Genomic DNA, 72,089 nt, shown 5'->3' with positions numbered 1-72,089 from the left:
GTAAACTTAATCTTTCTCATACATCAAATAGATTTTCTTCTTATACCAAATATTAGATTCATTACCTGACTAAGATAAATGATAATAATCTCAATATGCAAAAGAAAATAACATTCAAAATTACCATGCACATATGAACACCATAATTTTTAATGCAAAAAAATTGATTAGGGTAAAAAATATTTAGGACTAGTAACCCAAAATAATTTCACTCTTCTAAATGAACTCAATTAAGAGACAACCCTGTTAAAGTTCACAAACACACTTGTTAGGAGTGACCTCGTTGGGGGATTTTCAGAAAAGATTTTCTAGACCTTTTTACCCTTAAATGAGTGGCCTCTTTATAAGACTTACAAACATTCAATGGAATGTTACCTTATGATAAGGATTTACAAGTAAGAATAGTGTTAAGTTCACTTCATTAAGATATTTTTCTACTACAATGGTTATAGAGTAACAATCAATTAATCTGATAAAATGAAACTTACTTTACTTATTTAGAATTCAAATTTTTCCAATATCGCTACTCATTAAAAGTCTGTCACATCAACACTTTCCTTCTTCTCAAATTTTTACTTATATATTCTTAGAAGGATCTCTTTTAGTAACTTTGCATCCACTTTATTATGAGTCTGACTAGAAACATTTACCTTCTTGTCTATTCCTCATATAGGTAGATTTTTGCCACTTCATCTCATGGATTAGGGTTTCAATGAAATCTTCTCGACCACACAATGTCAAGTTCACTGGATTTGGCTTTAGATAAAATTATTTTTGAATCTTGATAGATGTAGCTCCATGTTGGAATTTTTACCTTTTCTTGGATGTCAAAGCACATATCATATCTTCACTATTAGATTGTTTCTTAATCATTCCAGCTATTCATTGTGCTAAAAAACTTTGTCCTTACATTAGAATCTTCTAGAATAGTCTTGATATTTCTTTATGTGTTCCCTTATTCAATCTATCACAAACTAGTCTTCATTTACCAAATGATGTTCTTCTTTCATCAACAACTTCAAACTCAATTAATACTAAACTCGATTAACATTGGACAAACTCATTTAACACCCAACTTACTTGGTCAATACTATCTTTACTTATTTCACCTTTCATCCTCTTCATTTACCAACCACTATCTCTAGCTTGGTGTATAGTCTCTTTTCACTTTCCAACTTCACTGCTTCTTTTAATAACCAAACTATCTTGTTTCTACATCATCTAAATACTTCATCAAATCATGTAAAACAATAAAATCAACATTTTACTATCATAGAATGATTCATCAATTACCCTACTAGGTTCTAATACTTAACATCACTTCTCAATCTTATCTTCATACTTTTTCTTGAGATTCTTTATCCAAAATCACAACCTTGAGATGATATACAACTTACACGAACTAGTATAGTCAAATAGCTTGATATCAATAACAATATAACACCTAATGTAACTCTTCCATATATACTTTATAGCTTAGTTGTTACAACGTAGTTCTTCATTGACAATATTTATGTCCATTAGTTTTAGTCATGTCTAACAATTTCCTCCTTTGACATTGATCGAAAAATATTATGAAACATACCATCCAACTCCAAACATCATAAAATTCATAACAACACATTATTTTTGTCCTGATCTTCCATTTTAGCATTGTTCTACATCAATCTCTTATTTTATCTATTTGTCTGGACCTTACGTAGTCATTTAACATGTCCTAAAGGAAGTATTTTTGAATTATCTCAATATCCTCTGTCACCATCAAGAGCATCATTTTTAGAGACATAAGATAAACTAGGATGCTCTAAAGATCAACCCTACAAAGTTGAAACCCACCCACCAAACTAAGAAGTTTCCCTTTTCACTCAATGAGCTTTCTTTAAAACTTTCCACCAAAATATTTAACAAGAAGGAAGGAGACAAAGAAGAGAAGGGACAACCAAGTTAAGTGTTCAGAATGGAAGAACTTTTGCAAGTGAAAATGGAGGATATCTTGTCATGGGTATCTTTATTAGTGTTAAAGGAGAACAACTTTCTTTTATGCTTTTTGTTAAAAAATGGAAACACTTTGATAGGACTATAGAATTCCACTTTATGGGGACATTAAGCCATTCAAATATGTGTGTGAGGGAAAGAGGGGAATTTCTAAATATGATTCCACTTAGGGTCTCAATTAGATTATCTAGGACCCAAAAGAAGAGGGGTGCTAATACTAAATCCAAGATTTAAAGAGGAATGCAATATTGAGAAATACACTCTCTTAGGCCTTTAATAGGATAATGTGCATGTAAAATTGTACTAATTTCTTAAGAAATATAAATAAAGATTCTATATGAATACAATCAACCCAATTAGGATGAAAATATAAGGTAAATATATGAAAGGAAATAAAATATTGAAAGAATCACCTTTAAATTCATAGAGGAAGATGAATTTATGCTCAATAAGTTTTGGATTTGAAACTTTTATGAACTTCCATCTACGAATATTGGAATGATATGATAGAAGGAACAAAAACCAAAAATATTCTCAAAATCCAAGATTAAAGGAGTAAGTTGACATGGAAGGATGTCCTACAACTAGGTTGATATATTCCATGGCTCCAAAATTGATGACTCCAAAAATATTGCAAATATAGGTTCCATATCTACAATTAGTTTTGCTCCTAATTTGCAAATCAACACATAAGATAAAGGTTTGGGGGTTGGGGTTTGATGACGAATTACCTTGGTCAAGCCCTAGGTCGAGGAATTAAGCATAAATTAAAAATGTAAATACAAATGACTATAAAAGAAAAAGATAAAAGTTAAAGATTTCACCTTTCTCATGTCTTTGTAATGTGTATGTAATGTAGATCTTGAATTAGGAATGTAGGATATCTCCACACTTTTCAATGGATCTATCATAACTTTATTATGGTGCCATGGATATGGATATGCATCAATCAAGAATGGGTACACCTATGGTTACTAGACACAAACAATCTAAGAATGATGATTTTGCTAATCTAAACCAGACATAATACAAATCAATGATTGGTAAACTAAAATATATTGTTCATAGCAGACCAGATATTACATTAGCTATTGGGATAGTTGCTATAGTTTTAGAAATTCCTAAGGACAATCATATCATGGCAGTGAAGAGAATACTAAGATAATCGAAAGAAACATAAGACTATGGATTGTACTACAAGAAGAATGATATATTTGAACTAAAGGTATTCATTGACTTTGATTGTGGAGAAAATGTTGATACCAGGAAGAGCACAAGTAGTGGTGCTTTTTTTTCTAGGAAAGATATTTTATGTACAAGAAACAAGTAAAACTACATTTCGAAATCAACAGGTGAAGTAGATTATGCAACAACAATTGTAAATTGTTCAAATATTATATGGATCAAAATTTTGTTGAAAGGTATGAAGCAAGATATTATTAATCTCATGGTTATCTATTGTGATAATAACACTTCGATTAACATATCAAAGAAGTATGTTATGGACACAAAGGCAAAGCACATTTCCATCAAGTATCATTACTTGAAAGAGCTAGTTCAAGACAAAGAAGTGAAATTGGAATATTTGAACACAAAAAAAAAATAGATGGCATATTCACTAAAGCTTTACCTAATAAGTCTAATGAATATCATAGAGGTAAAATAGAGGTGATTCCCCTACATAAAGATAAGTTTAAGCTAGATTGAAGCTTTGCATCAAATGTACTAAAAAACTATCTTACACATTGATGCAGATAGTTCTACATTAGCAGATTGCCTAAGGTACTAGAGAGGAAGAAGGATAGAAAGATTCTATAATTTAGAATGAAATGGAAAGTATGTACATGATAAAGATGCATGAGATAGAGATAATTTCTTTGGCATCATTGTTAATGATCTGTAAACTCCTTGTAATGAATCACTTACAATTTTATGATTCACTATGATACAGATTTAATAAAGATCATAACTAAAATTTCTTTTGAACTAACAAAATAATACTTAGACATGTGGAAAATAATTAAGTAGAAAGAAACATCCATCAGAAAGAACAAGAGACAAAGGATTTGATTTTAGAGTTCACCAGATCCTGGCTTGGTCTTCAGATCTACAAACTTGAAAGATCAATGCCATTATTATGATGCAAAACTCATACATCACCATGGTCTTCCATGGAGTTATAATTTTCTTCCTGCTTCCACACTGTGATGATAGGAAGTTGCTAGCAACATGTTTGTGCCTAGCTCCTTCACCACTTTTTACAATGCTAAGCAATAAAACTACAACTCTCTCTCAATGGGTTTTAAGCCTTTACAAAAATGACTTTAAAAGTTATGAAAACTCCCTCAAGTAACTCACCAAGTTTTTCTCTCAAGAGACCACTTAGCTTACTTACAACAAAAACTCTCACTTCCCTAAAACTCTTTATCAAGAGTAAAATAACTCTCCAAGAATTTAAGAAATAAGAATTTTCTCCTTAGATTTTTGTCCTCTCCAAGCTTGTCTTTCAAAGGAAAATAATTCCCCTTTTATACTTGACATTGGCTATATTTGGCTTAAAACCATATAACTAATATAATTACTATTTTCCTGATTTAAAATAACCAAATAACCCAAATTTGGCAATTTTACTACTATCCTTGAAAACAATGGGCTTTATAATTTTGGGCTTATATTATAACCTCCAACAAATATGGGAGCTCATTCAAAATTATATCCAAATAAATAACCTCCCTTTTTGGCTTTTATAATTTTAAGCCATACAAAATAAATGAACCCCTTAACAAATAACAATATACATCCCCTTTTTTTTTATAAAATAATAATCATAATAATATATGGTTCATATTAACCACATATTATATTTATATTTATATCATAATAATAAAATAAGGATGATGATATCATGATGACATCATCAAAATTTGTATTTTTCCTCCAATTTCAAATCACCCTAACTTTCACATATGGACTCCATTATTGACAAAATGAACGCCCTTGGAAAGCTCTTGATGGGCTCTTTAATTTGAAACCCATTATTGACCACTTTTGAGATGAGAAAATTTCACCTTTTTGGTCAACACTTGGTTCATCAGTTTGACTAAAAATTTGACCAATCACATCTCAAGCAAACAAACTCTTTTTGACACACTTCAAATTGTGTCAGGAATGTTTTGTCGTGCTCTATGCATTGATGTCAATTTTGGGAGATTTTGAGTGGGATAAATTTTTCAAGTCTTCAAGATCCATTTGGATCATTCCTCCACACTAAAGAAACTTTTGGACCTCCCAAAGGTTTTTAATTAGACACTAAGTGAGAGAAACACTTTCCCTCTTGTCTAGTATCTATCCACCTTATTTGTGCACTTGCTTCACCAAAATGTGGTACAATAACTATGAAAATTGCAATCACAATGCTGCCCATTTGTATTTTCCAACATCTTTGTGTATTTATTACCTGAACTTCTATCCATATATAACACATTAGTAGCACTAAAAAATATGAAGATGATAATGACAATGACCTCACAATACTCTTAATCCTCATAATAGGTTTCCAAGATAAATCCTCATGTTGTCTGATCGATGATCCCTTAAGCACATGATGGTTAGGCATACAAGAAACTACATCATTTTCATGCTCCAAATCACCTTGTTTTCCCACCTTTACAGACATGAGTGAAGAATTTTTTCTAACATATATGAGCCTCTTCATTTTCCAAGTGTTCACCAATGGAGAATCAACTGCAATCTTGTTCTTGTCCTTTTTTGGACAAATCTCTGGATGAAGCTTCCAACAATAAGATTTTTGATGTCCACATTTTTTGAAATAAAAGGAAGATGTTTTCAACATCCAACCTTTCTTACCCTTCTCTTTCTTTGGATTTGGGGATGGTTCTTGATGCACTGTCTCTTTACTGGTTGACTTGACCTTCCTGTACAAAGCCATTCTTTTCCAACACTTCGCAACATTATGGTTATTCAACCCATAAAATGTGCATGGTTTTCTAAACCATAAACTTTTTACATTGTCAACTTTCTTAAAATCAAAAGAAACATTGGATTTACTAGGATTTTAATACCTTTCATGGTCACCCTTGGTGCATGCATGTTGAGAAGAATCTATGTTTTCTCTTCTCTTGGACATCTTGCATGTATAACCACTTGCCTAAAGATGATGTACCATTTCCCCAATCAGATTGTTCTTCAGATTTTTCTTCATCTAGAGAATTATTTGCATCCACTACATAGGAGCATTCTCCTTCACCATCCTCCAATCTTGCATCAAGAGGTCTACCTTCCACCTTCATAGGTCCAACCATACCTTGTTCATAAATTCCAAGGCCCTTTCTTTTGTTGCCCATCTTGGTTATCAACCTCAATCCATCATTTGAGATTGCTTATGAGAATCACCAAGAGAAAAAGGAAGAGAATATGAAGAATGAGGAAATTCCAAAAAGTCTGCATCTTTAGCTTCCTTCAAGAAGCCTTCCTTATTAGACTTCCATTCCTCATACATCTCATCAACCTTGGCTTTCATCGCCATGAATGCTTCATTAAATTGTACATCAAAGACAAAAGGAAACTAATATTACGCCTTTGAAGCCATCATACCTCACTTTGCTTGAATTTTCTACAAGTATCTCACAACCTACAACTTGTCAAACTAACTTTGATACCAAACTTGATTTATAAACTCCTTGTTATGAATCACTTACAATTTTACAATTCACTAGGATACACATTTAATGAAGATAATAATTGACATTGCTTGTGAACTAAGCATATAATACTTAGACATGTGGAAAATAACTAAGTAGAAAGAAACATGCATTAGAAAGAACAAGAGACAAAGGATTTGATTTTGGAGTTCACCAAATCTTGGCTAGGTCTCCAGATCTGCACACTTGCATGATCGATACTATTATTATGATGCAAAACTCATACATCACCATGATCTTCCATGGAGTTACAGTCTACTTCCTCCTTCCACACTGCGATGATAGGAACTTGCTAGCAACATGTTTGTGCCTAGCTCCTTCACCACTTTTTATAATGCTAAGCAATAAAATTGCAACTCTCTCTCAATGGGTTTTAAGCCTTTACAAAAATGACTTTAAAAGTCATGAAAACTCTCTCAAGGAACTCACCAAGTTTTAATCTCTCAAGAGACCACTTAGCTTACTTACAAAAAAAAAATTCACTTCCACAAAACTCTTTATCAAGAGTGAAATAACTCTTGAAGAATTTAAGAAACAAGAATACTCTCTCTTCTTACAAGAATTTTCTCCTTAGATTTTTCTCCTACCTAGGCTTGTCTCTCAAAGGAAAATAATTCTCATTTTATACTTGATATTGGCTATGTTTTTCTTAAAACCATATAACCAATATATTTACTATTTTCCTTATTTGAAATAACCAAATAACCCAAAACTCCAAATTTTACTACTATCCTTGAAAATAATGGGCCTTATAATTTTGGGCTTACATTATAACCTCCAACAAATATGGGAGCCCATTCAAAATTATATCCAAATAAATAGCCTCCGTTTTTGGCTTTTATAATTTTAAGTCATACAAAATAAACCGACCCCTTAACCAATAACAATATGCATCCCTTTTTTTAATAAAATAATAATCATAATAATATATGGTTCATCTTAACCACATATTATATTTATACATTATTTTAAAACTTGTTATATTATTAAGAGCATAAAATGAGGATGATTATATCATGATGACATCATCAAAATTTGCATTTTTCCTCCAATTTCAAATCATCATAACTTTCACATATGAACTCCATTTTTCATGAAACGAATAACATTGGAAAGCTCTTGATGGGCTCCTTAATTTGAAACCCATTATTGACCACTTTTGAGATGATCAAATTTCACCTTTTTGGTCAACCCTTGGTTCACTAGTTGACCTAAACTTTGACCAAGCACATCTCAAGAAAACAAACTCCTTTTGACACACTTCAAATTGTGTTAGGAATGTTTTGCATTGCTCTATGCATTGATGTCAATTTTGGAAGATTTTGAGTGGGATGAATTTTTAGGTCTTCAAGATCCACTTGGATCAATTAAAAAGGGAGATATTGAATGAAACATAAAGAGAAAGAGAATCTCTAATAAGAAAAGAGAGTAAGAGTATGAATCCCATGGGAGAGAATATCCTAGTGGGAGAAAGTGAAAACTGGCAGAGATATGCTAAGAGAGAGTGATTACTTAGAAGGAGTTCATAAGATTTATTTTAGAGACGTTTCTAGATATGAGTGAGAATGAAACTTAGGATATTAATAAAGATTTGATACATTGAGAGTGTTAATTGAGACAGTACAAGATTTGGATTTTTGGTAACCTGTAGTATTCCTAAAAATATTTTAAGAAGCAATGTCATCAATACTAAAGAGGGAGATTTTTGGAAACTAAAATTGGAATGTAATTGTTATGTTCTCATTTATGTAAAATATATTGATGAGACAAGATTCTATCTAATCTAAATGTCATATCTATTTGAGTGATGAAGATGATTTGAGAAGTTGGTCATCAAAAAATCATCTATAGGATAGGTTGAGTTATGAAGAGGAAACTAGAAATGGACATTTGATTAGTTGACCAAGAATCAGTATCAATTGAGTGATAGTGTTGATGTCGAATGAGAAGTTCTATAATAACTAAGTAACCTAGTAATGATTGAGTGTCAGAATGTAGTGTTGCCCAAGGAATGACATTTTGATTCATTGTGAGAAATTATAATTTTTAGATGACTAAGTTGATTTCTTGAGATATGGAAAGCATATTGAAGATAAGGATCAATGATTTGGATCATTCAATTCTAGGAGAGGATTAGGTAATTGACCTAAGAGATGAATCCAAATAGGTGTCTCTAGAAAAGAAGAGATAAAATATGACAATTACATACAATGTATCTGATGGATTAAATTGTGAACCCTAAGGTCTACAGTGGTGTTTAAGTGACAAAAGATCAAAATTACCTATTTAAGGAGACACAGGAAAAATTTGAAGAGAGCTTGTGTAGAGAGGAGAAAGGATATGTGTGTATGAAGATATTGCATAATATTGGAGTTGTTACTAACGTTGTTAATTGGTGAATCTTAGATGAATGCTTAATTGATTTGAGAATAAGTTAATGGTGATTTTTTTAAGGGTTGCTTAGTGAATATGAGATAGAGATGACAACAGAGGGTAGAAAGTGAATTAGTACATGGGAGTTGAATAGAGATTTGTATATACATAGTGAGTTGTACTTAATAGATCAAAGCTATTGTTACTTTCTAACCATTGCAAATAGTATTTGAAATCCTTTAATCAAGGTTGACCTAACAATCATAAGGACTTAATAGCTTGTGTAGATCCTTTAACCAAGTGATATTCTAATGGGTTATTCTAAAGTCCTCTATCGAGAACATCCCTAATAGGGTGATTAAATCCTTTAATAAGGTCACATTTAATAGTGTTTATTGAAACCTTTAATATGGTTTGCTCCTAATAGGGCTCACTTTAGAAGAGTGAAAATTGGTGACTATGTTGCTGGTGGTTTTTCCTAAACTATGTTCCACATTAAATCCCAATGTAAAACTTGTGTGGATTTTATTATGATGTTTTACTGATTAACAATTAATATTCTACAAGTCTATTATTTTATAACAATGGACAACTAACTAATGTTTCTAATAGTTTACATTAGAGGCTGAGCAATGGAATGATGAGACTTCAAATAATTTAAGTGTTTGTTTGTTCAATTAGTACATCTAGACCTTGGATAACTAATTCACCCCACCTCTCAGTTATTCTAAATATTAAATCAAGTTTGATCTATAAAGTACAAATCACTTTACAAATTTAGATCTCTATTCACTCATCTAATGATTCATTGACTGACCTCCATTGGCATATCAATCACTAATATTCTTAGCATCTATTCAAGAAATTACTTCTTCACCCTTCTCTTCACAACTTCTCGTTAAGATTACCAATAAAAATAAAACAACCTTAAAAAATATCTCTTATCCATCCTTAAATAGGTAATTTTTATATTTAGCCACTTAAATGTCATTGTTGATCTTAGGGTGAGGTCATCTTCAACAAATCCTTCCATCTTTTTTTCTCCTCCTTCTACTAGAAAATTTTGATCAAATCCTTTCCTTCAATAACTTAAGAAACTCTATTCACACCTTAAATATGCTAGCTCATCAATATTTATCATCCATGCACTTTGACTAACTCAAAATTCCAAATATTTCAGCCTCAAATTCAAATATTTTTCAAACTAAAACTTTTTTTGTTACTCAGAAATCACTATGCTCTTTTTCTTAGTAGCTATTGTGTAGGTCGACAAACACTATACTTTCTCACTCGGAATCAATAGGCTCACTTAACCATTACTATACTTGCTTGCTACTAATACTTCTTCATACATTTTTTCAGCAATAACTAATGCTCAACTTAAAATATTTTATTCTACATCTACAGAAGTTCCTTAATCTTCTACTTCAACTCCTTCATTGAACAACTGATGATGATACTCTTAATCTTATGATTTTATTTTCTTCTATTATAGAAACCAATTTTTTCATTAAATCTAGAATAATCTTATTCTAAGATTTCTCTTTAGATAATTTCACAAAATAGAAGAACTTAGGTATTGGTTGCCCATTTATTATATTGAATGTGCTTTAAAATTTTTTATGATCATTGTAATTCAATTTTTCTTTAGTTATTAGTTCATATCGTAGGAGGTAAACTTATAGAATCATTCACTTTAATAAATGTTAATATGTAGGTTAGTTTAAACATAAACTAAATCTTGAAATTATTTATGTTATTGACATATGTGTCTTAGATATTAAAATATAATCATATATATAATATTATATATAATCTTGATAACATATGTAAAAGCAATGATAATCAACCTATCTATCAGCCTTATGACTAATCGTATGCATTAACAAATGTATTATGTATTACCAGCCACTACTTTGAGAAGGTTATTTTGAAGAGCATCAGGGTGACATTGAGTCATGCTTAATAGATGTTACTCCAGCGCAAGCCATGATTATCGGTCATGTCTCATTGTCCTTCCCTTCCCTTATACTTATACAAAGAAATATAACAAACACAGAATAAAAGTAGTCTTCTATTTCCTTTTTCAGTGTATTGCAATCTCTTGTGTTCTCTTCATTACCCATTTCAAATAATTATATCAATATTAAACGTGAAACTTTTAAAATTATATTAAAATCATAGTCAGATACATTAACATGGTATCAGAGGAGGTTTAAAAAAAAGTTTGATCCTGATATTAGATTGAAAGAAAAAAAATTTAAATATTCTTTAATAAAATAAACATAAAATGGTGAACGGTATGACGCTAGAAGAAATATTAGAAGTTGATTCAGATTTTGCAGGTTATAAATTATGACTAAAGCTTGTACTAAAAGAACATGGTCTAAATAAGTTTATTGAAAATTCATATCCACCATCTGAAGGAATCAACGAATTGGAAAAATTGGAGAGTGACAACAATAAAGCCATGAAAATTATTAAGGATGGTGTTAAAACTCATCTTCTACCTATAATTTAAGAATGGGACACTACACATGAAATGTACAATACTATTGGAAACATGTTTCAGATAAATAATGCTATTTGAATCATCACATTAAAGGATAGAATCTCAAATATTAAAGAAAATGAAATCTGGCATAGGAGACTAGGTCATCTTCATTTTTGAGGATTACCTTCCATAGGAAAAATGGTAATAGGTATACCTAAACTTAATCCTTGCCATGAAGGAACTTATAAAGGTTGTGCTCTAGGGAAGAATATTAAAACTACATTCCAAAATAGTCAAACCAAATCCAAAGAAATTCTAGAACTTATTAATTCAGACTTATGTGGTCATATGCCAGTTCCCTCTCTAGGAGGTTCCCTATACTATATATATTTGTGGATGATTTCTCTAGGAAGACCTAGATATATTTTCTTAAAAGTAAAGAATCTGAAGAAATCTTGACTAAATTTAAAGAGTTTAAAGCCCTTGTAGAAAGCTTTTTTGGAAAGAAAATAAAAGTATTAAGAACTAACAATGGAAAAGAGTACATTTTTAATATCTTTATAAATTATTGTAAAACTATTGCGATCAAAAGGGAGTGTTATGTTCCTTATAATCCCCAAAAAAATGTAGTAGCCAAGAGATAGAATAGATCCATAGTTCAATCTGCTAAAGCAATGCTTCATGATCAAAATCTTGAAACTTTTCTTTGGGGTGAAGCTTCAAATACTATTTTTTTCCTTCAAAATAGCTGTCCTCACTCTTATCTTGAATTCAAGACCCCTAAAGAGGTATTTACTAGGAAGAAACTTGACCTTAGCTTTTTGAATTTTTTTGGTTACGCTAACTATGTAAATATTCCCAAAGAAAAGAGAACCAAACTAGAGCCTTATGGAAAGAAAGGATTCTTTGCAAGTTATAGTGGAACTTCCAAAGGTTATCATATCTATATCCCTGGACAAAGAAATATTGAACTAAGTCGAGATGTAATATTTGATGAAGATATAGCCTACAAAAGATCTAAAGAAGAATATGAATCAAATTTAGAAGAAATGCTAGAAGAAAAAAAATATGATAATGAGATGGAGTCTATAATGGAGGAAGATAAATAAATTGAACCCATGGACATTTCTCACACCTCTGAGGAAAAGAAAATATCACTATGGGCTAGAAAGCTAATTGAAGAAAACACTTCCATTCCCTTTGACTTCATTAGGGAAATAAAATGTCCTAATATATACTCAAGCTACATTGCATTAATGAGTGAAATCTCCAAATTTGAACCATTTGATGTAAAAGAAGCTATAAAACATCAACATTGGTCGAAAGATGCCATGACAAAAGAATATAACTCCATACTTTAAAATGATGTTTGGGATATTGTTCCTAGACCCAAAAATAAATCAGTTGGCTCCTCAAAATGGCTATTTAAAATTAAACATGCTACAATTGGAAGTATTGACAAGTATAAATAAAGTTTTTTAGAAAATGGATTTTCCCAAAAGGAAGCAATAGACTATGAGGAAACTTTTTCTCCAGTAGTCGAATATACCTCAATCAGAACTATTTTAGCCATTGTTGCGTCCAAGGGATGGAAAATTCATCAAATGGATGTAAAGACTACATTTTTGAATGGTGTTATAGACGAATAATTTTACCTTGAACAACCTGAAGAATTTGAAGTTCATAATAAAAAAAACTCATTTATGCAAATTGAAAAATGCATAATATGGATTGAAACAAGCTCCCCAAGCTTGGTATGAGCAGATAGATCAATATCTAACCAAACTTGATTTCTCTAAAAACATTCCAAATCCAAATCTATATTACAAGGTAATACGGGGGGATATGTTAATAATGGTTCTATATGTTGATGATCTTTTGATTACAGGAGAAGACCATCTAATTGAAAAATGTAAACAAGATCTCATATTTGAATTTGAAATGAAAGATCTAGGAATACTACACTACTACTTGGGACAAGAAGTATGGCAACATTCTAATGGAATATTCTTAAATCGAGGGAAGTATACTCTAGATCTTCTCAAAATATTTGGCATGTTGGACTGCAAGGCTATGAAAAATCCTATGGAAAGAAACCTCCAAAAACTAAAAGAACCAACCAACCCATGTATTAGGGCTTCACATTTAGAAGTCGGCTACCCAACCAACCCATTTCCCTTTCCATTGCACCCCATCCATCATCCCATCTTTATATGTGTTACCTCAACAATTTAGAGGGAGGATTAATTACATTAATTTTGGAAAGAGAGAGATTAGTTCTCAGCTAAACCAACTTTCTCTCTCCCTATACCCCAACTTATAGAGAGATGTTTGGGGTTTGAGTTTGAGTTTCATCCTCTCCTCAACATTTTACCTCTCCCTGTACTACCTCTCACTACATACTCCAACTTCTAGATAGAAGTCTAGGGTTTGAGTTTGAGTTGCCCTCTATCATTCACAATCTTCTCTCTCCAAATACTAAAGTACTCTCTCTCCATATACTCCAACTTTTTAACCTAATCCTAACTCGAACCTCCCAACCCAAACTTCAACTTGAAAGCAACTACTAGTAGGAAATAAAGTTCACTGATAAAATTTGAAAGATTGGTTATATTTGTAGAGAAGGCACTCACAGGTCAGCCATGCTAAATTTAAAAGTGAAGACTGTGTTTTCAAAGGTGCCAACTTTTGATAGAATTTCTCAAAGTACTAGTTGTTTTCTACATTTTTATTACATAGTGTGACACTATCTTCTCACAGTACACAAATTTTATTGGAATACACTTTCATAATTAGTTCATCATCTTTCTATCTAATGTTTTTCTTTGTATTTTTCTATATTCGCTCCTAAAATAGCATTATAAGTTGCAAACAGACATTTGACTAGGCACATGAGTTGCTTGAAGAAATGATGAGCGTGAGAAATATGGGAAGTTTTCAAATATAAATGGGTGCACTATTTTAAATACATATTGTTCACCCATCCATGCAAGTCAAGACCTACAGTTCGACAAGTAAACTAGCACATGATTTATTTGAAGGAATGACAAACATGGGAGACATAAAGAAACTTAAATGATAATGGTGCATTGTTTGAGATACTTGTTATTCAACCATCCCATGCAAGTCCGAGCATATGAACTATTTTATTAAATTTCTCAAGTTCATAAAAACCACAGGCATGAACCAAAGCACATGAATAGTTTTACAGAAATCCTCAAAGCTAATGCAAATTCAGGCAAATGCCCATCATCATTAGTTAACAAGCTTCAATGCAACTCAAGGGTTTTACATGTCCTTGTACCTAATGTACGAAATTGCTAGTATGAAATCATGGCCCAATCTAAATACTTATGGGGAGCATATCTTAATCACAAAAAATTATAATTATTAACCCCCCTTGAAATTAATATAGAGAAATGCACACTTCCATAGGGTGAATGATGCTTTTTCTATGCTCACAGCCAGGGAACTATAGGGAGATATAGCACTCTGAATTTCTCCTGAAGTAGCTTGTCTCAGTAGCACCTATAGTAGCTTCTTCATACAGTACCCAAGATTCACTTACATCTACATTGGAGGTTTTCAAGATTGCCCTCTCATGTTGCATCGCTTCGTAGATGACAGGTTGGTGCTTTCAGAAGTTTGCAGACCAATTGGTCAGGTAAAAAAAAAGTGTAGGAACAAAACATCAACCCCTTTCCCAATTGGAATTGGAAATTAAAGTTTTCTTTCTTCCTTAGATGCTAAAAATATTGAGAGATCCATGGTGAACATGACTTTACACTCTTTCCACAGTCACTTCCCATTTGATGGCAGCGGGTATGTTAAAAATAACATGGCACTTGAACCCGACTATCTTCATTTCCCTATAATGGAAGATTATTGGGTGAACCATGAAAATGACTTTGAAGTGAGAAAAGGGGACTAGATGAGATTCATAGTACAACAAATTACTGATTACAAAATGGGATGGGATGTGACAAGCATAAAAGAAGACGGTTCAAATTTGATTGATCCTTTCTTCTTTAAGTAGATACAATTATTAGAATTGCCATATATTAATTGGTCTCTGCCAGAATTGAAAGACTTGAAAGAAAGGACCTTCTTTGTGATTCACCAAACTGAAAGCTAGTTAAAGAATAAAGTTAAATAAATCACTACCACTAAATTAACAAGAAAAGGAAATAAAAAGAATATTAATAATTTTCAAGAAGGTAAATTAGTTTTAGCCATTTTCCCTTCTATCCCTACTTCTTCAAGCTCTTTACATAGCATAGAAGGGGCAAGTGATGGTGAAGATCTAGATAATGGACTTAATCTAGTTTCAACATGTGAACTCAATGCAGTCACTAAGAATAAGAGATCAAAACCCAAGGAGAAGACTTTAAAACCAATTCAATAGATGATAGATGAAGCTCCCGAACACTTTACCATCATTTGTAGATGAGATAATTCAATCCATAGCATCTTCGGCATGATTATTATCTTCTGAAAGCATAGAAGCAATTCAAGAGGAGCTAGTTGTAGAAAATGTGCATAACTTCCATTTATAATCTATAATCTTAGAGGTTCCTTCAATAATTAGCCCATCTGCCAGTATTTCAACTTCTTGGTTACAACAAAGTTTGGAGAGAAAGAAGAAAAGGACGATTCAATTGGAAGCACCAAATCTGGATGTCATAGCTAAATTAATGCAGAAAGGTGCAAAGGTAAAGAAGACTAGAATGGATTCCAGATTGGTATTGAATCCTACCCAAGGAAACTTATTTGTTGAAATTGCACAACCAGTTATAGAGAAGAACATAAATAAAGCAAAAGAATCTAATTTCAGCATCACTACAGTGGACCTAGGCCAGACTACCCTTGAGGAAAGAGAACACAATTTCCAAATGTCAGTTGTTTTCCTAATAGAATAGTCAAGGAGATATTAGCAAGATAAGAATCAACTGAAGTGTTAAGTTTGAGCACTTCCTTCATGCATCTGATTGATGGTTGGTGATTCCTTCTCGGATCCTAGCTAATCTATAGGAATCACAAGAGATCCCAAGAAGATGTTTAATGAAGAATCCATTCAAGACATAGGAGAATGTCAAACTTATAGCAAGATGGTGAAAGCACGGGTGAAAAGCATTAAAAAATTAGCATCAATCTTATTTCAGGATGTTAAGGTTGCATTTGCCGAAGCGGTTCATATACAAAAAAGCATTCAAAAAGAGCTAACAACTCTCAAGGAACAACAAACATGCTTGAGAGAAATTGATGCTTGTTTAGTAGAGATTAAAGAAATGGACAAAAATATAGTCAAATCACTAAAGTTAATCAGCACTGGAGAAGAAGAGAAAATTGATAAATGGCTCGAAAATATCAGATGGAAGAACGATAGCATGAATCAACAATTGGCTGAAGGAGAGAAATTCTTGAACTCCTATGAGTTACTAAAAATGAAAGCCTTAGGGGATATGCTGATGATTGTAGAAAGTATTCCTATTAGTGAACATACGCAAAATCTAGCCATATCTTCCATTTTGAAATACATAGAGGCAAAAATCAGCACTAAACTTGGTAGGGAATAAAGTTTGGATGCTAGCATCATGACAAGATTGAGTAGTCTCTCAATGGCATTGGACTCATGTGCTCAAAACTTACTAGGTAACGTCATAGAGTTGATGAAGTTAGAAAGAGAAACAAGCTCTGCAAGCTGAAGATGTAGAGTTTAATCATCATTAGAAACAAAAATTTGGCTCAAGTCATCAAATCATTTAGAGTGTACAAGGAAAACTTGAATCAGCTACTCACAACACCTATAGATCAAAGAGAAAGTTCAGGAAATATCAGTGATCACAGTTAAAAGTTAGAAGTACATTTTTCTAAAGTTTTCCTAGGATTTTATTTATGTATTTTGTAAAAAGCTCAACTTTAGAATTAACTTTGGTTTTGGCCAATGTCTTAACATTTCCTAATTGTTGTTAAGCATTAAAAGTTAGAGTTGGTTACAAATTATCTTCAAAGTAGTCCAAACTCTAACTTTTTGAGAAGTTACAAACCCAAAAGGTTAGTTATTCTATAATAGCTATAAATTCCTAAAAATCAATGTAATAAGGGACTTTTTGGACTTGGAGACAAGGAACACTTATGCTTTGATAACAAAACAATTTTTGGAAAGTTTGTATGATTATTATTCTTGTAATCAGTCATTTCTTACTTTCTTGGTGCAAAGAAATAAAGGAAGAACATTTTGCGTTCTCTTTCTAATAAATCTAAAACATTGAACTAATGATTCATCATGTGATTATTTTCATGGTATGGTGTGAGTATTCTTGAATCATTGAATTAGCATTGTGTTGGTGATAGTTCTCAAGCATAGTTCTTGATTGCTTTCATTAACAATTTACATTGTTTTTATGGAAATATTGAAGTCATGTGGTGCATAAACTCTCAATGATCTCTTTTTTATTTTCTAAGTTCAATCCATCTTTATTGAAAAATAAAAAAATTCATCTTACAAGGGAGTTGCCCCTCCAAACGCAGAAGAAGGCTGGATATCAAGGGCCTATCCAATTGTTGTGAATGAGAAATTTCTATAGTGACAAATATATTTACCAATAGATTTTTGGTGACTCTGTTGGCGAGATTGAACAAGGAAAGATTGATAGTTGCTTGTAATTAAGCACAATGGTGCTACCACATGAGAAAATTTTTCCTATTCTCCAAACAAATGTTGGTTTTAAGGACACCTAGGAGGATATTACTTCTAACTTAAACACCCTAGCATGGAGGTGTAGATGAAGTGCATATTAATACCATCAAGTAAATCAAGTTCTTGAAGAAGAAGAAGAGTTCATGGAAATCTTGAAAAGAGCTCCTATTGGTCAGGATGTTGTAGTCATTGAAAGAATAGTAGTTATCTCATGGAGAAATAGGCAAAATCTTGGTCATATCCAAGGGCAAATAAATAATAACCACTAAGCTGGCTGACAAACCATACACTTGGGTAGACAGATAAAAGGATCTGATAGACAAGGATTTTGAAGCCCTTCAGAAGTTAGATTTCAAGCTAGTTACTCTTAAAAAGAAGAAGAAGGTTAAGTATACTAGTAGGTCATCTTCACCACCCAAGGCTAACATTTCTCTTGCGGCCTTCCAAGCTTTGATCTTGCCAAGTACCCTTGTACCTCTAGCCATAATTTTGCATCCTTTGAACATCATTCTCCTAACTATGGCACAACAAGCACCACAACCACTAGTCCCATGGGGCACTACTATTGGTCCATTAGCTTTAGGGAACCAGTTACATGACATGCCCATTGGCTCCTGAAAAATTCTTCCTAAGTTTTCTAGGGATGGGAAAGTCACTACTAATCACCACATCAGTGAATTTTTATAGCAAGTAGGGTTCTTGCAATTCAACATGAAGATTTTTTGGTTCGTCTTTTTGTTGAAACACTCACAGAAGCTGTGAATGAATGGTTTGGTTAGCTACTAGCTAGATCAATTACTTCATGGATAACCTTGATTCAAGCTTTCAAGAGGAGATTTAAAACTAATGAAGATGAACATTTGCTCCTTTCTCAGTTGACTCAAATGAGGAAGGAAATTCATGAGCTAATGCAAGAATTCATTGCTCATTTTAATAAGATGATAAATAAAATTTCTATCAATAAAAGACCCATTGAAGAAAATCAAATGACTCTCTTCATCAATGCTCAACCCTCTTATGTAACCTTCCAAATATGAAGAGTGAGACCTCCTAATCTAGCATCTATGCAAACGTTGGCCATCGAGGTGGAAGATGACTTGCTTAGTTTAGAAAAATGGAGTCATGATCTACAAAAGGGATAAGGTCAAAAAACTCCTATCACTACCACCAATCCTTTATATCAAAAATTGGCTAATGATGTGTTATAGATTAAGAAGTAGTTGCCCCATAATCCTCTGCCTCTGTATCAAGATATCCCAAAGAGGAATTATATGCCATATTAGCGAAACAAACTAAATGGCTACCCCAATCAACACCAAGATTAGCCATTGAACATCTTGCATCATCTAGTAAACAAACTGCTATGTGTGATTTTCACCTAATGATAGATCATGATGGTGCAAGCTGTCTAGAGATGGCCAAATTCATGCAAATGCATTTGACAGTGGAGAAAATAGAAGAATATTTGGCTCCTAAAGATGTAATAGAACCTACTATTGGTACTTCTTCCATAATTTTTTTAGAATATGAAACTGATGATGAGAAAGCCGAAGATATCAACAATCATTCTTGCAATGTGGCTACACAAAATTGGAGATAGAGATTAGAAGAGAAGTCAGAAAAAGAAGCAAATGGTAAAGCTTTTGATGAGACTACTAAGAGAATTATATCTTGTAAGCATACTTTGGAAGAACCTTCACAAGCCAAAGAGACAAATAAAGGTAAGACATCTCCAATTATTGAAGACTCTTAATTTTATTGATCATTGTAAGAAGACCAAAGTACAAATTTCTTAGTTGGACTACCTAAAAGCTGACCCACATCAATTGGAAAAGTTGATTCAATGTGTTGGTAAAGGAAAAGGTTCACCTAAGATCGCTATCAACCATCAGTCAGGATTTTCTCCAAAAGAGGAAGATAATTTGTAAGGGCTCATGACTGAGCAAGAATCATTTGTCATAGCTTCTTTATCAGATAAACCCGATCCCTTCTATGTTTCCCTCTATATAGCTGGATGCAAGTTAAGCAATTGTATCATTGATTTGGGTGCATATGATAATGTCATGTCTTCAAAGGTGGCACATGCCCTAGGTCTCTCATTAAACAAACAATTAGTAAAAGTGTATTTTGTGGAGGTGAAACAAGTTCCACTAGTTGGCCAATTAAAAGATGCTCAAGTAGCACTTGCAACAGATCCTAAGAAGAAGTTAAAATTGAATATCTTGGTCGCTGATATCCTAGCTAGTTATAGGATGCTATTGAGAAAATGTTTTTGTAAAGATCTTGGTGGTGAAACGAAGATGGACATGTCTCATGCCCTTATCTTGATTGGAGATGAAAAGGTTAAACTCAATCCTAAACCTAAACCTAAATATACAGTCTTGAAATCAGATGATCCAAGGGCTGAAATACTATTTGTTGATACCAGGAATGGAACATATATGATGACATCCAATGAAGAAGATGTAGCTAAGATTCTTATTTCTGACATAACTAATTAATTATGGTCAATGTAGTTTGATGGAAGTTCTTCTTCTTCTGGTTCATGTGTTGGGATAGTGTTGATATCACCAAAAGGAGAGAAATTGCTAAAAGCTTATAAGTTGGTTTTTGAAACCAATGATAATACTATAGAATATGAAGCTCTTCTACTTGGCCTTGAGTATGCAAGAGAAAAAGGAATTAAAAAACTCAAGTTATCTGAAGATACAAAAATAGTTGTTAACTAGGTGTGCAGGCAATATATAACTAAGAATGAAATACTAAAGCCATATAGAAATAGAGCGTGGGATGAGATTGAGCATTTCAATTCTTTTTATTTTTCTTCTATTACTTGTTAATAGAATTCCAAAGTAGATTATATTGCAGTTTATGCCTCTCTTCTTATTCCTCATCCTGAGTTCAATAGAGATGTTTACATAGTAGAGATGATTCATAGACCTAGTGTGCTTGATAATGATCAACATTGGCAAGTTTTTGATGATGATGTGAAAATCATTGCATTTCTCAAAGGAAGACCTCCATTTTCAGATTTGAATTTTGAAGGATCACAACATTGTGATGGAACACTAGATGATAATCCTGAGATTATTCAACTACAAAGAAATGTTATTCCTAGAGGATTAGTCACCCTTGAGAGTCTTTTTGATAAAGAAGATAAAAGGAAAGAGAAAGTTGAAGATACTAAATATTCTAATTCTTTGGGTTATGAGAAGATAAACATTAGTTTTGAAGAAACTCCCAAGATGGTCCTAATAGGGAAAAATTTGTCGTTAGAAGAAAAAGAGAAATTCATGAATTTTCTAAAGGCTTACCAAGATTTTTTTTGCATGGGGTTATGAGGATTTGAAGGAATTGGTAAATGGAAAATTTAAACATCGGATTCCACTAAAACCTAGTTCAACTCCCTTTTGACAAAAATAGAGGTAATTCAATCCCAAGGAAGTTGATGCTATATTCAATGAAGTTGATAAAATGCTTAAAGTAAGGATTATCTATCCTATACACCATTCAACATGGGTAGCCAATATCATGCCAGTCAGGAAGAAGAATGGTGAGATAAGAATATGTGTTGATTTCCAAAATTTGAATTAGGCATCACTTAAGGATAATTATGGGCTCCCTGTCATGGATCATATTTTGCAATTGGTATCTATTTCTGAGCTCATGTCAATGCCAAATGGTTTTTCGAGTTATAATCAGATTAGTGTTGCATCAAAAGACCAACATAAATTAGCTTTTACCACGCCATGGGTTATATTTTCCTACAATCATATGCCTTTTGGTTTGATAAATTCCAAAGCCACTTTTCAATGGGAAATGGATCATTCATTTATAGATCTAAAAAACAAGATCATTTTCATGTACCTTGATGAACTTACAGTGTTTTCCAAACATAGAGGAGACCTAGTACCTCATTTAGAAGCTATCTTGCATAGATGTCAAACCCATGGCATCTCATTGAATCGTAAGAAGTCCATATTTGGAGTGATAGAAGGAATACTACTTGGACACTTAGCTTCCAAGAAGGGTGTTTGAGTAGAACTTGAAAGTGTGAAAGCTATCCAATATTTATCAATTCCCATGAGTAAAATAGGGGTTAGGTCTTTCTTTGGGAAAATAAACTTCACTACCAGACTTCCCTGAGATTACAAAGTCAATTGTGGATATGATGAAAAGGATTACAAATTTTTAATGGATGAAGGAAGGTAAAGCTTCCTTTGAACAAATCAAGGATCTAATTGCTGATGCCCCTACCCTTTCTTATTTAGATCTTTCTAAAGATTTTCATATATATTTTTATGCATCTGAGAACACTTTATGTACTATACTTACTCAACCTGACAAAGAAATGTTGAGGCCACAATAGCATTCATGTGTCTCCCTCTTAACAAACCTGAATTGAAATATTCTTTGATCGAGAAGAATGCATATGCTCTAGTTAGAGTAGTGAAACAATTTAGGTTTTACATCCTAAATTCCCAGTCTAAGGTGTTTGTTCCCAATTTGGCAGTAAAGACTATTCTAACCCAATAGGAGATCAGTGTGAACAAAATCACCTCTTGGATAGCTAAAGTACAAGAATATGATCTTGATATCAAACCTACAAAGCTTGTTAGAGAAAAAAGTTTGTGTGAAGCTATCGCATAAGGATCTTCCTCAAATGAAGAAGAAACAAAGAAAGAAATGTCATTAGTTTTATTCATTGGTAATTTTGATGATTTGTTTTCCAATATCACCTATTTTCTAACTTATGGAGAATGCCCAACTCATCTATCACCCAAAGAAAAGAGGACCTTAAGATTGAAATTTGTGAAGTATGTTATCTAGGGTGACACTTGTACAAGAAAGGGATAGATGGTACTTTTTTGAGATGTGTAGATTCTAAGAAAACAAAAGAGTTGCTTCAATTGTTTCATAATGAAGCATCTGGATGTCATTACTTAGCTTCGGTAATAGCTTATAAAATCCTAAGAAACTATTTCTATTGCCTTGGAATATTCAAAGATGCAAAGGAATGGGTCAAGAGTTGTGACTCTTGTCAATATTTAAAAGGAAGAGTCCAATTAGCAGCACTACCCTTGAAACTAGTAGTGATCAGAGAACCCATTCAACAATAGGGTCTATACTTTATTGGTATCATCCATCCTTCATCCATTGTTGTACATACTCACATTTTAATGGCAATTGACTATTTCACCAAGTGGGTAGAAGCCATTTTGGTCAAACAAAAAACTTCAAAAGTGGTATGTAGTTTCATCAAGCAAAACATTTTGGTTATGTTTGGGATCCCTAACAAGATTGTTACTGATAATGCTACAAAATTCTCCTCATTAGATATTAGACTTCTACTATCAATATGGGATCATTTTCTCTCACTGCTCAGATTATTCCACACAAGGAAATGGTCAGGCAAAATTGAGCAATAAAAATATTATGACCATTGTGTAGAAATTGATAGATGTTAATTAGAGGTCTTGGCATAAAAATTTATATGATGCACTTTTGGTAGATCATACTACCAAGAAGAGAGAAATAGGGTTATCGCCCTTTGAAATCCTATACGGTACTGAATAAATTTTCCCACTTCCTCTAGAATTATCTGCTTTGAAGTTACATAATAATATTGAAAATCATGAATTCAGATATGCTCTTGAAAAGAGAATATTATATTTTACCAAGCTAGAAGAGGAAAGAGAAGTAGTTGTGGATAGGATATGAGAATATCGGTCCCGAGTAAAAAAGTTGTTTGATAATAAAGCTAAACAAATAGTCTTCCAAGAAGATAATCTTGTTTTACTTTGGGACAAGTGTAGAGAGCCAAAAGGTCTACATGGAAAGTTTGACTCCTTATGGAGAGGTGCACTCCAGATTAAAGAGGTATGTGGAAACAATTCCTTCACTTGTCATATCTCAATGCTATTCAGCTTCCCTTGCCTTACAATGGGCAACATTTGAAGCATTATCATCAGTAAGGTGTGTAGTCTCTAGCATTGTACATATCTTAGTTAGGAGTTTTTGTTTTTCTTTCCTTTTTTTTCTGTTTGGTTGTGTTCCCATTTTTTTTATGCTTAGTCCCTTTTTCTTATATTTATCTCCTTTTGAGGTGACTCTATATCTCTTCTTATAAAGCACTATTATTTCTTAACTCTGGGTTCGTTTAGCATCTTGCACAGTCTTCGCCCCTAGATAAAGCCAGTTGCTACCTAGACATTTCAGAGGGAGGATTAATTACATAAATTTTGGAAAGAGAGAGATTAGTTCTCAGCTTAACTAACTTTCTCTTTCACTGTACCCGAACTTGTAGAGAAAAATTTGGGGTTTAAGTTTTCATTTTATTCTCTCCTCAACATTTTCTCTCTCCCTATACTACCTCTCACTACATAATCCAACTTCTAGAGAGAATTTTAGAGTTAGAGTTAGAGTTTCCCTCTCTCATTCACAATATTCTCTCTCCATGTACTAAAGTACTCTCTCTCCATGTACTCTAACTTTTTAACCTAATCCTAACTTGAACCCCCAACCCAAACTTCAACTTGAAAGGAACTGTCGGCTAGAAATAAAGCTCACTAATAAAATTTGAAAGATTGATTTTATTTTTAGAGAAGGCACTTGTAGGTCAGCCATGGTGAATTTAAAAGTGAAGACTCTATTTTCAAAGGAACCAACTTTTGATAGAATTCCTCAAAGTACCAGTTGTTTTCTCCATTTTTATTGCATGGCATGACACTATTTGCTCACAGTACACAAATTTTATTGGAATACGCTTTCATAATTAGTTCATCATCTTTATATCTAATGTTTAACTCTGTATTTTTCTATATCCACTCCCAAAATAACATTGTGAGTTGCAAATAGACATTTGATCAAGAATGTGGGTTGCTTGAAGAAATGATGAGCATGAGAAATATGGGAAGTTTTCAAATATAAATAGGTACACTATTTGAAATACATATTGTTTAGCCATCCATGCAAGTCAAGATCTATAGTTTGACAAGTAAGCCAACACATGATTTGTTTGAAGGAATGACAAACATTGGAGATGTCGGGAAACATAAATGATAATGCTGCATTGTTTGAGATACTTGGTATTCAACTGTCCCATGCAAGTTCAAACATATGAACTATTTTATTAAATTTTGTCAAGTTCATAAAAATTGTAGGCATGAACCAAGGCAGATGAATGATTTGACAAAAATCTTCAAAGCTATTGCAGATTCAAAAAAATGGAAATACACAAATTATATGTAGGCTGTCCATAATATGTAATGATGAAATATCTTTGGATGTGTCACCTTGTGGATTATAATAATTTTTAGATGTGAAGCACCGTTGAACACAGGGACCTCTCTAATGAATAAGCATGATGGAATTTGAGTTGTTTCCAGTGATCATAAGAAACACAGGAATAATATGTTTGATGAACTACCTAATTTGGTGTCATTTGAACACTTTAAATTCAATTACTCTGAGCCATGCAATGGCTTGTGTAAGGAATCTAAAATTATCTAAGATTTTATCTTCCTTCCTCTGAAATTGTACATGAATCTCACCAAAGTCAAAGTAAGACAAATTCCAAAGGAAGTCTTCTAAGTTTTACTGGATAGAAATATAATGGAGAAGCCTACCAAATATTAAACAGAATGTTGAATATGAAAGTGCCCACATTCATCTAATAGAGCTCCTGACTTATTTGATTAAATGCTTCAACAATAGGTCATTAACGAATTAGTTCTATTATAATGTGAATGCTTAATAAGGAAGGAAGAAAATCAATTGATCAAAGGCTTGCATATGCTTACAAACTTTGAAAAGAAGACAACATCAATTGAAAAGGCTTTTCAAATCAAGTAGTGGGATTGAGCTAGAGAAGGAAAGGCAAGTGAGCTTATTGGCATGACACTTTAAGTGAATTTGTGTGCTTCAAAATCTGAAATTACACTAAAGGAGTGTTCATCAAAGTACTTGATACATGATAAGTGATACGAAGAGATATACATTTCAAGATAAATAGCCTTCTACAATACTAAAAAGCACACTTCCTAAAATATCATACACAAAAATTAGATATATAGAAGTTGTAGACTTCTAAAAAATGATGGGCAAAGGAGATAAATCACCCCTGGCACATCAAACATTGTAAAGTGGTCTAGTCCATGCAAAAGGACACCCACTTGTAGTTCAATGTGTGAAATTGGTTTTAGAATGTATCAAGGCATATGATCAGAATTCCAGAGACATCAAGACTGTAGAAGGTAATGTTGTGACGAGGCAAGATCCAGTATCTATATCCATCACATTTATATTACTGATAAGAGAAGAATTCATAGAAATCTCTAAAGAAGGTGCCCAAGGATACTTCCATCAAAATAAGAAAATATGTTTGAATGTCATTGCTAGGACTTGGCTTGATCAACCCAAATGAGGACAGTCATAGTTGCCAAGAGTGTTACGCAAAAATATCTTTAAAGAAGACATTTCAGATATGATAATTGTTCTCAATAGAGTGGTGGGAAATCAAATGATTGAGGATTTTTAGGATTGGATGTTTTTGTACATTAGTACTATCACCGCTGGAAAACAATTTATAGATTGGGGAGAAATGATTAGTGATGCCCTTCATCACCAATAAAAAAGCTTCAATGCAACTGAAGGGATTTACATGTCCTCGTACCTAATGTACATAATTTCTAGTATGAAATCATGGCTCGGTCTAAATCCTTATGGGAAGTATAGCTTAACCACACAAATTTATAATTATTACCTTTAGTTGTAATCAAGATAGGGAAATACACATGACTACAGGATAAATGATGGTTTTTCTATTCTCATAGCCAGGGAGCTATAGGGAGATAAAAGTTAAAATTTCTCTCGAAGTAGCTAGTCTCATCAACACCTATGGTAGTTGCTTCATACAGTAGCCCTGATTCACTTACATCCACATTGAAGGCTTTCAAGATTTTCCTCTCATGTTGCCTTGCTTCGTAGATGACAGGTTGGTGCATTCAGAAGTTTGTAGGCAAATTGGTCAGGTAAACATAAAGTGCAAGAACAAAAGATCAATCCCTTTCCCAATTGGCATTGGACATTATAGTTGACTTTCTTTTTTGGATGCTCAAAATATTGAGAGATCCATGGTGAACATCAATTTACACTATTTCCATGATCACTTCCCATTTGATGGAAAGAGGTATGTTAAAATTAACTTGGCACTTGGACCTGACTATCTTCATTTCCCTGCAATGGAAGATTTTTGGGCAAACTATGAAAATGACTTTGAACTAAGAAAAAGGGACTAGATGAGATTCATAGTACAACGAATTATTGATTAAAAAATGGGATGGGATGTGATAGGCATAATAGAAGACGGTTCATACTTGATTGATCCTTTCTTCTTTGAGTAGATACAATTATTAGAATTGCCATATATTAATTGGTCTCTGCTAGAATTGAAAGACCTAAAAGAAAGGACCTTCTTTGTGATTCAACAAACTAAAAACTGGTTAAAGAATAAAGTCAAAATAAATCACCACTACTAAATCAATAGGAAGAGGTAGTGCAAAGAATAATAATAATTTTTAGGAAGGTACATCAATTTCAGTCATTCCATCTTCTATCCCTATTTCTTTAGGCTCTTTACATAGCATGCAAGGGGGAGGTGATGGTGAAGATTTGGATAAAGGAATTAATCTAGTTTTAGCATGTGAACTCAATGCAATCACTAGGAAGAAGAGATCAAAACCTAAGAACAAGACTTTAAAACCAATTCAACAGATGATAGATGAAGCTCCTGAAATGAACACTTTACCATCATTTGTAGATGAGATGATTCAATTCATAGCATCTCTTGTACACTCATTATCTCCCAAAAGCATAGAAGCAATTGAAGAGGAGCCAGTTGTAGAAAATGTGCATAACTTGGATTTATCATCTATAATCTTAGAGGTTCCTTCAGTAATTAGTACATCTACTAGTATTTCAACTTCTTGGTTACAACAAAGTTTGGAGAGAAAGAAGAAAAGGATGATTCAATTGGAAGCACCAAATCTCGATGCCATAGCTGATATAATGCATAAAGGTGCAAAGATAAAGAAGACTAGAATGGATTCTAGACCGGTAATGAATCCTACATCGAGAAACTTATTTGTTTAAATTGCACAACCAATTACAAAGAAGAACATAAATGAAGCAAATGAATTTTATTTCAGCATCACTAAAGTGGACCTAGGCCAGATTACCCATGAGGGAAGAGACATTTTTTTGCAAGTGTCAACTATTATCCTCATATAACAGTCAAGGAGAGATAAGCAAGCTAAGAATCAACTCAAGTGTCAAGTTTGAGCACTTTCTTCATGCATTAGATTGATGGTCGGTGATTCCTTCCTAGATCCTAGCTCATCTATAGAAATCACAGGACATCCCAAGAAGATGTTTGATAGAAACCATTCAAGACATAGGAGAATGTCAAACTTATGGAAAGATGGTGTAAACATGGGTAAAAAGAATAAAAAAATGAGCAACAAGCTTATTTTAGGATGTTTTGCATTTTGCCAAAGTGGATCATCATATACAACAAAGCATTCAAAAAGAGCTGACAACTCTCAAGGAACAACAAGCATTCTAGAGAGAAATTGATGCTAATTTAGTAGAGATTAAGGGAATGGACAGCAATATAGTCAAAGCACTAAAGTTAATCAACACTTAAGACGAAGAGAAAATTGATATATGGCCGAAAAATATAAGATGGAAGAATAATACCATGAATCAACAATTGGGTGAAGGAGAGAAATTCTTGAACTCTTGCAAGTTACTAGAAAAAAAAAGGCTTGGGGGATATACTGATGATTGTAGAAGGTATTCCTATTAGTGAACACACTCAAAATCTAGACATATTTTCTATTTTGGAATGCATAGAGGCAAAAAATAGCATCGAAGTTGGCAGTAAAAAAAGTTTAGATGCTAGCATTATGACAAGATTGAGCAGTCTCTCAGTAGTATTGGACTCCTATACTCAAAACTTGTCAGGTTATGTCATAGAGTTGGATGAAGTTAGAAAGAGACATGAGCTATGAAAGTTAAATATGTAGAGTTTAATCATCATTAAAAATAAAAATTTGGCTCAAGTCATCAAATCATTTAGAGAATACACGGAAAACTTGACTCAGCTACTCAAAGCACCTACAAATCAAAGAGCAAGTTTAGGAAATATTAGTGATTGCAGTTAAAAGTTAGAAGTGTATTTTTCTAAAGTTGTCCTAGGATTTTATTTATGTATTTTGTAAAAAGGTCAACTTTAGAATTAACTTTGGTTTTTGTCAATGTGTTAACATTTTCTAACTATAGTTAACCATTAAAAGTTAGAGTTGGTTAAGAACTATCTTCAAAGTAGTCCAAACTCTAACTTTTTGAGCAGTTACAAACCCAAAAGGTTAGTTATTCTAAAATAGTTGTAAACTCCTAAATATCAATGTAATAAGGGACTTTTTGGACTTGGAGATAGGGAACACTTATGCTCTGATAAAAAAACAATTTTTGGAAAGTGTGTACAATTGTTGTTCTTTTAATCAGTCATTTCTTACTTTCTTGGTGCAAAGAAACAAAGGAAGTACATTTGGCATTCTCTTTCTAATCAATTAGAATTGTTGAAGTGTTGATTCATCATATGAGTATTTTCATGGTGTGGTGTGAGTATTCGTGAATAGTTGAACGAGCATTATGTCAATGATAGTTCTCAAGTGTAGTTCAATCCATCTTTATTGAAAAATAAAAAAATTCATCTTATGAGGGAGCTGCCCCTCTAAATGCAGAGGAAGGCAAGATATCAAGGGCCTATCCAACTGTTGTGAATAGTTTGCCACATACACTCCGTTGGGCAATTTCTACAGTGACAAATCTGTTTACAAACAATATGCCATTTCCCATTCCATGCAACTTGTTGTTTTCCTTATGCTAAGCTGGAATTAATTACTTACTACCCAGTCTACTCGTGGTTAAATCATCATAAATTTAGTATTATTTTTGTGAATTTATTTTTATTAAAATTAAATCACTATATGATAAATTTAGATTTGTGAATTATAATCCTCAAAAGATAATAATAAAGTTATTTTAGGCTCATAAACCAAATAAAATATTAAATAGAATGACCAAATTAAGTTAAGAGATATTAGTCAAGAAAATTTAATTTTACCATCTTTTAAATTTTTAATAATATTAACATGTGTATATTTTAAATTGAAATATATACATTTTGTCCATACACTTATAAAATTTTAATAAAATAATAATATTGTCATATTCATAATGTTAGATTTTAGTTTAAATAAATAGAAATAATTTTAAAATATTCAAAAAATAAGTTAAAAAGTTATTTACTTACATTTTTATTTTTTTCAAATATTGGTAAATAAAATAAAGGTATCTATAAAATGAATTGTAGTTTAAATTTTTTTAAAAATTTATTATATAATTTTTGATAACTAAGATAATAAATAAATTTTCTTTTAAACATTATGTTTTTCTTGTTTTAACATATATCAAAACAAAACAAAAGATATTTATGTTAATATGGTATTTAGAACATTATTTTATTAATGCAATTACTTGGAATTCAATTATAAAAACTATTATAATAACTTATTTCACTAAGAATTTAATATACAATTTAGTATATTCTTACAAAAATATTTTACTAAAAAATAAATAAAATAATTTTTTTGTTATACATTGGAATATTTGTAAACCTAGTTCATTGAGTCATTTTCATTTTATTTTTACCAAAAATAATAAGTGACTATCATTTTCAAAATTTAGAAATAATTGTATTAGTTTTCTAATCACTTAATAGTATAATTCTCTTTACCTTAGTGTTAACACTTACTTGTGACTTCAACATAAGAACCAATTTAACAGTAACTCTATACAAATTATCGAGATATAATTAAATATCTAAACAATATATAAAAGGATAGATATAAAGGTTCAAAGTTTTTTATGGAAGATAGATATATTATTATTATTATAAGTAAATGTATGGTACATTGTTCCATATTTTTATTTTTTATTGCCTGTGATGTGATAAAAGGTAATTCAAGGTGGACTATAATGAGGTGAGTATAGTAATGACTTAGGAAGAGGATTTATTTTAGATATTCTAATTTTGAAAAAATGACTAAATTTCAAAGCAAGCCTTTTCTATATGATGAATAGTAGTAGTACCTTATGAAATAAATTATGATGCTTATTTTCAATTAATAGAAATATTTTTTACATATCATCCAATAATCTTAAAAATCCTTAGCCGTGTGAAAATGAAAGATGGAAAAGTTAGAAAATGTTTAACTATGAAATTTAAGGGAAACCTTAAGGTGATAGAAGACTAGGAACATTCACTATTCTAGATTTGTTTAGAAGACTAACATTAGGTAAAGCCTTAATTATAGATTTGTTTAATTTTTAGGTAATCTAATTTATACTTTATTTCATGATGGATAGATGACTAACACTATTCATGTGGGATTTCTCAAATAACATAGATACATTCTCTTAATTTTTAATTTAAAAATTATCTCCTACCTTCCATTCTAATTATATGCATCATAAAATAGATTAATGTGCACACAAAATTAAGCTCTTTCGATTATATATATTGGATTATTTAATAAATTTATAAGAAATATTTCTTAAGTAACAGTTATTTTCATTCAAACTTGGTTTGTTTGTAATGATTTGAGATCTTAACCAATTTTTGGGACAAAATTATTCAATATAATTCACAATATAATATGTAATAATTTAGAAATGATTCCTAAGAAATTATTAAGGAATATAGTAGAATAATATCAAAAAATGAGTTCTAAATGTATAAGAGAATAATAAAAAAATCATTAAAGATGAATGATTTTACACTTATTCAACAAATTTTTATTTAATTCGTATAATATTTAATGATTGGTGGTCTACACTTCACCTCAAATCTAGTTTACATATAGATTTTTATAATTAATATATTTAGATCTTTTGATATGAAATTGTAAAAAATACCAAACATACACAAATAAAAATAAAGATTACAATTTACCAACCGGGTCTATCCTTGCTTTTTTACTTGAATAATTTCCAACTGAGGAATCAATTAAAATCTTGAAATTTAATAGATTTTATTTTAATCATTTGTAAAAAAAATAGTCATTCATTTTTAAATGTAATAAAACTCCAAAATATCAAGCCTATATATTACTTTTATCATTATAATTTGTGTATTCATTTCTTCTATCTAACATAAAAACTCTTAACATTTCTCATTGATTAAAAAGCTTTTTTTTCAGATAACATCATATATTTAACTATGAAAATAGTTCAACCTTAAAACAAAATAAATCATCTATCAATTACAGACATGAATTTACAACTTACTACCGAGATCTACTACTAAAGAAATTAAACTTCATTGAGAAGATAAATTTCAATACCTTCTGTTTCAATGTATTAAGATCAATTAGTACATTTTGGCACCAAAACTACTTACTAAATGCTATGGAATAGATTTATGGTGAGTTAATTTTAGTTTTTCAATAATAAAAAAATAACAAATTGAATTAGATGGGGGATGTCATATGGAGATGCGATGACTAGGTAACCGACTCCTCACATTTATATCTATGTTGTTTATGAAAGCAAACTAAAGTTTAAATATAGCAAGAAAAAATTCTCTCTTGGATTTTTTATTTAATTCCTACATGTAATCCTTGTTTGGACCCTAGAACATATATTCTTCTTAGATTTTTCATGTTTCATCTATTGTAGAAAACTCTTATAGTTTAAATAATTTTTCAATGTTTAGTCTGCAATATTCATCACAAGAATTGTGTTTGTTATTGGTTGAATAGAAATCAACTTAAAACAAGTGCCACATAATGGCTAAGTACTTGTTGTTGTAATTTTGTAGCAAGAATATTGATGAAAACTAATATTGTAATATTTTAAAATCATTTAAATAAGTTTTACAATTATGTTGGATATTTTACTTTGTAAGATATTAGAAATATTCCAATCAAGACAATTGAAAAGGAAAGATAAGAACCAACCCCATAAACATCACTGCTTTTCTTTTATATCCATTACAACTACCCACTTAGCTTTTGACATAACCAATTTTCCATATTATAGGCACATCTACTTAAATTTTAATTTAGTTCTAATGCCTTTTTTTCCAATACATCATCATTGATTTTAGATTTAGTTTATAATAATTTTCTTATTATATATTCTATGTTTACATTTTTTATTTTTTAAAAGTCAATTAGAGTAATTCTTATTATTTAAATAATTAATATTTTTTATTAGATAAGATTAATTTTTAGATAAAGAAATATAAACAATTTTTTTTAAAAATAATATATGAAAAAAATTGAACTAAAATTACAATTGAACTAATTATTATTTTCTAATAGATTAATTTAATATAAGATATAAAGAAAATGAAAAAAAATGGTGAATCAAAGTAGATTAAGTGATAAATTTTAGGGCAACAAGTAAAAACTACTTGGCAAATTCAAGTAGACATGTGAAGAACAAAAAATGGGCAAATGGAGATGTCAAGTATCACAGCAGCCCTAGGAAATTTCATTAGGAAATTTCATCGCTTGAACTCTGAGAAAGGATACAAATCAAGTAACATTCAATATGCTCAAGGAAACTAAAACACATTCTCCATTCTTGTTGAACCATACATTCATACAGATTGGAATCATGATCAACAGATTGATGGGTTAGTTAGGACATGTCTAGAGATTGGGATTTTCCAAACCAACAAACCACATTGCACAAAATCCTCTGGTTTGTTTCAATCAAATATAATTTTCACCATAGAAAGTCTAAACCATCAAATAAGGGTTTTAAACATGACTAAGTACACATTTCCAAACAACTGCAATGCATTATCTACTCCATCTGAAGTGTCTAGGGTACTAGTAAATTCTTCATTTTTCGATGCACTGGATGCACCCAGTAATGCAATCCCTAAACCCTACATTCCCCCATACCAAAGATTGAATAAGAAAACTGATAAGAGTATGGAAAACTCCCTAAGAATTCACCCCTTTTTTCAGACCCAATAGATACAATCTTGATTCAAAATGAAGAATGTGAAGACGCGTAGATGGAATGCAAAAACCTTTAAATGTTCACAATTTGGACTAGATCTAGAGAAGAAATGTTCTTCATGTCCAATTGGCTAGAAGAAAATTTCCAAGGTCAGGGAAGTACTACTCACTTTGGTGATAATGTTCTCTATCTGAACTACTATGTTGTCAAATTTATTGAATGGCCTCCTAATTTTAAATTAATAGATTTAGATATTAAGTGTCCCATTTGGTTTAATATTTGATCCCTTCCTCCAGAATTAAATTAGATTGAAACACTTAAACTAATTGGGTTTGTGTTAGGAGAATTTATAGGAATTTATGCTTCATTCTAGTCTAACAATAATGTGAAATTATTAATAAATACCAAACTAAATCTTGAATCTACAATACATAAAAATGGTAAGACTAATAGGGTAGTATATAAATTAAATCTACACAAATCCAAAGGTGTAATCTCAAAGATCATCAAAATAAAGGATCATAATGGCATGGGACTCCAAAATCTCCCTCTTACTTTAGATTTTTGAACTATATTTCCTATGAGCTTCCAACTGAGAAATAAGATGGGTATTAAATTTGCAAATTTTTAATCCTATTCTTAGCCTGTAGTCAAAGATTTGGTTTAGATGGATATGCAGAACTCAACAGTAGGAATCATAGTATGTAATGATAGAGTAAAATCTATTATAGTTAATTATGATTCTCTAGTATTACGCCAAGGGCAAGAGAGGCCAAAGAAGCATAAGCCTAAAAAAAATAAGAAATCAATTAAACCTATGAAACAATGGATTGAGGTGAATAATATGGTAGAGATGGCTAGCAAAAATAATTTGGAAGAAGTAAATTAGAATTAGATAGCAAGCAAGGACAATGGAGTTTTAATAGCTCCTTCATCAATCATGGCTCAAACAGAAGATAAGGATCATGATAAGGAAGACCTATGCAATACTAGGAAGATAGTTATAGGTGAAGTAGATTCAGGAAAATCTCAAGCTAGGGCATCAAGAGGCTTAGAGGATATTGATTTAGTTGAGGTAGAAAATTTTGTACTTTTTGCTTCTCCTAAGGATGTGGATAAGGATAATGTAATAAAAAAAATAGACACGAATCACAGTAGCAGCTTCAAGATATGGATATTGAGGGTGAGGAAACTACTCCTAGTTATAAAGGATTCAGAGTTTCTTCTGAATTCTGGCAGACTCCAAATGTTCACATTACCTCATCATTTTCTCGAGAGATTAAGTAGAAAAAGATTTTGAATAAGGGTGATAAAATTGAAGGCTCCATTGTTATAGTGGGTCAGAGTTTATTAAACAAAGAAGCAATAGAAGATGATAAAGATTTAGAGCAGCTTTCCAAAAAACTATTTTAGGTCTTTAGTTTTGACAATATCAACAATAGTGCAGCCTCCAGGAAGGAAAACTTGATACAAAAAGTTATCAAACTAGGAGGAAATGGTTACACAGCTGAGGATCTTAGAAAGGATATTTTTAGGATTGAGATGGATGATACTTTAATGAAACAATATGAGAATTGTGAAATCAAATCCAACGTAAATCAAGAAAGGAACATAGTAAGCATTGGTAATGTGATATAGCTTAACCTTGTGGATGTAGATAGGACTGGTATTGGATGTAAGATTCTTAGTGAATTAGATAAGGAGGAGTTTGAAGGATCAAGGGATATAAAAACCCCTTGAGCATATAGCCCAATTCATTATTAGCAAGAGCTCAAATTAGATATGAATTAGGAAGGATTGAGTTCTCCAATTTATGGCAGATCAAAAGGAAAAAGAGGAAGGAAATCATTGAAGGAATTAAGAGGGGTTGATGGACTATGTAGAGAATGGATAAAAATTGATGATTTTATGAATATAGGGAAGGCGAAGTGCCTTCCCAAGTTGCCATGAGGATAACTACTTGGAATGCTAAGGGATTAAATGCCCCTAGCAAAAAAGGGTTAATTAAACAATATCTAAAAATATTTAATTTAGAGATAATCATAATTTAGGAAACCAAATTAAACCAGACTAAAGGTTTTTAACTAAACAAGATGTTAGAGTATGGGAATCTACATTCTAGAGGCAATAGGTACATCTGATGGTTTAGGTATAATTTAGAACTCTAAGAAAGTAGATTTGCATTACTTAAAAGACAATAGCAATTGGATGTGTTCTAGTGTACAAAGCCTAAAATCTGACTTGAAATTTACTTTAATCAATGTCTATAGTCCAAACAGTTGTATAAGGAAAAAATCTATTTGGGATGAATTAAGTTTGGTTTTTCTTAATTATAATGATGGTCCTATTGTAATTGGTGGTGACTTTAATACCATTTTAAGTTTAGATGAGAAAATAGGAGGTATGCAATACCTAGCTCTATTTTCTTTAGAATGTAAAGCATGGATTGATAAATATAATATGATAGATATCCCTTTAAATAATGGTTCTTTCACGTGGAATAATAGAAAAAAGGATCACACTTATATCACAAAAAAACTAGATAGGTTTTTTTTTTATTTTAGGTAATTTAATAGTTTATAATAAAAAATTTCAATCCTTCATCCTCCCATATGCAAGATCAGATCATTTCCCAATTTGTGCTAAGTTCACAAAACCCTTGAAACCAGTCAGAAATCCATTTAAATGTGAAAAGATGTGGTTTCAAGATCCGAAATTTATTGAGCTTATTAGGACTTGGTGGACACGAGAAAGTTTTGAAGGTTCTAAAATCTTTATCTTTATCTCTAAATTAAAATTAGTTAATTAAAATATATTAAGGTGGAATAGAGAATATTTCAATAACATCTTCAAAGAAAAATTGGAAATTGTAGAAAAGTGTAAAAAAATTGAATCAAGATATCATAAAGTATGGTATGAATAATGAGAGCTATTTTTTAGAAAAAGAGCTTCTTGTTAAATAGGAAGAGATCCTCTCCAAAGAGGAAATTTATTGGAAGTAGAAATCTAGGGATAAATGGTTGGATGAGGGAGACAACAATACAAAAAAAAATCATAATTCAACCATTTACAACATAGCTCAAAATAAAATCACTAGCATCATTAACCATCAAGGTTTTCATATGGAGAATCCTCAAGAGATAATAGATACATTTGTTTCTCACTTTAAGGGATTATCAAATAATTATGAGGGATCAAATAGGGAGTCTCAATCTAAAATGCTCAAATTTATACCTAAATTAATTACTTTGGAGGCCAGCAAAAATCTAAACAAACCAATTTCTTTGAATGAGGTATGATCCCAATTTTTAATATGAATCTCAACAAATCTCCAAGGCTTGATGGTTTTTCAAGCCTTTTTCTTCCAAAAGTGTTGGGATATTTTAGGGTAAGATCTTTTGAAAGTAATTGAAGCATCAAGGAATGGAGGATCTCTATTAGTTGAGATAAATTATTCCCTCTGTATGCTGATTCCAAAGAAGAATGGGCTGGAACATCCAAGAGACTTCCATCCTATTGCCCTATGCGATATGATATACAAAGTTTTTTCTAAAATTATGGCTAATAGGCTCAAAGGTCTATTGCCAAAATTGATCTCTGAAGAACAAATAGGTTTTGTGCCAGGAAGATCTATTTTGGATGGTATCCTCACAATCCAAGAAACTATCCACTCAACTTCAAAAGACAAAGAAGTATGTATGTTTATTAAGTTAGATATACAGAAGGCTTATGATATGGTTGATTGGAATTTTCTTTGCAAGGTCCTCAAAGCTTTTGTTTTTTGGCATCAATGGATCAACCTAATATTCAAATTCATTTCCACTCCTAAGATTTCTATTATTATCAGTGGAATGCTTGAAGGCTTTTTCAAAGTTTCTAGGAGTATTAGGGAAGGATATCCACTATCTCCATCCCTCTTCATTATTATGGCTGAAGCCTTTGGTAGAGCAGTCTCATATGCATATCTTAATCAGAAGATTTCTAGCATCACTGTAACTAGAAATCTTCCCAATATTACCCACCAAAAATATGCAGATGACATAATTTTACCTGGTAAGAGTACTATTCACGAGGCTCTAGGTTTTAAAAATATCATTCATTCATAAATGGGTGCCTCAGGATAGAAAGTCAATAAAGAAAATTCAGAAATATTCTTTTTGAATACTAATCCAGATATGTAGGATCATGGGTTATAAAAAGGGACCATTTCGATGCAAATATTTAGTTATTTCACTAGAAAAGGGATTGACATATAGTAAAGTATAGGTAGATACACTTGAGAAGTAGATAAGAGGATAGAGAGTTTGAAAGATAAGTGGATCACCAAGGCCAATAAAATTACTAAGATCAAATTGATACTTTTAGCCATTCCAATCTTTCCTATGGCTTGTCTTCCTCTCACTAATTGGATGTCTTTAAAATTTGAATCCAAACATAGGAACTTCCTGTGGAAAGATAACAAAGATGATAATAAATTAGCCCTCATTAAATGGGATAATTTATGCAAACCTAAACAATTTGGGGATTTAGGGATTTAAAAGCTACAGTGGCAAAATGAAGCTTTAAGAGAAAAACTTATTTTTAGATTATACTCAAAATGGGAGCACAAATGGGCAAAGATTGTCTATAACAACTATCTTGATCCAATTGATCCTACATCACTCTTCAAGATGAGAAGTCTTCCTAAAGGATCAGAGAGCTGGAACTTTATGTCTATGTGTCAAAAATTAATATGTATGTTTTTGACCTAGGATGTGGGTTTGGGGGATAATGCCTTGTTCTGGTAAGACTCCTGGGATGGGAATCCCTCAATATCTTCCTCACCTTGTCTTGAAAATCTTAAGCATTACCTAACATCTTTATGGGGTTATAAGGTCAATGACTATAAAATTAAGGATTCCTTAGATAGGGACCTGCAGTGGAGGTGGCGATCAATTGATAATCTAGATTTAGATCCTAACTCAATTAAGGCATATGAAAAGATAGTTTCAACTAGAAATACCAAACAATCTAAAAGGTTAGACAATCTCATTTGGGAAAGTTATAAAGATGGTAAGTATAATGTGAAACAAGGATATACGGCTATAGCCCATTCAAAAAATTAGAATCTTGTTGAGATACCACTCAAACTTTATTGGGATACTATCTGCCTTCCTAAGGCTGGATTCTTTTTGTGGCTTGCCTTGCAAAAAAGAGTTCTGACTACTGATAGACTTGCTAAATTTGGCATCATCGGACCTTCTTGGTGTGTTCTCTATAAAAAAAAATAATGAAGATGTAGATCACCTATTTTATAAATATCACTTTGCACAAAGCTGCTGGGAGTGGCTCAGAGTTGGACTTATGTGGTCTACTCCTTTACTAAACTCTTTTTAGGTCCTCCTATTATCATGGCCTACAAATTTGGACAATGGGGTCTATAATAAGCTTTGGAATTTATGCCCCTTGGTTACCATATGGGATTTGTGGAAGGAATGAAATCATCATATTTTTTGGGATAAAGAAATGAGTGTGGATAGATTTCTTTTAAAATTAGAGGCTTCCATTGTAGAGGTGTTGAATTCTCACATTAGAAAATCAATGAAAGAAGAGGGTTCCTTTTCCCACTAGGATGGGATCATAAAAAAGAATTGGTCCAACATCATCAATCTGCATCTAGTTTACTTGAAAAGAAACAAGGAGACAAGGGCTAGTTAAGAGTGGGCTCCTCCTCCATGTGGATGGTATAATATTAACTTCAATGGCATAGCTAGAGGTAACTCAGGGGTGGTTGGTATTGGTTGCATAATTAATGATGACTCTGTGAAGTGGATTGCGAAGCTAGATGTGCCCCTACCTCCCACTACCAATAACTTGGTAGAACTAGAAGCATTAGATAAAGGTTTGCAACTATCTAATAATCTAAGCTTATCTAAGATATTCATCAAGGGAGATTCTCAGATTATTCTAAATGAAATTAAGGAAGAGAGATATGCCTAATTTGGTTCTAAACTCAAAACATAAAGAAGTTCTTGTGCATCTAGATCATTTCGAAGATTACCAAATTGGTCATATATTTTGAGAAGGAAATAAACTAGTAGATTGGTTAGCTAATAAAGGAGCTGATGGTGAATCAATATTAATTTACAACAAAGGGTAGAATATTTTTTATTCTTATTCGATGGGCTATTATTACAGGCTAGTGTTTGATATAGAAGAATTAGATTTATATGTTATAAGGGTTAGATAAGATATGTTAAGTATATTATTTCGTTTAGTTTAATTTACCTGTCTACTTTTTAGTTTTATCCAATTTATTTCACTTGCCTTCTATTTTAGATGGCTTCTAATTATCCTTATTTCCTTGTTTAGAAGTTTTATATTAGTTTGCTTGGACTTTCTAACTTTTGTAGAGACAATCGCAAGATTTTCTCAATTAGATTAGGCAGTTTTATTAATCATTTATTGTGTAAACATTACAATCTATGCAAGTATTGATGAGCTCATACTATGCTTCCATCAGTCATCATGATTGAGTTAGATCATTCCAAATTGATGGCATTTAATTTTATTTATTTCAATCCATACCAGGGTCATGGTTAGAGTATGTTGTAAACAACTGATAATTTATTTCTAGATTTTGCATAGGGTTTAGATAGATAGTAGTTTTAGATCTTCCCCCAATTGGGTCATTTTCCTTCACTATTGATGGAGAATAACATTCATGCCTTCCATATGACTGAGAATCAAACAATGGCCTTTTTGGGGAAAGTTAAACATAAAAGATGGAGTTACCTACTTAATCCTGTAGATGACATGACCCCTTTTGCTATGACTAGAGCCATAGGTGAGAGTGTTTTTTATTTCAGGGCTACTTGGCAAACCAAAAGTAGCATTAGTGGTTCATTCATAGGCATTGCAATAACAATTGAGATTGGAAGAGAGGACATTGTCAAGCTCTACAATGATATTTTTAGCCCTGTATGGTGCGAAGGGCTAGAAAAGGTCGTATATAACATCGATAATAAATTCTAGATTCCCCTCCCAAAAATATATATGAGCCTCCCTCTGGGTGTTGTTGAGCTAGAAACTGCACCATGTCCACAATCTCTCATAGTGAGGGAAAGTTTGGCTTTTTACATGGAATGGCCTCTAATGGAGGCAAGTATCAACTTCGTTCTCTATTGATAGAAGATCACAGTGGATGAAAGTAAGGAATGGATCATCAACTACCTTCAAATGTTCAATGCTTATTTTAAACCAGGTGTGGTTTTTAATGACCTCAATGCAGTGGAATTCTACACCCTTAATTCTAAAAAGATGAGCAGAGCTAAGAGTAGCTTTTAGTTCCCTCCCAATTTTATCACAAATAGTTCAAATGATTTTCCAAAGCTGATTATGGTCTCTTGGAAGAAATAGTTTAAGTTGTGGGACTGCAAATTTTGATTCTTATGGTAAGGTTTGGGTAATTTTTTATTTAGGTTATAGGGCTCTGCCATATTGACTTAGTTGTGCTTATTATCAAAATGTTTTGGAGAATTTGTTTATTTGAGGAGAGCCCCTTACTATTGTAATTTTAGACTCTTATAATATTAATAATGTATATTTTGGTTAATTTTTTTTTTATGCTCTTCTGGTCTTTCATATTCATTATTTGAGAGTTATCAATTGTAGGATGCCTTGTTTAGTATCCACTTAAGGAACAAGACTTTTAAATGAAGTTGTGTCTCTTTGGCTATTTTGATATGTTTAGCTTAGCTTAAGGTTATAATTCTTATTTTAATGGTGGTTTGGATGGTTTGGTCCGTTTTCTTAGGTTAGCCTTTTATGTTTTGTTGAGATATCTATTGATAGCATAAATTTCAGCTCTATATTGAACCAGAGTGCTCTATTTTCCTGAGGAAAATGATTGGAATCGGGGATAATCATGGCTGGGGTTTTCAAGCTTGTTATTAGTTTGGTTGTTTATTAGATGGTTTCTTTATTTATGACGAACTTATTTGGAGATATGCTCCTTGAATTTGAGCCTAGTTGAGGATGTTTGTCTCCAAGGTGTATTAGATTTTCCTCTTCTATGTGCAGTTATTTGTGGTAAATTTTGTCCTAGCATTTTAGAGTATGGTATTTTTTATTTAGAAATCCATGACTTACTTTGTGAAGGCTTATTGCATATGACTAGACTATTCTTAGCTTTATTCTAGGTCTATATCCTATGAAGGATTATGCACTTTTCTATCTAGCTATGGAGTTAGGTTTAAATTAATTTATTTCACATCTTATTCTCTTCTTGAGGTTTAGTTTTAGCTTTGAATTTTAAATCGGTATGATCAAACAGTATTGTAACTCATGTATCTCTATTGGCTCCCTCTTAGATCCAGGATAGTGCATGAAGTTTTAGGTTGGTTTTTATTTTTTAGATGGATATGAGACATACTAGCTTTTAATTTTTGGTATCTTTATTATCAATAAATTTTTTTTTTAACACTCTGACTATGTAAGTGTTATAAGTTGTATTGGAGATAGAATGTGTGAAACAAGTAAATCAAAGCGATTTTGGACTCGACATGGGCATCTGAGACTGAGAATTGGCGACTAAATTCTATTTTCTAGCCTTTTCATCATAGTAAAAGCTCTTGTATTTGTATAAAATATTTATATGTAATTCTGAACGGATTGGGGTATGCCCCTTTAAATTTGTAATAATATAGGATGAAAGTCCTAGGCAAGACTAGAGGTTTTCTTCTCTGTTCTTTCCTACCAATGCCCATTTGAACGGAGTTATGCTATGTAATCTTAATTTGTTTTAATAAAATTATTCAAGGCCTCGGCTGTTAAGTGATTATATATATATATATGAAAAAATATGATTAAAAATCATTAATAATTAAATCTTGTATTATTTTTTTAGATAGATATATTCTTATAGTTAATTTATCTAGAAAGAAAAATTATTCCTTTAAATAGGAATAAATATAATAATAAAATTTCATGAGAACGTATAAGGATTTTGATATTGCCAATTGTTCTTAGTTGAACATGGTAATCTTATTTAATTGTTAAGTGCCTAAAATTATGCCACACAGCTGAAAAAGCTCAGTTTCAAAGATTAAGTACTTGACATTGTAATTTTGTAGTCCTAATAGTGATAAAAGATAATATTGTAATATTTTGAAATTATTTAAATACGTCATTACAAAAATGTTGAATATTTTACTTTGCAAGATATTAGAAATAGCTCCAATCTTCAAAACACTAAAAAAATGAAAAAAATAAAAAATACAAACAATTCAAATGGAAATATAAGAACCAACCCCCAAAGCATTATATACATAAAACAAATTAAAAAATCAAATTAAAATTAAAAAAAAAAATTAAACTTTATCTATTTATGAAAAATGATTAAAATTATTTAAATAGGTTATTAAAAGCATGTTGGATATTTTACTTTAAACTTTACTTGTGTGAAGCCACATAAATTTTGATATAATCAATTGTCCATATTACATGTTTACATAAATAAATTTAAACAAAAAAGTCAAAAATAATATATGAATAAAATATGTTTAAAAATCATTAATAATTAAATATTGTATAATTTTTTTAGATAGATATATTCTTATAGCTAATTTATTTTAAAATAAAAATTAATCTTTTAAATAGGGATAAGATGAAGATTAATGTTCACCAAATTAAAAAATAAAAAATAAAATAATAAAATTTAAAATATAAAGAATTTTAAGATTTCCAATTCTTCTTAGTTGAATGTTAAAATCTTATTTAATTGTTAAGTGCCTAAAAGTATGCCACATATTTGAAAAAACTCTAAAAACAAATGATAAATAAATTGTTTAGAGAAATTACAAACTTAAAAATATTGTATTTAAAATTAACAACTATAGTAATTCAAAAGTGATGCACTAGTACAATATTACATTTAACTTTAGAAAATATAAACATAGTAATAAAATTAACAACTGTAGTAATTGAAAAGTGATGCAATAGTACTTAGCCTACCAGGAAGTACTAATAACATGCATCTATATTCAGACACAAAATTGTCAACAGGGAACATTTTAAATAAATTTATGATTTTTATTTTATTTTTTAGTTAGATAAATTTGTAGAACGTAATCAAGTTTATATCCTTATTGTATTAACATGAAAGGTTGTAATACTTGCATATGTCATATCAAATGGATAGGGCACCAAAGAAAGTTGGTGGTACTACTTGCATTACTTTATTTTTTAAGAATTATAGTATGTAAGAGATTTCTTACATCTTTTCTCTATAATTTATAGTATATTACTCCAATTTCTATTTCTACAGTTTTAGATTTTATTTATTGAATATATATTTAAATTTTAACTGAATTGGACAACTTAACCATATTTCTCGCCGGATCAACTAAAAAGTATTTGAAAACACTTTATTTCTCTTTTAACAAAAGCCCGGAACTACTAGTTTTATGCAATTTCCATTGTCGTGGTTGAATGCTTTGTTTTGTATATATAAAGAAAATCAATGATTTTACTTATAACGGGGAAATGCAGCATTCGAAGAGAGATAATGAATCTTATCTTTTCTTTTGGCAAATGCAATAAACCAGTGACCGCTTTAGATAACTGTGTCTAAACTAGTTCAGACATAATTTGAACATTTTTGACATCGTATATTAGATGCTAACGTGACAGCTGCCATTCTAGAGTACAAGAAGTTTAGAATATTGGCAGCTTACTATTTATTTGAACTTTAAATTATAACAGTTGCAATTTGTGTCTTAATGATAACCGTTACAAATTTGAATTTCAAATTTAAAGAGTTATTTGTTAGTGTATTTGTCAAACTAGTGGGAAGAAAGATAAATAAAATATTTATAATAATTATATTTGGAAAAAAATTTATAGTATAGTAATTATATTAATATCATTATCTATTTGTTTAGTATGTCTTATGTTTATGTTTCTTATAGATCATTCATAAGATTTAATTATTATCAAAGAAATTATACATATACAAAATAATAAAACTATTATGATTCACGTGTAGAATCACAAATGCACTTTTAGTGATCATAAAAAATCACATTTAAAAGAAAAAATATTTTAATAAAACTTTCAAAACTAAAATCACAGATATATTGTAATTCAAAACTAAAAAACTCTAATTACAAGAGTAATTTTATTGATTAATATTTTAGATTGTGTACAAAAATATTGATATTAATTAATTTTTAAATATTATTAAATATTAAATATCATATAAAAACTAATTCATATATTTAAAAATAAATTTTATTTTATAAAATTATTTTATTTTACTTATATCATTTATTTGTAATGAAAGTATTATTGATTTAACGGGAAATTTTATTATTTATAATGAAATTTATTTCTGCTTTATATTTTATTTCTATAAAAAAAAACATAGAACTATAATAATAAAATAGAGTATACTTCTATATGCATTATAAAGATTTGGTGATGCCATTTGCTATTAATGAAAGGTGAAGATTTTTGATAAAAAAAACTTTAAAACTCTAATAGAAAAAATTATCAACAAATAAAATAGAATACATAAACTTTTGATTAAACTTTAAAATAAAGATCATAATATAACTCATGTAACATAAATTGAAAATTTTATTTTTTTTATTTACTTCTTGTAATTTTATGTTAATAATATATCAATATATACTTTATTATTACTTCTATTAAAAAAAAATTATACTGCAAGACATTTTGGTTCTACTAATACATAAAGAGATATTAATTACTATTAAAGATGTGTGAATAACCATAATCACCCCATGTAATATTTAACTTTTCATCCCAACAATTCTTAAATAAGATTTATTTCCTGAAAATATAGATATATACATTACAAGAAAGATGCTTAATCCAAATATGAATCAAGAAATAGTGGATAATGCATAATTCCTCTCTTCCTTTCGCCAGAATTCCAGCAACTCCGAAAACTGCACAACATAATGGGAAAAAATGTTGAAGATTTAAGTGATGGATATAGAATAAGGAAGGCCTTTGTAATAGTAGTGGTTATAATAATAATAATAAACATTACCCGCGTGCATTGCCAATCATCATCCTTGCTCGGACCGTGTTTGTATTGTGAAAAAGGTATGTGATTCAAATAAGAAGAGGAATGTCGACCCTTGACTTCAACTGCCTCTTCATTTTCTTCCTCTTCATTTTCTGCTTCTTCATTTTCTTCCTCTTCATTTTCATTGGCATTCTGGTCATGCAACTCAGAGACAATAGCAATGATGAAAACTAAGACAGGGAGAGGAAGAGACATAAACCCAGCCAATATGCATACCACCAACGAAAAATAACTGAGGAATGAAGTTAAAATCTCCTTCAAGAGACTTGTGCTCACAAAATTCTCAAGGCAATTAAAAGGTCTCGCATACTCGCTCAAACATCTCTTGCAATCCATTATGATATAAAAGTAGAGCTTTTCGATTCCTAATACAGTTTCCTTTTAGTTTTGTTGTGAAGCAGGAAGTAGAGATTGTGGGTCTTATAAATTTTGAATTGCCAACATCAGGGCCACTGATTTCGAGGTGCCACCGCCAAATTAGAGCTGCAGCTGATTTTATGCCCGCGCTGATTTTAAGTTTTGGTAAATTTAACTGGTTTTATAGTGCAAAATCACAACCAGCTTTAGTGAAATATACTCTCTTTTAGGTCATTGATTTCGCCATATTTGAATTAGAGAATTCTAAATTTTGCTCATACATAAATGTATTTCCGTCTTTGAAAGGCTGCAACGTTTCTAAAATTTGGTTGAGGTTAGGGCCGTGAAGAAGGGCGCAACGTTAGGCTATACCAGCATCCTCCCCAAAATTAGCCTCCATCATGAATGAGTTCAACAATTTGAATATATCAAGTGAGTAAATACAAAATATCTATGTATTTATTATTAATTAATCATATTTATATTTATTTGATGTGAAATATCTTTAGAAAAAGTAATGTAAAAGATAAAGAAATATCTTTTTAAAGTGTGTTTTCAAATTTTAAAAAATTATAATAAAGACAATGAAATAGGATTTATATGTTTCCATTATTTATATAAAAAATTTAAACTAGAAAAAAATAGAACAACTTTTTACTATTATATAGAAAGAGTGGTTTGGATTTTATCAATAAAGACTAGAGTGTCTACAAACAAGGCAAACATCAAGTAGCACATTATTAGTTTAACATACTTTGCTATTTAGAATTTAAATACAAGATCTTTTAGCTACCACTTTTAAAAATCTCTTTATCCTTCTAATTTCAAAAAACAATTTGTTCTAAGAGAGTGTTACATGTGCACAATCTTGTTCTAGCAGCCCCTTTGTGTGAATTATGATGTCCATGATTTTTCTATAGAAATCTTCAAGTATGAATTCTTTAAAGAACTAGGACTTTTTGCTACTAACGTGGTCATCGTTTATCATCCTCCATAGTTCTTCTCAAGCTAGATGTATATACTAGCACTTGCACCTAAATGAAGTGCATTGGATATTTTGATAGAAGGTATACCTTGTTCTTTGAATTCTACTTCAGCTTTTTCCTTTTCTCTTTTTCCTACTACTTTGAATTCTACTTTAGCTTTTTCATTTTCTCTTTTTCCTACTACTTATTCTTCTGATTCTTTCCCTTACTCTCCTCCTTTTCTTCTTCTCTTCTCTTTTCTCGTTCTTCCTTTTACTCTCCTTTTCTTTTTCTTTTTTCTCTTTCTTCTCCTCCATCTTCTAGTTCCTAGTTTCCTTATTATCTTTCTTGCCCCTCTTCTTTTCCTTATTTTCTTTTTCTTCTTAATGTATTCTCCTTCTCAATATTTTATGCATGATCACCTTCTACTTCTTCATCTTCTTATTCTTCTTAGTCCTCTTCCTTCTCTTCCTTATTCTTTCATACTGCCTCCTAACCATTATGTAATAATAACTTCTAATTATTAGTTTTTAGATAACTTGTACTTCACTAAAAATATCTCTCTTTCACAAATTTCTCCTAAATTTTTCCATTTAATAATACTCTCATTATAGTTATTCCATATGAAGTATTTCACATTCACATGTTTGTCTTCTTATCTTATTACCTATTCACTTAACTTCCACAATTCCACAAAAGGGGCATGATAACATACCAATCCCCATGAAAACAAGCAAATGTTACCTATACTGTGATTATAAAAAAATAAAATTAGAAAATGTTTTATAACATTGTAGAAATGAGGTCAATTATCTAATCACACATTATTTGATTTTTTAATTTTGAGTTTCTAAGTGTCATATCCTATTTTAAGATTGAATTTTAATAATAATTAGATAATACAATGTTGCTAAATAAATAATGATAATAAAGTAATATTAAAAATAATACTAAAATCTAAAATTAGGAAATAATAATTATTTAATGCATATTGTCAATTAAATAATATTTAGGTTGATATTTGAAATAAATAAATAAAATAAAATTTCAATGAGTAGATAAAGAAATAAAATTTAATACAAGAGACAATATTGTAGAAAGTATGTTAACTTTCTTAATAGAATTTAATAAAAAATAATAATAAACACAAATAAGTAAGTAAATAAATAATATACCACAGAGCAATATAAATTAACTAATTCTAATGAAAATTTGAGATGTTTTTACAAATAGACACAAACCCTTCAAATTAAGATATAAAATGGAGGAGAGTTTATTTTAGAGAGAGGAAAAAAAGAGGAGGAGAAGATAAGAGTTAAAAAAGGAAAAATAGAAAAGGAAAGTAATATGAAGAAAATAGGAAGTGACTTTCTGAAAATGTATCAATTATATCCAAAGGATGTAAACCTTCAAAATGGTCATCATTATGAATAGTTGTGACTCTTCAAAAATATTGTGATTATGAAGTATTGAAACTTTTAGAAAGGATTTTAATTATGAAGTGTTGTGACTTTTCAAAATATTTGTATTATGAAAGGTTGTGACTCTTGGTAAAGAAGGTAAGAAAGGTATGTTTATGGATTATATTTTTTTAATTATGTTTATGAATTTATTTATATTAATGAATCATACTTGTGGATAATATTGTATTATCTCATGGGTTGACAACATGGATTTTAATGAGACTCAAAGCATAGAGCATGTGAGACACTAAAATCTCCATTGTCTACCATGGCTAAGAATAAATATGGACTCGAAGCATAGAGCATGCGAAATATTAAGATCTCCTTTATCTGCCATTGTCGAGAATAAATGTGGTAAAATATTTTGATGATGTCAACATATGCATATGTGATTGGCCTTGGATAGATGATGCATATCCAAGAAGAATCTTAAGATGTACACTACTAGGAAGATCACAAGGTTCTATGAGCTAGGAAACCCAAGCTGGAGATGTCCTTATGTTTGGGGTTAAATTAGAGGGTAAAATAATATAGTTAGTTTTGTTATTGTTGTGATTCTAACCATTACTTTTTAGGCATTGCTTATCCCAAACTAACCCTAATAGTGGGGATATTACACCAAGTATTATTTCAAAATTATCTCATTTTTATTTTGTTCTCTCCACTTCTTCTTTTTCATCTTCTCCTCCACCTCCTTTTCCTTACCCTTTCTCTCCACCTTCTCCTTCCACTTCTTATCCTCCTTTCCCTTTGTATTCTCCTCTTTCTTCTTCTCCTCTCACTCAATCAAAATGCTAGTATAATTTAGAGGTATATTTGTATATATTTAATACTCACGTGTCTATATTCATATGTGATATGGTGTATGATTTCACCTTTGACATTTAAATTTATCATATCATTCGCCACTATAATATTTGACCAAAATTTATTTCCACTATAATTTGAGAAATATTACTACCTTGTTCTATATAAAATATAAGTAGCTAAAATGAATGAGATCTCTACTCAATGTCACACAATCCAATAATTTAGAAACTTAGATAGGTCAAAAACATAGTCATAATCCATTAGAGTACACATGAAATAAAATTCATCATTGATGCTGACCAAAGAATCACATAACATACACCATGAGTAAAGAAAAAAGTCAAGTAGATGACTTGTAGGTTGCAATAAAATAAGATATTAAGATGTCATTAAATTTCCCATCATCCATTTGCATGCTTAGGTCTTCTAATCCATCATATACTTAATCATCCATGAATCTTAATATGGGAGTGTGATCTATTTTCTTAATATATACAACCATGGAGTGGTTATCTTTTTTTGGGCTCATCTTAAAATGAGACTACACTTACCCTGCTTGAGAAACCTAGATGCCTAGGACTAGTAGATCAAAAAGAATTTGGTGCAAGCTATGAACCTACCTACTTTTTTCATAATTCCAAATAGAACTAACAAACATATATAAATATAAATATAAATAACCAAAAAATTTGGAAAAGAAAAAATGTGATTTTCACATCATATGCATGATGATTTAAATTCTACATTTTTACTAGAGGTGGATGAAAGAATATCTCTACTCTTCTTTATGTACTCATTTACAACTCCCTTTTTTTGTTGTGATGTGGAGCCTAATCAGAATCGAAGGTTTATTCAACATATTTTCCGCACAAATTATTTCTATGGGGGTTTGGGGTCAATACCCCTTGCAGAGTTCTAAGGAGGAAAATGTTGTAAGTAACAAATCTGAAGAGGATGTTTTGCTTCTTTCTTTATAAAGTGTTGATGATTCTTCGATTTTAGATTCTGGGGCTTAATTTTATTCTACACCCCATACAGGTTATTTTATTGATTATGTCCAACGCGATTTTGGGATTGTTTATTTGGGGGATAATGAACCTTACCAGATTGTTGGTAAGGGGAAGGTTCAAATTAAGTTTTAGAATGTGAATCATTAGCTACTACATCAGGTAATACATGTTCCAAGGTTGAGAAGAAATTTAATTTTTGCAGGAACACTCTATGATGAGGGTTGTGTAGTTAGTTTTAATTATAAAATTGGAAGGTTTCAAAAAGTTCCCTTGTAATAGAATAAGGTGTGAAAGTAGGTACCTTATATCTTTGTACAAGTCATACTATTCCTTCTACTTTAATTGTTTCAAAGAAAAATGAATGTCTAGGAACATTTGCTATAATTGAGTAGGGAGAACAAATAGTTGTTGTAAATTTTGATACAACACTACAATATAATAGACTTGAGAACATGAGTAAGAAATATATGAAATTAATTCATTCAAAGAAATTCTTGCTAGATCTGAAATGTGTCAATATGGATTTATGTGGAATTTGTGTGTATGGAAAACAAAAGAGAATGAGTTTTGTGAAGAGCGAGAAGGAAAAGAAAAATGAGAAATTATAGTTTGTGAATGTATAGATGTATGGGGACCAACTCAAGTATCTTCCCTTGCTCGCTCTCATTATTATGTCACATTTATTATAATGCAACTAGAAAAGTATGTGTTTTTTTCTTAGACATAAATCATACGTATTTAAAAATTTTAAGATATAGAAATGCTTGGTTGAAAATGAGATTGGTAAGAGATTAAAATGTCTTAGATTTAATATTGGTGGTGAGTATTTCACTTATGAATTTGAATATTATTGGTCCACTAAAGGTATTCATAGACCAAAAACCATTCCAAGGACTTCACATGAAAATGGAGTGGCTGAAACTATGACTAGGATAATAATGGAGCGTGCAAGGAGCATGAGGTTGCATGTTGGGCTGCCCTTAAACATGTGGGTGAAAGTTGTCAACACTACTATATATTTTATTAATAGAGATCCCTATACTCCTTTGGGTTATGGTATTCTAGAGGAAGCATGAACTGGTAAGAAGGTGAGCTATTCTCTTCTCAAAACCTTTAGTTGTGAAGCATTAGCACATATAGATTCTAAAAATAGAACCAAGATGGAAGCTAAGTCAAAGAAATGTGTATTTGTTAGATATGAAATTGATGAATTTGGTTATAGGCTTTATAATTTTGAAACCATAAAAATATAAGAAGTAGGGATGTTGTGTCTAATGAGAAACCATTGTACAAAGATCTATTGCAGTAACATGAGAAGAAATAGAATGATTATGTAGTATTGGATGATACTCAAAAGGAAGATGTTCTAGCAACCCCTCATGCTCTGTAACAACCGCAACAACATTTACACACACCACACTAATGTTAGAAGGTTATAATTCAAACTAATGTTAGAAGATTATTTACACTAACATATTTAAATCTGAATATAATTCAAATTCTGAGTTAGAATCCTACTTATTATGTCCATAGCTAATTTATCTGAGATTTTCGATCAACAATTTATAGTATAATCAAAATCCTGACCCTCATCATTACTTTATTATCCTTTTGAATATCATATTTTGATTTGGACTTGTCGATGGACATTTTGTAATTTTCTTTATGCCTTGTTTTGCTAGAGTGAGTAGGGAGACCTCTGATTAATTTATTTCCATTTTTGGTTTATGATTAGAAACCCCCCTTGTTATAGCTTTGGTTAGATAGATTATATCAGCATAATATAATCGACCTGACAAACAAAATCATTCCAAGAATCTAAAATGCAACATATACTTTCATCTAAACGATCTGTAAGATATTTAGTTATATTTTTCATAATAATATTTACAAAGAAATCTCTTTGGATCACATAAGATATTTTAATATAAGTAGCCAAGTTATAAATGACCTTCTAAATATAGACTAGGATATTCTGCATGTCATCCTAAATAAGCTGAACTATCCTAAATCTGCTAAATTCCCCAGCAAAGAAAACTAAAAGGATTTAGAGCCTAACATAAACACTAATAGACAAGAAGGAAGACAATAATAAACAAAGCTAACTGAAGAAATAAAAAGAAAAACCTACCAAGAAAAGAAGGGCTAAGATAGACCAAGAATAGAGGAGTGGGGAGATAAAGTAGGGGAGCCCCATACATACTACAAAATCTTGATGGAAGGAGATTAGGCACCCCCAAATTGAAAAGACCTTCTGTGCCCTATTTCCAAAAAACCATGATGGTCTGGGAGATGTCCTTGAGATTTTCTATATGGCAATTTGGCAAGAATTCAAAATAACTCTTTTCTCAACTTGACTTCTCCATTTTTGAGGTGCAAAATTCTAGATCCTCCAAGTTGTTAAGATCCACACCTGGGTGTATGTATGCTTTGAAGAGGTCGAGATAAATTTTAAGCCATTCCTTGTTATTGTCATCAATAGTCCCTTTCCATCGAAGGAGGAACTGAATACTTGCCTCCATTTTAGGCCATTCTTTTAGGAAAGCCACATTTTCTCAAATTACCCAGGTAGGGCACCTAATAAAAATAGCCAAATCAAAGCTACCTAGTGGGTGTGCCATGTATATATGAGGAAGTGGAATCCCGATTTTGTCATTGATGCTTTTAATGACTTCTACCAGTCTCACACACCAAATTGGGTTCAAGATGTTGATGTAGAGTCTTATCATTGCCCGTTTATCTATCTTAGCTCTAGCCAAACATGCAATAGATGTCCCTATTATGTCAATTTTAGTCTACCATCTAAAATCATAGTTGAAAGTGCCTTCTCCAATGGTGCAAAACGCTCCAATCTTGGTCATATTATCTATTAGTTTTAGCAAATAGTTCCACCTTTCCAGTTTCACACTTCCTTGGAATGCCATGGTCTACACCTTTGAAGTATGGAAAGGTAGATGTTAGAATCCATCATAGGGTTTGGACCATGCACAAACTAGTAAGTATGTGGAGAGACTGAAAAAACAAGGGAAAAGAAGACTTCAAGAAAAGATTTTAGAGAAACCTAGATAGCTAACATCATTCACAGAATTCGTCGACATGAGACCTTAAATGATGGAAATAAAAGGGGAAGGATGAAAAGAGAACTGAAATGGTGGTAGGAAATCATCATACCTAGAAAAGATTGGGGCCATCATAAAACTTGGCTAGATGACAACTTAAAGTTGCCAATAATAAAATACAAATCTTGACATCTAGATAGACATATAGTATTTATTAAGAATACCTAATAGCTTCTTATATAAGATTATGTTTCACAATCTATTTGTATAGAGAACCTAACATCTAATAAACAATTCCCTTGTGTGATCCTATATCACCTGAGATAAGGCTAGGAAAGAAAATTACTAAAAGCTTCGATAAGATGGGGCAAAGGGGCACATTCTATCAAGAGGGGAGGGAGATATTCAAAGCCTTAAACATGAATATAGTTACCAAGATAAATTGGAAGAGGACACCAATTGTATAGGGAACTAAATAATACTTTGGTTATAATATTTAAGCTTTAGAGTTAAGAGATAGCTAAATATACTCTATGAACCCATGAACTATTGATCATGAAAAACAAAAAGAATTTCTCCCTCGGCACCCTTATTAGCTATTTGATCCATCTTTTGATTACCTGAGCACATTTGGAGGCCTTCTTGAAGGGCTTCTAGTTCCATGAGGTTGTTAATTGTAGGTTCTAAGGGTTTGGACCTTCTATAAATTCATTTACCTAGTGAATTATTGATAATACAACCAATTTCAACAATTTCAAGGTTTCCTCTGAAGGCCACATAAAAATTTAGTTTGGTCCACCCCAATGGTGGAGGAGACCACTAGAAATTCTTCCTAGCTTTTTTATTTTTCTTTTTGTATGTAAGCAACGGGTTGATTAGGTTTTTCCAAAAAAAATTATTAATCGATCCCAACTAAAAAATGCTCCTTCTTCTTTTTGGGTTTTCCTTAGATGAGATTTTAATTTATCAATGATACATGATTCAATTTTTATAAGAATCTCATCTAACTACATATCATGATTATGGAAGATTCTTCTATTCCTTTCTTCCATATCTCCCACATAAGGATGGCTAGACAAATGTTCCATAAGTTTTCTATATATCCCTTTGCTCCATTCTATAGGCCATTCCTTTAGGAATTCTCTAAGGGATGCTAGCAAGGGGGCAGTCTAGCCTAGCATTTGTTTGAGACATTGCTAGCAAATTTGAGTAAATGAGCATTTATATAGGATGCAATTAGCAGCTTCACTGTCTTGCTTACAAAGTACACATCTTGATGGGCTCTTAAAACCCAAGTTACACAGTCTTTCTATTGTTAATATCTTATTCTAAGTTGCTAGCCATAAAAAGAATCTCACCTTTGGTAGATAGACTGGGTCCTAGCATAGCTTAAGAGGAATCTCCACTTCTTCCCATTCTTGGGAATGAGTGATTGCTCTATATCCATCTTTGACATTATACCTGCCATCTTGTGATGCAGCCAAAATGAGTTTGTCGTTCCTATTGAGTTGCTTGATTTTCCTCTTTCAGATTAAATTTTTGAATACATTTTTGTCTGCTGGGTCTATATCTATATTCTCCATTGATTTACATTCCAATCTTTTGGTACCATCAATACATATTTTGTTTTTATAATTACTGACCTTACTTCCCTAATGGTTGACTAATTGCACTTTGATCTTCTCTGGGATCCCATTACTATCTATTGGAGGGTATCTGTCCTATGAATCTTCCCAAAATAAAGCTTTGTGTCCTGAACCAACATCCCATGTTAGGAATTTACTCACGAGGGCTTGGATTTTAACTATAAAGTTCCATCTTTTAGATCCTTTAGGGAGAGACCTTATTCTAAAAATGGAATAGGGGCTAGCTTCATTTACATAATTGTTATACATGGCTTTGGCCCATTTATGTTCTCTTTTTGCAAAGAGATGCCAGGTGGGTTTAGCTCCAAGTGCCTCATTCTACCAGCTTAAGTTTTTAATGCCTCAATCTCCTAGATCCTTAGGTTTACAGATACTATCCCATTTTATTAGAGCTAGTTTTTAAGACTCATCTTTATCATTCCAAATATTTTTTTTGGAATTTAGCCTCAAATTTCTTATTAGTATGTTTAGCTAAAGGAAGGTAGGAAAGAGGATAGGTTGAGAAGGCAGGCATCACTACATTAATCTTAGTAACTTTACCTGCTTTATTTAGCCATTTGTCTTTCTAGCCTCCTATCCGTGCATCCAATTTTTTAAGAGTACTATACTATGCCTGATTAGATTTTCTACCCTTTGCTAGTTCTATTCCAAAATATTTGAATGGGAATGTGCCTTTTTTGTAGCCCATGATATTATAGATATGTGTTACTTTTTAGGCTTGGTGTTGATGAAATAAATTTCCAATTTTGTAGCATTCACCTTTTTACTAGAGGCTACCATAGACTACTGGATGATAGCTTTGATATTTAGATCCTCATTTGCTAAGCTAACACTTGGTAGGATTGTTTAATCTACATACTATTGATGGGTAATATTAGGAACCTTTTAGTTTACTGTAATTCCTTTTATTTTCCCTTCTATGTGAACTTTTGTTAATGCTCTTTCAAAAGCTTCTACCATAATGATATATAAGAATGGTGATAGTGGCTCTCCTTGTCTAATTCCTCTAGAAGTATCAAAGAAACCTTTAGGGGTTCCATTGATAAGGACTGAGATCTTGGTAGTGGATATACATTGGTAGATGAAGTTAATCCATTGGAGAAAGAATCCAAAGGCTTCTAGACTTTGCATAAAAATCTCCAGTCAACCATGTCATAGGCTTTTTGAATGTCCAATTTCATGAACATACTATCTAGTTTATTCTTGTTGGTTGAGTGTAATATTTCTTGAATTATAAGTAAACTATCTAGGATTGATCTACCAGGAACAAAACTGGTTTGTTATTCTGATATAATTTTGGGGAGAACTGATTTAAGATTGTTTGATAGAATTTTAGACAAGATTTTATAAATGTTGTTACAAAGGGCTATAGGTTTGAAGTCACCTGGGGTTTCAAGGGCTTCTTTTTTAGGGATAATTTGAAAACCTATATAATGGGAGTACTTTGGACCTTTGAAATGGATAACTCAGTCAAAGAAGGGCTAATGCTTGGTGATTATGGGTTTTCCCTTGGTATCATGTTACTCAAGGAACTATACAATTAAAGGAGCTTGGTAAATCTTGAGCTCATGCTAGATTGAAGATTATTAGCCATCTCTTGGTGGTAATTGGTAGATTTCTTAGCTTAACAATTCTTGGCTTGGTCAATGATTCTTGGGGAGCTTGATAGGTGTGTTGTTTTTCTTAGTGATGCTTGGGGAGCTTGGAAGGTTTACTGGCTTAGTGATGGTTGGATTTCTTTATAGTTTTATAAACACTTAGTAATGTGTTTTTCCAAATGATATTATTGAGGATTTGATCTACTAATTTACTATATTTAATGCATGTAGCATATGATCATGGTGTGGATCAATCATAGGGATATGTGTGGCCTATTTGAGTCTTTATTATTTCCCCTAGGTATTGTTAATGATTGTTGTAAACTGACTTGTGGTATATTGGGTTTATTGGATTTTTTGATGATTCTATTGGTAATAGGTTGAACTATGGCCATGCAAGTATTTAAGGAGGGCTTGGGTAGAGTTGTAGGAGGATAATTCAGTCAGAGAGCTAGAGAGAAAAGATTCAGTTTTAGAATCTAGAGTTAGAATTTGTAAGAAGAGCTAGTAGTTGTGGCTAAAGAAACAAAGAGATTGATTGGTGTCTTGCAAGCACAAGTTTAGATCTTACTTGAGGTCTCTTTAGATTACTAGTTTCTTATAGATCTAGGCTACCTAGGGTTTGGGTTAGATTTTGAGGGATATTAAACAAGTGTTAAATTCTTTTTCTTGGTCATAAGTGGGAAGGCCTTACATGTTTTTGTAAGGCTTAAAGTTTCTACAAATTTTTTTTGTGTTATAGATCTAAGCTAGCTAGAGTTTAGGTTGGATCTTGAGGAATCTTGTAGAACTATTAAATTTTTTTTGTAATTGGGAAGGCCTTAGAGCCCAACATATTGCATGTAATTAGATCATTTATAAATAAGAGTATTTGGCATCAAATCTTGCATCTTGTGTGGTGTTTCCACTATATGGTTACTTGCTGGAGGCTACGACATTTCCATTGGACATTATCCTACCTTTCACTATGTTATACACCCCCTTAAAATAAACTTAAGGAGTAGCTAAAAGCCTAAAAAATACTACTGAAGGTAGATTTGGGTCCTAATAAGGCTTGATAAGATACCTAATACAACCAAATATTAGTAAAGTTGAAAAATAGAGAAGACCACATAGAAAATGTACTACTTCAAGAAAAGATGGAAAGAATGATAAAAAACTAGTGAACGACTATAGAATCCTCCAAACAAGAGAATCTCCTTGAAAATAGGAACAAACAGATGATCATGAAGCATACCATTAAAGAATGAAGGTAGGTAAAAATACAAAGTAGCATCACCTTTCAGGCTAACTTATTAGAATGACTAAATATGGGTATTTCTATCTAAATTTTTCTTCAAATATATGATCTAGATAAATTTAGTCTAGCTAAGTTATATATGGTCTCACACCTTTCCAATTGGAAATGTCTATCAAATGCATGTTTTATACTAGTTTGTATCTAATTACTAAAGAAATAAAATTATTTATAAAAATGATGTCCCAATAACTCTTACCATTTTTTATGATATTTTTTTAATAACATATAAAAACCATTTTATACAGCTCAAAGTCAATAATATTTTCATATAGAGTTTATAGTTTTTCAATTAGATATTGTATATTGTAATTAAAAAATTCTACAAGTATGTATTTTAACAGTCAAGAAGATGTCAATTTTGAAAAAGAAAAAAATTATTAAATTATATTAAAAATATAAAAAATCATATGACTAGATTTGTTTTCTAAAACATGGTGGGAGATGAAAACCTTCAATTTGAGGTGAGTTGAAATTTGAATTGTTATAAAAGATAATATATAGGTCCAAAGACAATTTTTATTTTTTATTTTCTAGCTATATATGTTACCTATAACATATTGCAATATCAAAGGGAAATAAGTTTATTTCTATATAGTTTTGTGGTGGGAACTAGACCCCTAATTTTTAGCATTTTTCCAAAACTGAAAAAATTGACTTTAATAATTAGGAAAATATATCAATTATTATTTCAAATAATTATGAAAAATTATAATCCTAAACTTCATCTATTTATATACATTTCATTAGTTTACTTCATTTTGAAATTCTAAATGTTACTACTAGTTTTATGTCATCGAAGGTGAACAATTATACTTTTGTTAGCCTTGTCCTTTGTAAAAGGCTGACACAAGTTTGTACTTTACCCAAATACAAAATTTTAGAATTATTTTAGAATAACTAAGAGTGGGGTGAATCAGTTATTCAAGGTCCAATAATGTCCAATACAAATTTTCAAATTTTTAATGGCATATAATTGAAATTATCATGCATGTAATTAAACATTAAACAATCATGAAAAGTAAACATGCATCACCACATAACACTAAGGATTTTGGAGGAATAAGAAGGTAAAACTGGGGTGGGGATGATACCCATAAAATTACTGCTCAATAAATTTTAACCAATTCTGATGGTTTTCCCTATTAAAGGCCTACTCAGTTAAAGGCTTTACACACTGTCAGATGTGACCCTGTTAAAGGATTTCTACACCTTGTTAGGAGTGTGCCCTATTAGAGGACTCAAGAACATTCAACTTAGAATGTCACCCTGTTAAAGGATTTACGTAGAGCTATTAGGCCCACCAAAATCCATGGGATTTATAGTCACCTTCTCAAAAGAATCTTTTATCCCTCTCTAAGGATCTCTTATCCTTCTCCTGGGGATCTTCTATCATTTTCTTGAAGCTTATCCACCTAGCTATTAAGCTAACCTAACAATGTAGGATTTCAATGTCTAATACAATGGTAAGAAAGTATTAGAAAGGCTTTGACCTGATAAAGATTCCAAATCTAACCTTGTAGATTTTAGATCACACTTCAATTCTTTTCTTTGCTTGGCTTTTCTTTGTTGCAGTGCTGACACGTTGTTCACCCTTCAAGATCTATCTCATTGAGTTCTTCCACTCATTATGCCAATGCACTCTTTGGTAACTTGATCAACTGAGATTCTTGATGCTCTGTGCTTACTCCTCACTATTTTCTCTTCTTGATACTTCACACTAGTCTTCTCTTGGCTTCTTTGCACGACCACACTTATGATCAACTCCCTCACTCTCTTGATCTCTAACCTATAACTCCTTATAAAGAATTAATTTTCTCCATTTCCTGCTCAAGTCTTCCCACTCATCAATTTTATTTGATCTGAGAGAATGATATTGTTTTCCCTTCAAATTGTTTCTTCCAGAAATGTCATGATAAGTCCATTAGTATTCACCTTGAATTGGTTTGCATGGTTTACATAAAATTCTATGACATCTACTCATCATCCTTATCATCCAACTAATTCACAATATTCAATGTAACAAACTTATCGTTACTGATCTTGCAAATCTTTTGACTTCAAAAATAATGCAGCAACTCAACATCATTGGTTTACTAATGCTCGACATTAACTGAGTTACTCGGCTTCTACTACTATTTATTGATGCTCGACACCATCTAGTTCTAGATTGCTTGGCATCCTCTATAGTTTCTACTTTACTTGACACCTAAAGCTTTCCTATATTGCTTAGCTTCTACTATTTTCTTGAATCACTTGGCACCTGAAGGCTTGCTCAACATCTAAAGAAATTTTCTTAGAAACCACTACCTTTTCTAATGCTTGACATCTGAAGGATTACTCAGCACAAACTTGAGTTGAACTTTCTTAGCTTTAACTAGCTTGCTCAGTACTCATAAATTAACTTAGTTAAACCTTACATATTTGATGTGTCTTAGCGTATCCATTCCCTGTGTCTTAGAATATATTATCAATACACTATTTCATCAATGGCTTAGCTGATCTTTATACTTCATTACAACATCATAACTTCAACCTTTGTCTAGGTGCTCTAGTTACATATAATTGATTGCCTCCTCCTTGTTAATGAACCAATTGATAGTATTTGGATCACTTAAGCAATTGTCATTCTTGCAAGTAGCAAGTTTGACATCAATGACAAAACAATGATTGAAAATATTTATTACTAGTTCCATTATTCTTCATTTATGATCTTTTCAATCATTTCCAACACAAAAAATGTGGAACTGCTAATATGAAGAATCTCCACTGAATAAAGCATGACTACATGAAGAATACTAAGTCTAAAGAGTTGATCAATTTAATATGGAAGATACCTTTTTGAGCTCCAAAATTAGGAATTAAAGAGTTGTAAGAATTTTCCTTAGGCAAAAATTACCCAAGACCAAGAAGCACAAGAACTAGCACACAATAGACTAATAGAGTATGATTAGAATAACAATATGATATTCAATTGATGTACAAGTACACTAGGAGTGCCTGTATGTAAAAGCCTCTAGAATGCTTCTAGAATGTCGAGGAGCTAGCAATATGATAAGCCTCACAACTAAACACACGTCCACCAAGAGTGGATTTTCCTCCATCATTCACATGAGTTAGTATGATGATGAGAGGATAAGGCTACAAGGCTGTGTCACATAAAATTATGTTGTAGACATCATGTGCTTAATTAGGAGTGTGAACAACTGTGTTGTCAACATGACAACTCATATGAGTACAGAAACTCCTAGGTGTCTAACCTAATAAATAATGAAATAATTCATTTATCCTAAGTAAACTTAAGTAAGCTATAAATAATAATTATTTACACTAACACCCCCCCTTAAGTACAACTTAGGGGAATGCACTTAAGCTCACAAAATCTATGATGAATTGCATAATGGGTCCCGACTACTAGGCCATGTTAGGTACCCAAGTACAATGCAATAAAATGCAATGCAATCTCTCTACAAATAGAGAAAGACAGAAAACCTCATGGGAAAAGCCATGCTCCAAAAAGAGAGATAAGTACAATAAGAAAAGATGCATGTAAAGATTGAATAATCAAGACCCCCCATTATGACATACATCATGAATATATAATAGAGAATCCCTCAATGAAATCCCCCTCTTAGTGAGGGATCTCCTGATTTGAGTGTGTGAAGACAAAAGAAAATCCAATGCCTACAAACAAAAATTTTCTCTTTAGGAAGAAGATACACCAAGTATAGGTGCAAGTATGCTTCCCACAATGGATAGGAATATGGAAGAGGAATCCATATATTGCATGGTGTAGATGCCTCCTCTGAAGTATACTCATATGTTGACAAGTCCTTGATGAATGTAGATTCCATGAACCAATCTAGTCAATGCCCAAAAGAAGGTGGCAAACAAGGGAACATGTCCATGGATGAAATTGAATCAACCTCCAAAGGCGATGAACCATCTTGATAAGAAGATGTAGGAAGAGAAACAATGTAGCCTTCCCTCAATGATTAGGCACACCCATGAAAGAAGCTCCTCAATGACTAAAGAAGTTGCACCATTAAAGTTGAATGAAGTTTCTACTTGTAGGAAGAAATGGTGCCATAGGTGTAGAAGTGAATGCTCTCGAGCTAGTAGGAAGAATCCTTAAAAAATATGGTGTCTGAGCTAGAAAATCAAAACAAAACTGAATCTAGAGAGAAGTCTGAGCAGCAAAATGCAAGGTTAAATTTGACATCCAAATAGCCATCGTAGCAATGTAATTTTGCCTATAGATGATGGTCAAATGACCATCAACTTTAACATATTGATTGACTGATTTTAGACAAAAATGCGTTCTCCTGGGTGATGTGGCAATGTTGTATTATTTGATCTAACATGTTAGATGATTTTGATAGTACAAAATGTGACATGGTGGTAGACTTGGAGCTAGTCACCAAGTTGGGTTATGAGCTAGCCCTCTATAGACATGATCATGTTAGAGTCTTAGTTGGTGTCAACGCATTACTACAGAGGTGTTGGGTGTCATTGACTATATATTAGGGGTTTGACATGGTGAGGTTGACCCATGAAAGGGAGCCAAAAATCATAGTATTTTCCTTTGCTAAAGAGAAGTTTTAAATAGTTGCAAGTGGGTGCTATGGATGGCTAGTGAATAGGCTGGAGGAGGGGTTCTGAAAAACAAAAATCATCCCTATAGGTGGGGACTTTATTCCCACATCAATTGTGTTGTGGATGTAAAGGTGTTTAAAAAATACAAAGTGCCAAGAGGAAATAAACTTGAAGCCATCATTTTTTGATATGTGTTTGTCAAAATGTGATCATTAGACTCATTATTGTGTGGTGCTTGCCAAAAAATATGATGCCAATGGAATATTTTTCCAAAATCTGTGGGATTGAACTATCAGTATCTAGTATGTTGCGGTCGGTTGGAATATACCAATATTACAAAGAATATTCTACTTGCGGGGGTCAAGATTTCACCACTTGGTTCCTACAAAAAAAAATCTTTGCAAGCATGATGGCCAAAAAATTTTGAAAATAAAAATCTAAAAAATTGTAGAATAATGGAAGAGAAAATTAATATAGATCTGAAACAAAATAAATGTACCTATCTAATAGATCATATCAAATTTGAAAATTGGGCATTTAAGTGTTAGTTTGCAAAAAAAAATTGCTTCAAATTTTACTATGGCCCAACAAAGGCAAATTTATAGTCAATTTCACCGAATCGATGCTCTAGATGCAATGACAAGGTCCGCTTTGGCTCTAGATTCTCCCAATAACTGCAGATCCTCTAGATTTGAATTGAGGTGTCCTTAGAGAGGTCAAGAAAGAATGGTTTCTAATGGCTAAGAAATGACACTACTATGGCTTTAATATCATGTAAGAACTTGGCTTAGGAAAAAGTATCCAAGACCAAGAAGCTTGACAACTAGCACGTAATAGACAAACAAAGTATGATTAGAATAACAATATGATATTCAATTGATGTACAAGTACACTAGGAGTGCCTATGTATAAAAGCCTCTAGAATGCTTCTAGAATGTCCAGGATTTAGTAATATGATAAGCTTCACAACTCTACACATGTTCACCAAGTGTGGATTATCCTCCATTAAAAATAGGAGTTAGGGTGATGATGAGAGGATAAGCCTACAAAGGTGTGTCACATAAAATCATGATATAGACATTGTGTGCTAAATTAGAGTTGCTTACTCCTATGTTGCCAACATGACAACTCATATGAGTACACAAACTCCTAGGTGTCTAACCAAATAAATAATAAAGTAATTTATTTATTCTAAGTAAACTTAAGTAAAGTGTAAGTAATAATTATTTAAACTAACAAGAGTGTTTATATGGTAAATGATCTATCTCATCAAAATGCATATGTATCTAGTCACTATAATTGCCTAATAGATGGAATAAGTTTTTGTGATGTGGAGACTAATCAGACTGGAAGGTTCACCCAAATTATTTCTATGATGGTTCAGGGGAGTGCCTCTAAGACAAGCTCAAGGGGTAGCACACCTTGCAAGGTCCTAGGGCTTCATTTCATGCTATACCCCATAGAGGTTATTGTATTGATTATATGCAAGGGGATTTTGGGCTTGTTTATTTGGGGAATAATGAACCTTGCTAGATTTTTGGAAAGGGAAAAGTTAAGATTAAGTTGTAGAATGAGAATCATAATTAGCTACTACATGAGCTAAGACATGTTCCAAGGTTGAGTAGGAATTTAATTTCACTAGGGGAACTCAGTGATAAGGGTTGTGTATGTACTTTTATTGATAAAAATTGGAAGGTTTCAAATGGTTCCCTTGTAGTAGCAAAAGGTGTGTAGGTAGACACCTTATATCTTTGTATATGTCATATTGTTCCTTCTACTTTAATTATTTTAGAGAAAAATGAATGTTCCTAAATAATTACTACAATTGAGTAAGGAGAACAAACAATTGTTGTAGACTCTAATATATCATTATGGCACAATAGACTTGGTTGGGTACATGTGAGAAAGATATGAAATTAGTTAATTCAAAGAAAGTTTTACCAAATCTAAAATGTGTCAATATGGAATTCTCTAAAAGTTGTGTATATAGAAAACAAAAGAGAACAAATTTTGTGAAGAGTGGGAAGGAAAAGAAAAATGAGAAAGTAGAGCTTGTGCATACAAATGTATAGAGACTAGCTAAGGTATCTTCCCTTGGTAGCTCTTAGTATTATGTTATATTTATTGGTGATGCAACTAGAAAAGTATGGGTTTATTTCCTTAGACATAATTCTAATGTATTTAGAACATTTAGGAAATGGAAATTCTTGATTGAGAATGAGATTGGTAAAAAGCTAAAATGTCTTAGATCTAATAATGGTGGTGAGTATTGTAGAAAATAATTTTAATATTATTGTTCCTCTAATGGTATTCATAGACATAAAATTTTTCCAAGGACTCCATAGGAAAATGGAGTCGCTGAACATGTGAACAAGACAATAATGGAGCCTACAAGGAGTGTGAGGTTGCATGCTGGGCTACCCTTAAACATATGGGCTAAGGCTATCAATAGTTTTTTATATTTGATCAATAGAGGTCCCTCTACCCCTTCAATGGTTGTGGTATTCTAGAGGAAGCATGAACTAGTAAGAAGATGAGTTATTCTTTTCATAGATCCTTTAGCTATGAAGCATTTACACATATTGATTCAGAAAATAGAACCAAGATGGAAGCTAAGTCAAAGAAATATATATTTGTTTGATAAGGAATTGATAAACTTCATTATAGGCTTTGGGATTTTGAAAAACACAAAATCTTAAGAAGCATGAATGTCATATTTAATGCAAAATTATTGTACAAAGATCTATTTCAACAACATGAGAAGGAAGAAAATGATTATGTAGTGTTGGGTGATACTCAAAAGGAAGATGTTCTAGTAGTCCCTCATTCTCTATGACAAAAAATACCACACACCCTAGTGAATGTTAGATGGTTAACAAGGATAAGTAGACCTCTACAAAGATTTTCTCCCTCTTTGTATTCTCTTTTTTTAACTAATGTTGGTGAACTTGAATTTTATGATGAAGCTGTGTAGGTGAGTACAAAGATTTAGTGGGAGTCTGCAGTGAAAGAAGAAATGGACTCCTTACTGAAAATTAGATATGATATTTATGAAAGTTGCATGTAGGTAAAAGGGCTTTACAGAATAAATGGGTTTACAAGTCAAAAGAACATGATGGAGGTAAGAAATGATTTAAAGCCAAGTTAGTTCTAAAAGGATTTACACAAAAAAAAGGGGATTGATTTTGATGATATATTTTCTCATGTTGTTAAAATGACTTCTATTCATACTATTTTAAAGAGTATGGATAGTAAAGATTTATATTTGGAGAAGCTTGATGTTAAAATAACTTTTCTTCATATTGATTTGGATGAATAAATATATACGGCACAACCATAGGGATTCAATGTCAAAGGTAAGGAAAAATTAGTATGCAAATCGAGGAAAAGTTTATATGGCTTGAAGTAAGCATCTTGGCAATGGTATCTTAAATTTGATAATTTTATGCATGAACCTGGTTACATTTAGTGTCATTTTGACCATTGTGTTTATTTTAAGAGGTTATATGATGATAACTACACTATTTTATCTTTATATGTTCATGATATGCTTAAAGTTGGGTCTAACATAGATCACATTAAGTGGTTAAAGGCATAGTTAGCACATTCACTTTCTATGAAGGATTTGGGAGCAGAAAAAAATCCTTGGTATGAAGATTTGTAGAGATAGAAAAAATATAAAATCGAGATTATATTGCGAAGGTGTTACAACATTTATCTGTAGAGAATGCTAAAACTGTCATCACACCTTTACTTGCTCAATTAAAACTGACTAAGATGATGTGTCCCAGGACATAGGAAGAGAGGGCTAAAATGTCCAAGGTACCTTATGTTGTAGCTGTAGGGAGTTTAATGTATGCCACGATATGTACAAGATAGGATATTACACATGAAATGGGAGTCATTAGTGGGTATATGAGTCATCTAGGACTTGAACATTTGAATGCAATCAAATGGATTATCAAATATTTGAGAGAAACATCCAGTAAGTGTTTACATTTTGAGGCCTCTACTAATGATTTATAGGGCTATGTTGACTCATGTTTGGTAAGGGATATTAATACCAGGTCAAGTACTATAGGTTATGTATTTACTATTGGTCGGGTAGTAATGAGCTAGATTTCTTGGTTACATAAGGTGAATGCTTTATCCACTATAGAGGTAACCAAGAAGATGATACAACTTCAATTCTTCATCCTGAAGAATTGAGACACCCATAAAGGGATTATTATTTGTATATAGATAGCTAGAGTGTCATTCATCTTGCGAAGAATTCTTCTCTACATTCAAAGATAAAATACATATAGCTATGCTACCATTTCATTTGGTCAATTTTCGATGATGGATAGTTAAAGATGGAGAAGATACATATAAATGATAATCTAGTAGATATGATTACCAAGGCAATAAAAAAGGGAGCTCTTCGGCTTTAGTTGGTCTTCTAGAAAAAACAAAATAACAAAATAGAAAAATCCATAGTGGTTTGATATTCTAGTGAGAGCTATAGGTTTAGTGGTACTATAATCAGTCTCCAAGTGGGAGATTATTGTTGTGAAGTCTAACCAGTCTCCAAATGGTAGATTGTTGTGATGTGGAGCCTAATTAGACTCAGAGGTTTATTTGATGTAACTTCTCCCCCCACCCCCCACCCCCCCCCCCCCTCCCGGCCCCACAAGTTATTTCTATGGGGATTTGGGGGTAGCATCCCATGAGGGGTCTATGGGCAGTGTCCCAAGTGTGCTCCCTATCGCAATACATGGTGGGGTCAAAGGGCAATGCCCCCATAGGGGTTTTCAAGGGTGTAGCCTCCAAAGCCAAAAATTAGTCACTATTGTAAAAGGTGTTGGCTATTATTTTTCTATTGGATGACTTATTTTATCCCTAACTCATAAGTGGCAAAATTTTGTATAAAATGGTTGTGTTAGGGATTTCATAATGTATGGTGATATTGTCAATTCTTGTAGTGGTATTTAGTTGTAAAAGATTACAAATTTTAATAACTAGATAATGATAATATTGGAATTGTTGTTGGTGGATGTAGCCTAGCAATTGGATGAACCACATTGAATCGCTATCTTGCTTTCTCTTTTATGTAGTTTATTATTTTGTGATATTGGTTATATTTACATGTAATTTTTATTTTAGGCTATGGTTAATTCTAATACAAGTATTGAATGCAATTCTCAATCTATAAAAGAAAGAAAGCATTATAACCAACACAACCCCACTATAATACTAAGAGGTAAGGCAAGTAGACTAAAATTGAACGCATAAACTCCTATAAAATAAAGAACAAGGAACATCAAGAGAAGATATGAAGTACAAACACTTATAAAGGCACATGATATTGACACATCATGAGGCCAATTTTATAGAAGGAACACTCACTTGGAAAAGGAAGATGGAAAATTTGGTAGACGTGAAACCCCCCATGGTACTTTTAATGTTGTGCAAGTAAAACAAGAAAAGAAGATGTTCAAAATTTTAAATGCAATAGAGTGGCAATTTTTCTAAGTGTATTTACAAAAAAATGCTATAAAATATGTCAACAAAGATTAGAAGAAACATTAGGTTAGTACAAAAATAACTACAACCCAAGAAGATTCATCCCATTTAATGAAAAATGATCCCCAAATCTGAAAAAACCAAGATATACACTAGAGTGCAAAAATTTAATTTACCAAACAGAATGTACCTCGAGAAGAATGTAGAAAAAAACTAAAATCAGTAGAAAGAGAACACAATAAGATCTCGACCAATATAAAGTTATGAAAAAAAAGAATCTAGAAGCTCAAGATATGTCTCTTAGAGTGCAAAAATACAACCCCTAGCTTTGACTACAAATATTGGCAATAAACCAATACCAAAATCTAAAATAATTGTGCCATCATAATGGGCTCAACAAGATTTGCTAACAATATAAGATTTGTCAAAAAATACCTCTATATGCACAAGATACGATAAAAAATCTATCAACTAGTTTTTAGAAAGAAAAAAAAATCAAATACGTGATGATTTAGCAACCATTAAAGTTATGCTCAAATATGATAATGTCACAATCTACAAAGTTGTACCTATGTACTACTGATCTGTTAGTAATTGTATTACTAATGCAAGATATTTAAAGCACTTTTTCACTTTATTTGTACACCCCTTTTAATAATTTTTTATAAAAAAAAACATGCACATTTCTTTATAGAACAAAACATGCAATTTATAGGGAAGAGCCCATACAAAAACTATAACTTGTGCCTCTCATGTTGAAGGTCTTTGGTTCAAATCCATTGAAGCTTAACACATACTAATAATTAATTTTAATAAAAAATAATCATAATAATTAATCTAGACTTCAATCCATCATCAATGAAATGAAAAAAAAAAACCATGCAATTTAAGTTAAAAAAATTATTTAATTTTTTTGATATATTTTTAAAAAAACATGCAGCCACAATTTTATTGCCCAAGGCCTTATGGCCTTTGGCCAATTTTTTCCCCATAGGTTTCAATGATGTCTAAATTGAATGTATTTTCTATAGAAATGGGGGGTTTTTGGGTGCCTTGAGATCAACAATAGTGTCTATTTGAGCTCGAATTTCCCTAAAATAAAGGTCTCTAATAGATCCAATACAAAATCTTCTATAGAAAATATAGATCTAAAAACTAATGCCAAAATTATTGTTGAGAGAATAGGATCATGTAATCCTAAAACTCTAATACCATGTTGAAGTTGAGGAAAGCTCAACCCATAACTCTTAAGAATCAATTTCATACAAACACCTATCACGAAATGAGAGAATAAAAGCTATGGAGGCTTTCATTTAGAGATCCATATAAGATTACACATTCTTGATGTGCAAAAGATAAATTTCATTTGTATTTAATGAATATCTTAGAAAGAGAGATCAATCCTTATAAAATAAGATCAGAACCCTAAAAGAAACAAACCTAAGTTGTATTTAAATAATTAATAAAAGAATTAACTGTTGTATTTCTAATTTTTAGCTTAAGTAAAAAAGAGTTGATAAGTTACTTAATAATTAGATCAAAATGATTTATCTAATAATAAAAAACCTAATTACTCTAATAGGTTGAAGGTCTAGGTTTGAGTTATGGTTAGGGTTTTAGGTTATAGATCTCAAATTATAACTAAGGGATGGGGTGGGAATCAATTATCTTTTGGATGTTTCAAAAAAATCATCACACTTATTATAAATTTAACATGTCAATTAATGAACTTGATAATAAAATTAAACTTAATCTTTCTCATACATCAAATAGATTTTCTTCTTATACCAAATATTAGATTCATTACTTGACTAAGATAAATGATAATAATCTCAATATGCAAAAGAAAATAACATTCAAAATTACCATACACATATGAATACCATAATTTTTAATGCAAAAAAATTGATTAGGGTAAAAAATATTTAGGACTAGTAACCCAAAATAATTTCACTCTTCTAAATGAACTCAATTAAGAGACAACCCTGTTAAAGTTCACAAACACACTTGTTAGGAGTGACCCCATTGGGGGATTTTCAGAAAAGATTTTCTAGACCTTTTTACCCTTAAATGAGTGGCCTCTTTATAAGACTTACAAACATTCAATGGAATGTTACCTTATGATAAGGATTTACAAGTAACAATAGTGTTAAGTGCACTTCATTAAGATATTTTTCTACTACAATGGTTATAGGGTAACAATCAATTAATCTGATAAAATGAAACTTACTTTACTTATTTAGAATTCAAATTTTCCCAATATCTCTACTCATTAAAAGTCTTTCACATCAACACTTTCCTTCTTCTCAAATTTTTACTTATATATTCTTAGAAGGATATCTTTTAGTAACTTTGCATCCACTTTATTGTCAGTCTAACTAGAAACATTTACCTTCTTATCTATTCCTTATATAGGTAGATTTTTGCCACTTCATCTCATGGATTAGTGTTTCAATGAAATCTTCTCGACCACACAATCTCAAGTTCACTGGATTTGGCTTTAGATACAATTATTTTTGAATCATGATAGATGTAGCTCCATGTTGGAATTTGTACCTTTTCTTGGATGTGAAAGCACATATCATATCTTCACTATTAGATTGTTTCTTAATCATTCCAGCTGTTCATCGTGCTAAAAAACTTTGTCCTTACATTAGAATCTTCTAGAATAGTCTCGATATTTCTTTATGTGTTCCCTTATTCAATCTATCACAAACTAGTCTTCATTTACCAAATGATGTTCTTCTTTCATCGACATCTTCAAACTCAATTAATACTAAACTTGATTAACATTGGACAAACTCATTTAACACACAACTTACTTGGTCAATACTATCTTTACTTATTTGACCTTTCATTGTCTTCATTTACCAACCACTATCTCTAGGTTGGTGTATAGTCTCTTTTCACTTTCCAACTTCATTGCTTCTTTTAATAACCAAACTATCTTGTTTCTACATCATCTAAATACTTCATCAAATCATGTAAAACAATAAAATCAACATTTTACTATCATAGAATGATTCATCAATTACCCTACTAGGTTCTAATAGTTGACATCACTTCTCAATCTTATCTTCATACTTTTTCTTGAGATTCTTTATCCAAAATCACAACCTTGAGATGATATACAACTTACACGAACTAGTATAGTCAAATAGCTTGATATCAATAACAATATAACACCTAATGTAACTAGTCCATATATACTTCATAGCTTAGTTGTTACAACGTAGTTCTTCATTGACAATATTTATGTCCATTAGTTTTAGTCATGTCTAACAATTTCCTCCTTTGAC

The sequence above is a fragment of the Cupressus sempervirens genome, chromosome 8, assembly GCF_028749045.1.
Source record: "Cupressus sempervirens isolate cs-2001-9-10 chromosome 8, ASM2874904v1, whole genome shotgun sequence".
NCBI lineage: Eukaryota > Viridiplantae > Streptophyta > Pinopsida > Cupressales > Cupressaceae > Cupressus > Cupressus sempervirens.
Note: the sequence above shows the minus strand (reverse complement) of the source record.